The sequence below is a fragment of the Acomys minous genome (assembly GCF_964271855.1).
Source record: "Acomys minous genome assembly, chromosome: 7".
NCBI lineage: Eukaryota > Metazoa > Chordata > Mammalia > Rodentia > Muridae > Acomys > Acomys minous.
The window spans coordinates 66766254-66838342 of record NC_140488.1 but is presented as its reverse complement, the minus strand read 5'-3'; the positions used below and the strand labels follow the sequence as shown (position 1 = coordinate 66838342).

At 34.7% G+C, this 72089-nt stretch overlaps 1 protein-coding gene and 1 pseudogene across 2 annotated transcripts; both read left to right on the top strand.

Moving 5' to 3' along the window:
* Positions 1-44730: 44730 nt before the first annotated feature.
* LOC311602110 (cytospin-B-like) lies at positions 44731-45672 on the top strand. The gene is made up of 2 exons (XM_084789785.1): positions 44731-45086; positions 45533-45672. Exons 1-2 carry the CDS (start codon positions 44807-44809, stop codon positions 45598-45600), a joined length of 348 nt encoding a protein of 115 aa, XP_084645911.1. The 5' UTR covers positions 44731-44806; the 3' UTR covers positions 45601-45672.
* A 126-nt stretch (positions 45673-45798) lies between these two features.
* On the top strand, positions 45799-46318 carry LOC311602109 (small ribosomal subunit protein eS25-like; annotated as a pseudogene). The gene has a single exon. The product of its transcript is annotated as a small ribosomal subunit protein eS25-like (transcript).
* The last annotated feature ends 25771 nt before the right edge of the window (positions 46319-72089 follow it).

The following is a 72089-nucleotide window of genomic DNA, read 5'->3' as shown; positions in this document are numbered from 1 at the left end:
TTCAATTCCACTGATCAACCAGCCTGTTGTTGTGCCAGTACCATGCTGTTTTAATTAGTATTGCTTTATAGTACAGTTTGAGATCAGGTATGGAGACTCCTCCGGAGCAATGGGACTCTAGATGAGAGAAGCATGGGAGAATGGCAAAGTAGAATGATCCAGAGGGTCCTAGAAACCTACAAGTAGAATATTATGATAGGCAGATTTGGGCCCAGGGGTCCCAATCAAACTTAGGCACCAGCCAAGGACAATACAGGCAGTAAACTTTAAACCCCTACCCAGATCTAGCCAATGGTCAGAACAGTCTCCACAGTAGAGTGGAGAGTGGGATATGACTTTCTCATGTACTCTGGTGCCTCACATTTGACCATGTCCCCCGGAGGGGGAGACCTGGTGGCACTCAGAGGAAGGACAGCAGGTTACCAAGAAGAGACTTGATACCCTATGAGCATATACAGGGGGAGGAAATCCCCCTCAGGAACAGTCGTAGGGAAGGGGAATAAGGGGAAAATGGGAGGGAGGGAAGAATGGGAGGATACAAGGGATGGGATAACCATTGAGATGTAATAAGAATAAATTAATAAAAAATTAAAAAAAAAGAAATTGGGGAGGATCTTATACTTAGCAACTTAGCAGCATAACTGAAGGCTCTAGAACAAAGGGAAACAAACACATCCAAGAGGAGTAGACAGCAGGAAATAATCAAACTCTGGGCAGAAATCAATAAAATAGAGAAAAAGAACAATACAAAGACTAAGTGAAAAACAGATATACCAATCCTCCTCAAATTATTTCACAAAATAAAATCAGAAGGAACACTTCTCAGTTTATTTTATGAGGCCCCAGTTAGCCTGATACTGAAACCACACAAAGATTCAACAAAGAAAGAGAATTACAGACCAACTTCCCTTATGAACATGATGCAAAATATACTTAATAAAAGATGCACAAACCAAATCCAAGAAAACATCATAAAGATCATCTACCATAATCACATAGGATTCATCCAAGAGATGCAAGGAAGGTTCAATAAAAGATAGTCACTAAATGTAATGCACCATATAAACAAAATGAAAGAAAAAATCACATGATCATCTCATTATGTGCTGAAAAATCCAACACCCCTTCATGATAAATAAAAACAAAACAAAACAAAACAAAGAACAACAACAATAAAAATCCTTGAAGAGCTCAAGAATACAAAGGTCATACTTAACATCCATCACAATAACCATAAATAATATAAAATATCTTGTATTAACTCTAAGCAAGAAAGTGAAAAGATCTGTATGATACAAACTTCAGTTCTTTGAAGAATGAAATTAAAGAAGATGTTAGAAGATGGAAAGATCTTCCATGCTCATGGGTTAGTAACTTGAGATAGTAAAAATGTCCATCTTGCCAAATGCATTCTGCGATTTCAGTGCACTCCCCATCAAAATTCGAACACTATCCTTTGTTTGTTTGTCTTTTTTATGGTTTTTGTTTTTTTTTTTTTTTTGAGACATGTTTTCCTCTGTGTAGCCTTGGCTATCCTGGACTAGCTTTGTAGATCAGGCTGGTCTGGATCTCACAGAAATCCACTTGTCTCTACTTATCTGTGTACTGGGAATATAGCATGTGCCATTGCATGTAGCTCCAACACTATTCTTTACAGGTCTTAAAAGATCATTACTCAACTTTGTATGGAAAACTAAAACAATACATATTCCCTAAATCCAGGATAGCTAAAACAATCCTGTGCAATAAATAATCTTCTGGAGGTATCACCAGCCCCAATTTCAAGGCGTACTACAGTAGTAAGAACCTATAGCAGCAAAAACCATGTGGTAGTGCCATAAGAACAGAAAGGATGGTAATCAAATTAAAGGCCCAGATGTAAATCCACACATCTATTCTATTGACACCTATTATTTGATAAAGAAGCAAAAATCATACAGTGGAAAAAAGAAAGCATCTTCAACAAATGGTGCAGTTCTAACAGGGTGTCTGCATATAGGAGAATATAAATAGAACCATATCTAACACCCAGCACATGATCAAGTCCAAGTGGATCAAAGACCTCAACATGAAACCAAATACACTGAGCCTAATATAGAACGTCGGGAATAGTCTTTAATGTATAGGCACAGGAGACAACTTCCTGAACAAAACACCAATAGCACAGGTATTAATATATCAATAACCAATAAATAGGAGCTCATTAAAATTAAGAACTTCTGTAATGCAAAAGTTATGTTAGCAGGACAAAATGGCAGACTAATGTCCAAAATATATAAAGAATTCAAGAAACTAAACATTACAAAAACCAAATAATCCAATTAAAATGGGGTACAGATCTAAATAGAGACTTCTCAACAGGGGAATCTTGAATGTCTGAAAAACACTTAGAAATGTTTAACATCCTTAGTCATCAGGGAATTATAAGTAATGACAACTCTGATAGTTTATCTCAAACCTTTCTGAATGGCTATGGTCAATAATACAAGTGACAGCTCATGCAGGTAAGGATGTGAAACAAAGAGACTATTCCTCTCTTGCTAGTGGGAGCACAAACTTGTACAACCAATTTGGAAAACAATATGGTAGTTCCTCACAAAACTGTGAATCTACCTGAAGACCAAGAGCTACACCACTCCTGAGCCTATTTCCAAGGGACATCCGATTCTTCCAGACAGATACTTGCTTGCTCAACTATGTTCATAGTAGATTTATTCATAATATCCAGAAACTGTAAACAATCTAGATGTCTGGCATAATGAGTAAAGAAAAAGGAGGTACATTTACACAATGGAATATTACCCAGCTGTTAAAAAGATAACATCATAAAATTTGCAGGCAAATGGAAGGAACTAGAAAAAAATCATCCTGATTGTGGTAAGCCAGAAACAGATGGGCTGATGACTTAACTTTCACCATATAGTCTTGCGCTTAACATTGGTTTTACTTCTTCCTTGTCATTTTGAGTCTTTCTTTGTGCCCAATATTCAAGATACATAGAAGTTTCACTTAGTGTCTACAAAGGAAAATTCTTATATTCCTTAATGTTTGGAGAATGGACAATTAGTTTTGGCTTACCAGAAAAGAAGATATCAGTGTATTATATTTCCTTATGCAGATCTTCAACATACCTTCCTTTTATCCTCACCTTATAGCCCATGCCTTTAATTTTGTAAATGATACATGGAAAATGAGGTTGTTTATTCTAGAATGGAATTCCATGCAAAATAGGGTTAGACTCAAGAGCAAGTTCTTTCTTTCTATTACACTTTCAAAATCAACAAATTGTGAGCAAAAGTCTGAAAATGCACATGCAAAAAGATAAAGTATTTTTAGCTACTAATCTTTGTTGGTTAACTCCCAGAGTAAAGGAACCCAGTCAAAAGACTAGTGATTTAAACTATAATACAGATCAGTATTAAATTACATACAAAGTAGCAATTTATCATAATTCCTTTACAAATATTTTAATAGAACTACATACTCTTATGATTGTTGAATTTTCCTAGACTCTAAAATCAATCATGGTAGAAATATAGGCAGTATAAAAAGATATTTAGCAAAGTTATAATTTGGATAGCATATCATGCTCTTAATGACCAATAAAGCAATGATTGGAGTGAGGAACAAAAGAAACAGATTTAAAACTGTGTTACAAAGTGTATGTTGCCAAGAAGTTATTTCCCTTTAACCTCTAAAGAAATGTTGTGACTTCATCCTCAGAAAAGTGTGATGTAAATGAGACCAATTACAATAGCCTCTTTATTGAAATGCATGTGTGTCTTTCCTCTTTGGAATGAATTGAACATTTGGTCTTTGGGTATTTTATATTTTAAATTTTTCATATACATTTATATTATTGCACATAAATAAAATAAACTACCTACAGCAAGAATAACCAGGAAACAATAAGGAATTATATAAATGTTACATGCTTAGTGTTTTGGCTATTTGTATTTGACAACTTTACATTCCTATCTTGGTGAGTTTAAACTTCTGAATGTAAATCAGTATCTATCATATCTCATGATCCTTACATTGAGTAGGTTTTCAAGTCACATTCTCCATGTGAGTTTTCTGAAGTGAGTCTTTCTGTTTTGTTCCACTGTGTTATTTGTACATTTTATTAGTAGATTTTAAATATACATGATAATGGTTTTCAGTATCATACATTCATACATGGGTATGATGTACTTGGGTCATATTTAACCTCTGAATAAAATCTTTAAAAAGTAAAAACTAAATAAAATAAAATAAATGAGAGATATTTTACTAGTAGAATACTAGGACAGTGATTAGATAGTCTGGATGGCTGCCCTGAATTAAGAAATGGATGTTAGTTCATTTGAAACAAATTGAGGACCAGAAGAGGATGATTAGATCAAAACATTGGACCTTGGTAAAATGCCAGTACTTAAGTACTGTCACAACTACTAGCAATGGATTCTGTATAGTTTTGTTTTAAGTGATCCTCTTTTATAAGCATTTAATCCTCTGATATTTTTTCTTTCCTTAATTTTCCCTTTATGCAATTCGAAATATCTTCCTTCCTGTATGCTTTTCTCTACATCTTTTATGTATTATGGGATAAAAATAAACCCTATAAATTAATCAGTGTTCATATATATATATATATATATATATATATATATATATGAGAGAGAGAGAGAGAGAGAGAGAGAGAGAGAGAGAGAGAGAGAGAGAGTAGATTCCTGTACCAGACAGAAAACTTGTTTTGAATGGTCATGCTTTGATGCTATTATTATAGGTGGTGGCAGTTAGCGTTGATAATTTAGGAGGATCACACTACCAATAGCGTTTCCCTTTACAAATGTCCAGACTTGTATACTCCTAGGATACAACTGGGGTGAATATTACCCAAAATTCAGTTTGGATGTATCGTAAATGGAGGGAGGACATCTATAAAAACGTAGTGAATATCCTCCATCCTATACAGAAGTCAAGTAGTAGAACAATATAATACCCTATTATTCTTTTATAGATGCTTACTTTTATCCATTAGTTTCTATTCAGGCCAAACCTGTGTATATGATCCTCTAGAGAGTTCCTAGCTCTTACTCCATTTCTCCCACTAGTATCCAGGAGAAAAGGACATATCTATTATATTAGTTGCCTTATTGATATGGACATGAATATCTATGTACTCCTGTTTTCATTAGCAACCATGAAAATGGTTTTTGCATTATACATGCCTACATGTGTGACTCTTTAGTACTATGTGACCTTAATGAATTCTTTGTGTATTTTTTCTGGATCACATTAACCTATTTGTGTTGGATCCCCATCCAGCAAAACTCCAGGAATATATGTTCACATCACATGCAATCTTGCATTAACTACCATGCTTTAGAGATGTTGGTATATCAGAAATATGTAAAATAACTTGGAAAGAGATAGTAACAGAACATTATTTTTCCTTAGCCTCTTTATGTGATAGCAACTAAAGTGTGAAAACAAAAGCAAGGCTTCCTAGAGCACAATGGTACAGAAAGTATGGAGCAAATGAGTTTTTTGTGTCTCAGAGAAAAACAGCCTTGGAGATTTCAGACAGGAAAAGCAGGGATTAAGAACCATTATATCCTGCATCTCTAGCCTTCTGCACAAAGAAACAGATTCATCCTTGCTTCCAGCTTCTGTTGTAATTGCCCACTGTCAGTAACTTTTCTATTACTTGGAAATCTACTCTTTTGGTTTACCTTGGGATCAATTTCTTCTCAAAACTCTCATATATGCCGATATAAATTCATGTCTGTCCATTTAATAGTGTCAAGTATTGGAAGCACATGACTAATGGAATTCTCAAATATCCCATCTAGAAACTAGTAAACATATTGTATAAAGCAATGAATCATAATTGAAACAACACAAACAAAACAAAAAGCTCAAGAAAGCAAACACTATAGATTCATTGGTGCTATTTCCTGAGTATAATATAAAAGTGGTAATTCCCTAAGGGCTCAGTGGCACAGAGAAGTTTATTGGTGCTACTATTTTGGTTTGTGCCATATAGTTACATTAACTAGGATGGTGGTGAAATTAGATGGTATTCACTATCTTTATGAGCTCATTAGCAAACACTGTGGCAAACCACATGACTACTTAAGCCTTGTGAGCTCAGTCACATAGTAAAGTTATCCTATCTTCCATCAGGAAACACGTCCCTGTGGGATACACAGGTCAAATGTGGACATTTTTACCCAGTTTTTTTTTAAAAGACACCATATATAGTAAGAGAGGGTATCTATGGCCTAGACAGGTATGCAAAAAAATCGCAAGAAAACAAAGGACAAAATTCCATAATCTCAAACAAAGAAAGTTGAACTCATAGATTTTAACCAGACAAATTGAAACTGTGGACACATAGCATTGTTGCCTGGATCTTGTTTCAATTTCCCCTCATTCCCTAGGGACAAGGTGTGGCTTAGTGTCATTTCATCACAATCAGGCATGGTGTGTGCTGAGATCATGTGGATCTAAGATGTGCTATGTTGGCTAGAAATAATACCTTAGTAGCCTTGTGTACCACTTTACCCAGTTAGAAAAGCAGCAGCTGGGAGGCATCATCTAACAGTCACACTTAACCAAGAGACTGCCTTTGACAGAACCTGATCAGAGATTTTGCAGGTTATCTGAGGGAGCTAGATGGAGAGTAGAGAAAACCCTGTGAAGGGAGAGAGAGAGAGAGAGAGAGAGAGAGAGAGAGAGAGAGAGAGAGAGAGAGAGAGAGAGAGAGAGAGAGACAGACAGACAGACAGACAGACAGACAGACAGACAGACACAGACACAGACACAGAGAGAGACAGAAAGACAGAATAACAGAGAGACAGAGACAGAGGAGGTGTTAAGTTTAATTGTAGCCACATATTGCTCCACCTCTCCTTATTCAGGGCAGGGAAGGTTATAATAAACATTGTGAGAGAGCCTCTGATCCACCCAGGGGAATTGGATCCTCCTGTCTGGGGAAATGTTTCATCTCTCTCTCTCTCTCTCTCTCTCTCTCTCTCTCTCTCTCTCTCTCTCTCTCTCTCTCTCTCTCTCTCTCTATCTCTCTCACTCACTTTAGAGCTCTTTTTACCTAGGATATTTCACCATCTCAATTTATCTTGTGCTCAAAACCACTTTGTGGATGTTTCTCTGACACTTGAGCCATCTCAAGCCCCAGACTAATGCGACCATGAAAGTAATACTTTAATGTTTCCATCTTGATCCCCATAGCAATTTCTCTCAGTGTTGTCCAAAGACTTTCAAACCTCAGGGGTTTTCTTGGTTTTTGTTTTTGTTTTTGTTTTTGTTTCTGTTTTTGTTAACCTGATGCATATCAGATGTCAGATCACTCAAGTGTCCCTTACTTCCCACACAAAGAAGAGCTTGTGAGATGAGTCTCCCCTGAGAGAGGCAATGAGGCAGTCCCTTAGGTGTGCTATGTTCCTACATTGAGATGCCAAATTCTTAGAAATATGTTTGGGGTCTCCAAAAATCTCACCACCACTCTCACTGAAGTGTCTGCACAAGACAAGAGAGTGTGTTCAGAATAATAGACACAATTTTTATCTTTTTCTGATGAGTTCCAAAAGCCTAAACTTGAAATGAAAACTGAAAGGAAATAAAAGAATGGGTGCAAAATGTTTCTCTGGATCAACTTTGAGTAAGATGATGATGTATGCTTTTCTTGAGAAGTCTTCCTGAAACATAACATCTCAGTACCTAGAATATGATTAGGATTAATTCATGTATTTTGGAAGTAGCAGAGAAAATATTTTCTTTGTTCCTTTCTTATATGGTGTTTGGCTTACTTTATTCTCGATATATTCTCCAAACTTCTACAAACTGGGAATATTTAAAGGATTAAGAAAGTAATTGTCTCCTTTGATTCATTTGCAAGGAAAGTACCTGAATCAGTTGCAGCTCTCTGATCTTGTGGGTACAATAGTTAAGAGAGGTCAGTCAGTCTACAGGCATATTGTTTAGTTTAAGATGTTGAACAACCATTCATTATGATTTAACTTTATGAGCCTATCACATACAATCACCAGTCCTTTCGTTCATTACCTATAAAATAGGGATGTGAAATTAGCAAATTCATAACTCATTGTAAAAGCAGGATGCTTGAGCTGGATGTAGTGGCATACACTTTTATCTTCAGCATTCTGAGTATTAAAGAAAAAGTTTACAATTTAAAGGCCAGTAGTGGCTGAATGATAGTACTCTGATTTCAAAAAATAAATTGACATAAAAAGAGAAAAATAAGAGAGCCAAATATTATACTACATATAAAATATATTTCAGATAACCAATAACTCTAGTGATTTTGAGGCCAGGCCTATCCAACTGACTATCAGTGAAGGTGTGATGATGATGATGATATTATAATGAAAATAGCCTTTTTTGAAATCTGACAGGTTCACTGATTCCTAGGTGCCCTTCTGTCAGAGGTCTAAGGGAAAGGAATAAGATGAAAGATGAAGGAAGTGTGAGAATAGGAAAATACAAGTGAGGGGGTAACAATTGGCATGTAATCTGACTAAATTATAATAAAAAAATTTAAGGTGATTTTGAAATGGATATTTCCTGAAAAGTTTTCAAAAGTAACCTTAATTGTTACATATTTTGTTTATCCCTAGATAAAATTAATCCAATGACTTTAAATATAACATCAGTAATAGTTAAACTTTATTTTAATCATTTAAATCCATCCATTAAACATTATCTAAACCTCTCATATAGCAAGCATTTTAAAATGTTCTTGCAATATAATAATTATCAAGATAAAATTAGAAAATCTAAGACTTTCATGGTCTAAAATCAAAAAAAGAAAAATAAAATCGCACATATGAATTACTAACTGCTTACCATGTATGTGATTCAAAAGTAATTTGGCTAAAAAGAGTCTTAAAATTAATGTTACAATACATAAGAAATGGTAAAATTATGATTTGGATGCCATAAGCTTGATCCATCGAGACTATACAATACAGAGTTGCTGTTAGACTGCTTCCCTGTACATAGAATTTCAATACAGTAAAATCTCTTGTGAAAATAATTCTGTAATAGTTTAACAAAATTTTAAACTTGGCTGTTACTTTCTGCAGGAATTCCCCCACCATTTCCACTTTTATATGTTCCATCCTTGTCCTTTATGATTGATTTAAATATAATTTCTAATTTTCTACCTAAAGATTTTTGAGTTTTTATTTTCCACTTCATTGTGGTATTGTGTTTTTTAAATAATTCTAGCAATGCTTTCTGATAATGTGCATACTTTTTCATTTCCTGAATACTTTGAAAGCTTCATAGGGCAACAGACTTTGTCTATTTTGTTCCCTCTGTTTCCACAGTACCTCTACAAATATCTGTGTCACAGTTGCTTTGTTAATACCTACAAAATAAATGAATGAATGAATGAATGAATGAATGAATGAATGGGGATAGGAAAAATAGTACATATAAATAAGACATTATTTTTTGACTATAGATGTAGTTCTCACACATAGTTCTACAGCATGCGGAAATTTTCCAGGTTGTGTCCATTTGCTCCCTTTAATAATACTTTTTCATCTTGTTATAACTAATTCCACAAAGGCAGCCCTTATTTCAGGAAATTCATAATTTTCTAGCATCCATAATAAGAAATTGTCTAACTGTTCACAGATGGCCAATCTTCATTGAAAGCATGATCTTTCAATATATTAAAATGACACTTGGACTCAATTATATTAACTTAAAACAGTAATAAAGTTTTGTGGCAGAGTAACTAAAAGCTTCAAGTCATGATTTTCTATCTGTCACACAATATGGAAATCTTCTCAATGGATATTGTTTCCAGATTATTCATTTCCAATTTTAAAACCTTCCAATAAGAGAAAAATTTACTCATTTAATTAATATTGCAAGGCTCCTTTATTTTCTCCTACATATTTTTCCTTTTATCTAAATACTTAACTTATAAATGTACCTGTGCTAAAAAGATCAACAATGACTTTGCTATTAGATGAGTAAAAAATTATTCTATTGAAAACTGCTTCAAATAAATAACTAGGACTTTACCAAGGAGGAGAAGGATATCTAAAATGATTACTTGTAAACACTGAAGAAAATATTGAACAATGATGAAGAGACATCCCATGCTATAATAGAAAGCACTTAACAAAAAAGTAGCCATATTATAAAAATTTTCTTTAGACTCACTGCATCCATCATATAAATAACCTGAAAAACAAAAACAAAAAACACGTGCTAGTTTCCTTAGGTGCTGAAATAGGATTTGACAAAATCCAACACTTACTCATGATAAAAGTCTTGGAGAGATTGGGGATACAAAGCACATACCTAAACTTAGTAAAAGGAATATACAGCAAGCCCATGGTCAACAAAAACTTAAATGGATAGAAACTTAAAGCAATTCCACTGAAATAAGGGACAAGAAAAGGCTGTCCACTCTCTCCCTATTTCTCCAATGTAATACTTGAAATCCTAGCTAAAGCAGTAAGACAAATAAAGGAGATCAAGTGGATAAAAATTGGAAGAGAAGAAGTCAAAGTATCACCATTTGCAGAAGATATGATAGTATACATAAATGAACCCCAAATTCTTACCAAGGAAGTCCTACAGCTAAGAAACACCTTCAGCTAAGTGGCTAGATACAATATCAACTAAAAAAATCAGTAGCCCTCCTTTATACAAAAGACAAACAGGCTGAGAAAGAAATTAGGCGAATAACACCCTTCACAATAGCAATAAAAGACCCATAAAGTATTTGGTGTAACTCTAACCAAGCAAGTGAAAGACATACATGAAAATAACTTCAGGTTTCTGAAGAAAGAAAATGATAAATATAACAGAAGATTGAAAGATCTCCTATGCTCACTGATTTATAGGATTAACATAGTAAAACCGGCCATCTTACTAAAAGCAATCTACAGGTTCAATGAAACTCCCATCAAAATGCAAATGTAATTCTTTACAAACCTTGAAAGAACAATTATCAGCATCATGTGGAAAGACAAAAGACCCTGAATAGCTAGGACCATCCTACAAAATAAAAGACCTTCTGGAGTTATCTCCATCCCTGAAATTGAGCTATATTATAGACCAACAATAATTAAAAAAAACTGTATCATACTGTTATATAAAAAAAGACTGGTGAATCAATGGTAGTGAATCTAAGATCTGGAAATAAAATCACACTAGTATGGACACTTGATTTTTTGACAAAGAAGCCAAAACTATTCAGTGGAAAAAGAGCATCTTCAATAAATGTTGCTAGTATAACTGTACATCTACCTGTAGAAAAATACAAATATAACCTTATTTATCACCCAGCATAAAACTAAAGTCTAAATGGGTTAAAGGCCTCAACATAAAACTGGACACACTAAACCTATTAGAAGAAAAAGTGGAGTAGAGACTTGAGCTTATTGGCACAGGAGACAACTTCTTGAACAGAATACCATCAGCTCAGACTCTAAGATCAACAAGTAATAAATGGGACCTCATGAAACAGAAATGCTTCTGCAAGGCAAAGGACACTGTCCACAGAACAAAATGACAGCCTACAGACTGGAAAAATATCTTCACTAACCCAAAATCTGACAGAGAGCTAAGATCCAAAATATATAAAGAACTCAAGAAATTAAACATCACCAAACCAAATAATCCAATTAGTAGATGGGGCAAAGAACTAAACAGAATTCTCAACACAGGAATATTAAGTGAGTGAGAAACACTTAAATAAATGCTCAAAGTCATTCATCATCAAGTGATTGCAAATCAAAACATCTCTGGGATTCTGCTTTGCACCACACAGAATGGCTAAGATCAAAAATGCAAGTGGCAGCAAATACTGGTGAAGATGTGGAGAAAGAGCAACACTCCTCCATTGTTGGTGGGAGTGCAAACTTGTACAACCACTTTGGAAATCTATCTGGCACTTTCTTAGAAAATTCAGAATAGTATTACCTCAGCATCCAGCTATACCACTCCTGGGAATATACCAGAAAGATGCTCCACCACACAACAAGAACATTTGCTCAACTATATTACTACCAGCTTTACTCATAATTGCAAGAATCTGCAAACAACCTAGATGTCCCTCACTCAAAGAATGGATAAAGAAATTGTGGCACATTTACACAATGGGATACTACTCAGCTACTAAAAACAAGGAAATCTTGAATTTGCAGGCAAATGGATGGAACTAGGAATGATCCTCCTGAGTGCGGTAATCCAGACCCAGAAAGACACTCATGGTGTATAATCACTGAAAAGCGGATATTAGCCACATAATACAGGATAACCACACTACAATACACAGATCTAAAGCGGTGAAATCACAAGGAGGGCCCTAGGGAGAATCTTTAATTCTCATTCAGAAGGGAAGATAGAATAGACACCAGAAGCATTTGAAGAGAAGGAATAGGAAGGCAGCCTACCATAGAGGTCCTCTGAAAGACTTCACTCCGCAGGGGATTGAAACAAATGCTAAGACTCACAGCTAAATTTTGGGTGGAGCACAGGGAGTCTTATGGAAGAGCTGGGGGATATAAGGATGTGGAGGGGACAGGAGCTCCACAAGGAGACCAGTGGGGCCAACAAATCCAGTGGAAGGACATAGGTACTGCAAAGACTGATGCACAAACAAAGGACAATGCATAATGAAGACCCAGACCCCCCTGCTCAGACATAATTGATAGGCATCCCAGTCTCCTTGTCGTGTCCTAGTATGGGAAGTAGGCACTTCCCCTGACATGGACTCTGGTGCCCACTCTTTGTCACGTCCTCCTGTCGGGGCAGCCTTGCCAGACCACATAGGAAGAGGATACATGCAATACAGATGAAACTTGATAAGCTGGGGTCAGATGATAGAGGAGGAGCGCTCCCCGTTTCTGAAGACTAGGGGAAGAAGGGGAATGAGGGAGGCAGGGTAGGACAGACTGGGAGGTGACTATGGAGGGGACTACAATCAGGACGTAAAGTGAACAAGTTATAAATAGATAGATAAATTAAAAATAAATAAATAAATAAAGCAAAGAAAAGAGATCCCACATATACCACTAGTGGAATGTAAATTGTTCAGTCTCTATAGCAGTGACTAGGGAAGTTTCCCCAAAAGCTAAAAATAAAATAAAATAAAATAAAATATACTGCACCTCTCCTTATGGAGTCTAAATGAACATACAAAAGAGAGACTATATCCATGCTATTTGTTGCATTATTTGTAATACCCAAGCTACAAAGTTTGTTACATATATATACAATAGATTATTGTTCTACAGTAAAGAAGAATGGAATTCTTTTTTTTTTTTTTACAGCAAATGGATAGAACTGAAGAGCATCATATCTACCCAGATTAAGAATGACAAATATCACATTTTCTTTCATTTGAGAATGCAATATTTTTATTCTAATATGCAACAATTATACATGTGACATAAACATAGAAATAAAACTGTTTGTGGTAAGGAAATAGTGAGGGGAAGGAAAGAAAAGTATGGAATTATGTATAGGGACAAACTAGATGATATGATTGAAAGAAAATACTTTTATATAACCCATCACCATGTAAAAGGGATATGCTTTTTATGAATCAATTATTATATAACATTACCAGTAATAGGATATTATATATCCTGGCTCATTTTAAGAGACCAACATAGCAATGATATGGTGCTGGAAAAACTGCAAAACTCAAAATATATAAGCTCAGAAAGCTCCTATTCAATGTTTAAAGTATTAAAGGACTCAAGGAAGAAATTGAGAGGATGAATAATATTGATTCTGATAATGGGTCTTTTTGTTACATGAAAAGTATAAGCAATAAAATAAAATATAAATTTAACATTTATATATTATAAGTCATTATCAAGCAAGTAAAAATACTCCCACAGTGGGAGAAGGTATTTACAAATTGTATAACTACTAAGGATTAAAAGCAGAAAACACTTCAGCAATGACTACAGTTTAACAGTAGAAAAGACAAACCAACCAAATGGGGAAAAGACATAAACAGATATTTATCCAAAGAAAATACAGAAATGAAAAACACGTAAGATAAACTTTCAATTTTACACATTAGAGAAATGCAAACCATAGTCATAATGAAATGTGAGTTCACACTAATTAGATTGCTATAATTTAAACTAAAAAATAAGTGTTAGTGAGAATGTTTTAATGTTGGAATCTTTATGCTGTGTTTACAGGAATGTAAAATTGGCCAATTGACACGAAAAAGATTTGGATGTTTTCGAAAGTTAATTGTGCAATTAACATATGACTCAGCAATTTCCTTTCTAGGTATCAACATTTTAGATATTCATAACAGGCTCTCAAACAGATTCTTGTATACCAGTGTTCACAGATACAGTATTTATAACAGCCAAAAGGTGGCAAAAGCTAAAATTTGTATAAAAATAAAAAGGTTCAAGGAAAACGTGATATATGCATAAATTTAAATATGAAATGGAATGAGATTCAGGAGCATGGTAAAACATAGAAGAACACTGAAAATTAAGAAAAATATTTATGATTCCCTTTTAAGGGGTTTCTAAAATAGGCTAAATCATAGAGAAAATAAAATGCATATTTCCAAGAAAATATCACAGAAAATGATGAGAGTCTTTCCTTAGTGAGTACAGAGTTTAGTCTGGAATGATAAAAAAGACTTTTGGAAACATAAATTGGTAATGTATCCATGCTTTTGTGACTATAGATAATTCCTTAATTCTACTCTCAAATACTTTAAAAGTTTATTTTACCTTATTTTCTCACTGTTCATTTCATAACTCAGAAAGTGGGATATGTATTCATTATGCTAGTCTTCAAAAGTTCACCTTCCATAATACCAGCAGGTCCAACTATATGTATGAAAAGCAAAAAAAGAAATTAAGTGTGTTTTTTAAGTGGATGCCAAAAATTATATAATTGTTGTTTGAAATTTCTTACACTTTAAATTCTTTCATGGCCAGTTAATAGAATATATTGTTTGAAATTTTAGGCTGGAATAACTTATGAGGTTTATAACATACCAAAATGACAGTATTTAATAATAATTAGCTGTACATTTCAAAATAACTTGGTAAATTTAAACAATGCATATAAAACACTATAAGTAAAGTGGTATATATCTCAATATATGTTAACTACCTTGATGTAATTGTATAATATATACATCACGTTTTTATTTCTCAATCAAAATGATAGTGATGCAAATAAAAATTAAAATATCAAAGTATATTGCTGATGTTATACCTTAAAGTATAAATTACTATTTTTAAAACAACTTTTAGAAATTGTACCTTTTTAATGAATGGTATTTTATAAATTCATGCTTATTTTCAAGTTTCTTTTTCTTACAATCACCTTTAAACTTCACCTATTTTCTCTCTGGGTCACACAAAAAGAAAACAGTTTTTGTGCCTCTAATGCAGCTCTTGGCATACTTTTTGTCAGAGCAGACATTTCTGTTTGTGTCTGTCTGCCTACTAGATTAGGAGATCTCTAAGAAGGAAGTGTCTATGAAGCATTTTATTTACCCTAGATAATACCTAAAATAATGATAATAGTAGCTACATGTTAGGCAGCTAGTAAATATTTGTAGCCTGTCTCAGTTGGATTATAAATGTCGCTCATTTGTATTATAAATTTTAAGGTTTTTTTCTAAATTCATCCAATTTTGGGGACTTCTGAAGTGTTAGAGTGGCTCAAGCAGCCAAATAGTTGACAACCTTTGTCCTTTATAATCATCACAAAACTCCTTACAGTTACATGACAAAGATTATTATTCTTATTATTTTCAGTCATTCTCTGTATTATCTACTTTGTGAATTTACACCTCACATATCCATATATTCAAACACTCAGAAAGTCAAGTTATTTCCTGCTATATTTCAAGACCCTATAGTAAGGTTTGTTATTGTGTTGTTTTCACATCCAGGCATAAGTTATAGATATAACAGAAAGGGAATGTCTTTGTGTGTCTCATTGGTTTCAGTTCACTGCCTTAAACAGACTCAGTCAAGGCCATGTTTTCATGCCGTAGACATGCTATTCAAATACCAGTATGACCACATTTGAAAAGCCACTCTGTACCACTTCATTGCCACAGATGTCTTTTACATCTGGCAAGGGCCGTTTCTCCGCATGTCAACAGTAATTCAGTTTAACAGCTGTCTCTTTTGACAAGCTTAGTGTCAGACTCTAAAATGACAGGGTGACAGTTTTCCTTTTCTTGAACAGAACATACTGCAAATTAACTATTTGAATACAGGATCATTGAATAAATTTCGAGCACTCTTTTTCTAAGTAAGCTGAATAGGATTTGGGATCTTATTTAGATGATTACATGGTCTACAAAGCTATTGAAGCTGATCATTTAACGGACTTTTCAGGGAGCTTCAATCTGTACCTGCTATCTCCTTACGTAAAACTAAAAATCAAATCAAGGTAAACCAATTATTTTAAAGAGATCATGGAATTTAAGAAAGTGTCAGGATAAACATTGAATTGCACAGTCCAAACTTACCAGAGTGCTTGGTGGGTTCATGCTAAACAACCAAGTATTTGTTAATATCACAGATGATGATATTATAAGGTAAATTTTGTCTTAACCTTGGACAGCATCCAAATTATGTTTCTTAGATAAAAATCATGTACCTGAGCTAGACTATGGGAATAGCATGAATAGAATTACAATGCTGGATATTTGTGCTTTCTTTTCTAGCATTTATGCTTCTCTTCCTTCTGATGTCTGCTTCTCTCTATTAAGACTTGATATCAGGCTACCAAGAAGAGACTTGATACCCTATGAGGATATACAGGGGGAGGAGGTCCCCCTCAGTCACAGTCATAGGGGAGGGGAGTAAGGGGAAAATGGGAGGGAAAGAGGATACAAAGGATGGGATAACAATTGAGATGTAATATGAATAAATTAATAAAATATATTAAAATACAACAAGTTAAAATTGAAAGTAAAAAGACTTGGAACCCTTCTTTTCTTGCTTTTTGTGAGCAACAAAAAGTCTTAAGTAATTAAGTTTTTCAGGCTCTAAATTGTGGGCTTATTGTGGAAAGTAAGTCTAGACATAACACATGAAAGCCTTTATCCTCTTGATCTTTACTGGTTTCCACATTAAAGCTTCACATTATATTTGACAACAGTACAAGCTTTTCATGCCATTGTCTACAGGTAAATGTGGTTTTTGTAGAATGAAGCTCAAATATACTTTCAACTTATTGTCTGTAAACATTAAACTCAAAATGATTACAGGTTTGTAATCTATTCATAAAGTTGTAATGCCTATTATGCTTTCTTAGTCATTAAGTTACTGGAAGGACTAAAATTCTTGTGGTTGCCAATTGAGGGTATTTTCTAATTTCTAGAAGCTATATTTCTAGTCATGATACTCTTTAGCCTCCAAAAACAGTGGTGGGAGGTTTAAAAAAAATCATCTCATTCATTGACGTATTCATTTCTATTTTATCTTGTCTCTATCTTTAGCACAGAAGTGACCTCTGCATTTAATGACTAGTGATCAGATGGTGCCCACATAATTCAGATAATTTCAACTTTCATTAGTTTATAACATCTGCAAAAATACTCTATTATCTATAACAAATATTTTTAGGTTCCAGGCAAACCGTGGACACCTTTAGTAGGTGTTATGTAAGAAGAGATATAGAGTGCTATTTTGAATATGGTAAAAAAAAAAATGACCTTATATAGATTTGGAAAACATTTTCCTATGGGGACAATTTCTAACCTGAGATGTAAGAAGTGACTTAAGAAACTAAGAGAATAGAAATATGTTTCAAGAAAGACACAAATATGCAAAGGCTTTCTATTAGAAGGAAATAAGATACTTTCCAAGCTATAGAAAAATCAATGTTTTGGTTGCAGGCTGATGATGTTTTGAACTAACCCAACTGTTGACTTTGGGCTAAAGCAATGTCAATTTTCTATTCCCATATTCTTAGTATCTATAATAATTATACAAAAGCTCTTCTAATTTGCTCTACAAATGGAACTATAAAGTATAGATTACCTCGTATCTGATTTTAAAGTGATTTACCAAATATTTAATGTGTCAATAATACAATCTACTGCTCAAAGAATGATTCATTTCCAAAACTACTTCTGGGGTACAACAACTGGTCACGAAGAGCTCTGATTGAGATGTATAATGAGATTGGTCATATGTCTTCCAATTTGACATTTTTCAAAAGACTCATGAATAAATGGTGATTTCAATTTTTAACTCTATTTCAAGTTTTAACTCTAAAACAAAATTCAATGTACTGTTCAGTACTAAGTATAGATATTGCCTACTTTGAATTATCTGGAAAAAGTAAACAGAAGATTTTTTCTGGAAAAGATTCATAATTGAAGATGTACTTAATGAGAGAAAGTCAAAGCATGAACCATTGTATAGAAGTTTCAAGGAAACTTTGAACCTCTATGGATTACTTTATTTAGAATTTACTGAATGGCATACTATACATGTGATAAAAATGACAAGCAATATAGAATTATAGGTATCATCTGAATACATGGCTGAATTTCTGATGTCTCATGAAAAAACATAAAATAAAGAACTGATCCTTATGGATGAGCCTAGAGAATGGTGTCTTGAGATGGAAACTACTGTTGGTAAAAATTCCAGTAATTTTGAAAATGAAGAAAAAAGTTGAGTAGTACATAAATTTTATTGATCAAACAGTGGATGTTTTTAAAAGAACTGATGCCAACTCTGACAGTTCTTCTGTATTAAACGCCATCAAGTATTGTCACATACACTGAACATATTTCAGTAAAGGAAGACTTAATCAATACCAACTTATTTTATTACATTTCTATATCTGTCTCAAACTGTAGCAGCCAGGACTTTGATTCTTTGACAATCAACATTTAAAAAGACCTTCCAATGTTAAAAGGTTACAATTCAATGTATTTAGAGAATATACCTACTATTATTTTTAAAAAATGGACTTTCAAATCAAAATATCCAGACATTATTTCACATATTTGATATATTATAGTATAGTGTTAACATAAATTTTCATAGTCACTACATTCCCTTTGTTTTTTATTTGCTATTTTTTAATATAATACTATGATGAATTTGGATGACATCTTTGGTATCTCTGAAGTATGTATGTGTTATAGTATGTATGTAGAGGAAAATCAGTGAGAGTTGGTTATCTCCTTCCACTATAGGATAAAAGGGCTGAAATCTGGTCATCAGGCTTAAGTAGCAAATATTTTTATGCACTAGCCCTGCATACAATAGTCTTTTCACTTTACATCTTGATTTCAGTTCTATTGCTCTCCTCCCAGTCCCCAATTTACGCACACCTCCCTGAATTCTCTCCTCTCCCCATGGTTACCACCTGCCTTGGTACATTAAATCACTGCAGAATAGGGCACATTCTCTCTCATTGAGGCCAGACAAGGCAGCTCACTTAGGCGAAGGGGATCTGAAGGGAGGCATCACAGTCAGAGATGGTCCCTGCTCCAGTTGTTGGGGGATAGATATGGAGACCCAGCTGCGCATATGCTACGTATATGCAGAGGGCCTAGGACAAGTCCATACATGCTCTTTGGTGTTTCGGTCCCTGTGAGCGCCATGGGACCATGTATGTTAGTTGACACTGTAGGTCTTCTTGTGGAGTCCTCGACCCCTCTTGCTCCCTCACTTGTTCCTTCAACTCTTCCATAGGACATCCTTCAATCTGTCTAATGTTTGGCTGTGGGTCTCTGCATCTGCTTCCATCATTTACTAAGAGAAGCCTCTCAGATGAGTTATGATAAGCTCCTATATACAAGCATAGCAGAGTAACATTAACAGATTCAAGATTTGGCTCTCTCCCATAGGTTAGATCTCACATACAGCCAGTCTTTAGTTTGCCATTCCCACATTCTTTGTTCCATCTTTGTCCCTGCACCTCTTGTAGGCAGAATAAAGTTTGGGGGAAAGGTTTGTGTTGTGGTGGATTAATGGCCTTTTCCCTTCAGTGGAAGTCCTGTCTAGCTAAAGGAGGTGGTCAGTTTAGGTTTCATATACCACGCTGCTAAAAGTCTCAGCTACGGTGACCCCATAACTTCCTGGGGCCTCCATTATCCCATGTCTCTGGCAAATCTCAGAGATTCCACACACCTTTTTCTCACCAGCTCTCTCTCTCCTACACTCTCCACACTGAATTTCCAGCCCTGATCCCCTTCCCATACCTATCCTACTCAGTTCCCTCCCTCAATCCACCACCAATGACTGTTTTATTTCCCTTCTGGGTGAGATTCAAACATCCTCCTTTGTGCTCTCCTTGTAACCTAGCTTCTTTGAGTCTGTGGAATCTAGCATGGCTAATATCTACTTAAAATGAGTACATATCATGCATGTTTTTGAGTTTGGGTTACCTAACTCAGGAAGAATTTTTATAGTTCCATCCATTTGCCTGAAAAACTTAAGATGTCCTTGCTTTTAATAGCTGAGTAGTATTCCATTGTGCAAATGTACCATATTCCGTTATCCATTCACAAGTTGAAGGACATATAGGGTGTTTTCAGTTTCTTCATATTACATATAAAGCTGCTTTGAACATAGTTGCACAAGTGTTCTTGTATGGTAGAATATCTTTTGGGTATTTGCCCACTAGTGGTATAGCTGGGTTTTGAGGTAAAACTATTCTCAAATTTCTGAGAAACTTCCAAATTAACTTTCACAGTGGTTGTACAAATTTAGGCTTCTACTAGCAATTTGCCTTTCTCCATATCCGCTCCAGCATGTGCTGTTGTTGGAGTTTTTTTATCAGCGGTATTTTGACTTATATAAGACAGAACCTCAGAGTTGTTTTGATTTACATTTCTCTGATGATTAAAGATGTTGAACATTTCTTTAAGTCCTTCTCAGCCATTCAAGATTCCTCTGTTGAAAATTCTGTTTAGCTCTGAGCTTCATTTTTTATTTGGTTATTTTGTTTATTTGTTATTTTGTATAATTTCTTGAGTGCTTAATATATTTTGGATATTAGCTCTCTGTCAGATGTAGGGTTGGTAAAGATCTTTTCCCAATCTATATGCTGACATTTGGTCTTATTGACAGTGTCCTTTGCCTTACAAAAGCTTCTCAGGTCCATGAGGTCCAGTTTATTATTTGTTGATCTGAGTGCCTAAGCTGTTTTCTCTTTTGCCAATAAATTCAAAGCTCTTCTTCACTTTCTTTTCGACTATATTTACTGTATCTGATTTTATGTTGAAGTCTTTGGTCCACTTGCAACTCAATGTGTGATTTAAGCTTGAGTAATGTGTAGTTGATATAAACATATTTTTGTTTTGATCCAAAGTGGGGGATGTAAAAATGCCTCATAAGAGGGCACATGATGTTTGTCCACTAGAAAGGAAACTGCCTTATTCAGGGGAAGGGTCTTTTCCAGTTGAAAAACATCCTGTATGGACTATGAGAGGGTATAAATAGCCCCCAAACCAAAGAGAGATTGCTTTTGCATCACTTCACATCTCTTGGATTCTTAGCTTCATATTTCTTAAATTCCAGACCTTCTAGGAAGACATACTCCAGATAATGTTTAAGATTTCTGCTGCTGTGGTTACTGTCACTTTTGCTAGACTGATGGTTTGCTGTTTAATAGGTCTTCTGGAATCCTGACTATGAAGAGTGCAATAGTCCCCCACAAATAAGTCTAAAAATATCTACCTCTCCTGTTCCTACTAATTCTTTCTCTCATACCTAGAGTTGGTGAATTAAAAGGGAGGTATATGGATTAAAGAATCCCACATAAAGTAGGCTTAAATAAATCAAATCCTACAGTAATGCTTCTTTCACAAATGTGATTGTCCTTGCATTTAGGGTATAGATATTCAGAATTGAGTCATCATTTTGATGGATTTTTCCACTGATGAATATGAGATGTCCTCCACTTCTTTTTTTATTAATTTTGGTTGAAATTCTATTTATCCAATATTAGAGTAGATAGTCTAGCTTGCTTCTAGTACCCATTTTCTTGGAAAACTTTTTCCAGCCCTTTACTCTCAGGTAATATCTATCTTTTTTGCTGAGGTGTAGTTCTTGTATGTAGCTGAATGATGGATCCTGTTTTCGCATACATTCTATTAACCTGTGCCTTTTTATTGAGGAATTGTGTCCAATGAAGTTGAGAGATTTTAATGACCAATGCTTGTTAGTTCTTAATATTTTTATATTGGTAGTGGTACTGTGTGTGATTTTATTTGTTTATATGTATGTATGTATATATACATATATACATATATATGTATACACACACATTTATGTATGTTTCTCTTCTTTTGGTTTTGCTAGTGTGGAGTTACTTATTTTCTGTGTTTTCTTGGGTGTAGTTAATTTCCAGGGTTAGTGTTTTCCTTCTAGTATCTTTTGTAGGGCTGGATTTGTGCATAGGACTTTTTAAATTTTGGTGTTGTCATAGAATGTCTTGTTTTACCTATCTACAGTGATTGAAAGTTTTGCTGGGTGTAGTAGTCTGGGCTGACATCTGTGGCCAACCTTCTTGCTTTTAGAGTCTCTATTGAAAAGTCAAGTGTACTTCTGATAGGTTTGTGTTTATATGTTACTTGCTCCTTTTCCCTTTGAGCTCGTAATACTCTTTCTTTGTTTTGTACATTAACTAATTTGACAATTATGTTATGGGAAAATATTTTCTTTGCTAATCCAGTCTATTTGGTGTTCTATAAGCTTCCTGAATGTTTATAAGTATCTCTTTATTTAGCTTAGGGAATTTTTTCTATGTTTTGTTGAAATAATTTCTGGTCCATGGAGCATAAAACCTTCTCTTTCTTATATTCATATCATTCTTGGGTTTTGTCTTTTCTTGGCATCCCTGATTTCTTGGAGGTTTTGTGTCAGGAACTTTTTAAATTTAACATTTTCTTTAACCAATGTATCTGTTTCTTCCATTACATCTTTTACTCCTGAGATTCTTACCTCAATCTCTTATATTCTGTTGGTGATGCTTATGCCTACAGTTCCTTTTCTCTTCCCTAAGTTTTCCATCTCAAGGATTCCCTCAGTTTGTGTTTGCTTTTTTGCTTCTATGTCCATTTCCAGGTCTTAAACCATTTTATTAATTTCCTTCACCTGTTTGATTTATTTTTCTGTATTTCTATAAGGGATTTATTCATTTCCTCTTCAAAGGACTCTATTATCCTCACAAGAATAAGTTATTTTCTTGTGTTTCAGCTGTTTTAGGATATCCAGAGATTGTTGTAATATGATATCTGGGTTTTGGTAGGGCTATATATTGCTGTTGTTTGTTGTGTTCTTATGCTGGACTTTAGCCATATGGTTGTTCCTGGGGTGGTTGGGTGTTTCTGGTACCCACAAAACTCCTCAGGAATGTGGGTAGAGCCCTGGACCTGAGTCTGGAACTCAAGGAATACCCTTCAGGTCTTCTATACTCTCTGTATCCTAGTTGGATGCCAAGGCAGTGATTGGGATAAGGGGATCTGTTATGAAAGTTTTGTTTCTTTAAAAACTCAGTTATATTATGTAAACAAGGTTTTCTTTTTAATCCCAGGTGTGGTATATGGTGACTACTCCACTGTGTTCACAATTGGTAATAGCCTCATCAGAGGGAATATGATCTTTGCCAGCAGGAGACTGCCTCTCATGGGGATGTGGGTTTTGCCAACTGGAAACCATCTTGTGTATCATCCGAGAGGGTGTAAATATGAGACTCCAGAGAGAAAGAAGGAGGAAGACTGTGAGAAGAATGCTTGGAGGAGAAGGTTGGAGGAGGAAGAGAAGGCTGCAGCAGCATTTGCTATTGCTGGATGAATATCCTGACAATGGGGATTGGTATTGCCCCAAAGAACCATGGTGACTCTAAACCACAGAAAGTAGTCACAGAGAACTATGGTCCTCCTCCCACTAAACTTCTTCTGTCTTACCTGATGTTCGTGAGTTTAAAGGGAGGTAGAGGCATTAAGGAACCCCAAATAAAGTATGTTTTAAGAGATCTAAGCCAACAAGGGTCTAACCTGGACGGTCCTGAGGTGCAGCAAATCTCCTCAGGAAGGCAAGTAGAGCCATGGGCCAGAGGTTGGATCATCCTGAAGCCAGAAGCCCTCCTCAAAAATGTGGGTAGAGCCCTGGTCCTAAGTATAAAACTCAGGGAATTGCCCTCCACTCTCTTCTGCTGGCTGTGTCCCAGTTGAACTCCAAAGCAAGTGATTGGTCTGAGGGGCATTTAACCTGAATGATCCTGGGGTGCAGTCTAGCATGTCTCCTCAGGAAGATGAGTAGGGCACTGGTGGTCAGCAAGACTCCAAAGGAGCCATAGGCATGGTAGTGAACAAGCAGTGCAGCGGACTTATTTTTTTCTGTGTAAAAGTCTAAAATATGCAAACATTAACAGCATACCTTTCTTTTCCAATTTTGATTTATTTTGTTTTTTGTCTTGTTTGTTATCTCTAGAAAGCACATGATAATATGTTTCATCTTGTAAACTTTGATGTCAGTAGAAAAATGTGTTTGTGCTTTATTGTTTCTATTTCAGAATTAGTGTGTCTATATCTCTTTACAGTCCATAGGAATTCAAGATCAGATTTTCTATTTTTCTGTATGCCTGAATTTTATTTTAGTTAAGCATTTCAAAAATATTTTGACATATACATTTATATTACACATATATACAATAAACTATTTATAGCAAGAAGAACCATGACACAGTCAGGAACTATATGAATGTTATAGTCTTAGTGTTTTGGTTATTTGTATCTGACAGCTTTGAAGAGAACATCTTTCCTATCTTGGTGCATCTAAAGTTATGAATGTAATTAAGCTCCATCACATATTGTCATTATCAACTTTAAAAATCTATGTTTTAAGTAGGTATCTTTTTTTCATGAACATTGAGTCCAAAGATGATGGAGGTAATATTGACCTCTTAATGGTGTTTTTAATCAACTGAACAATGTATGGCCTCCCAAACACACACTTTTTGGGTCTATAACGTTTTTCAATAAAAAATTTGAACTTTCAAGAATATATAACTTTGTCTTCTTTTTGTTTTTTGTTTTGTTTTGTTTTTGTCTTCTTGACTTTTGTATAAATATATTATTTTTGACGCTATTATAAATAGAATCACTTTAAAATTTTCTATTTGTAATGTTCCTTTTTATTACTTACAATGGCTTCTGATTTTTGAATGTTGTAACTTTGCCATTTATTAAGCTCTATCAGCTTTATAGCAAGATTCACCTGTAAATATGGCTTTATACCTTGTACCTATTCTAAGTGGAATTCCATTTTTATTTTCTGTATACATGGGAATTCTAGCTTTCCAATTTTGTTAATTTGTATTCTCATTTTGTTTTGTTCAAAGCACTAACTTTTATATTTCAAAATTTTCAAATTTATTAACATTTCCTTCATAATTTGTTTGTTTTCTGTCATTTTAATTTATTTTTAGTCCTGAAATTCTAATATTGAAGTGCATAGTTGGTTATATATGCAAAGAATATTAAAACAAATATTTTGTTATATATCAAAAAGAAATTAAAACAATATTTGAATATTCATAAACTTTTATTTTTCAAGTTCAACAATAACCATAAATAAAATGAACGCAACCTGAGTATCTATTAATAGACTGTGAATAGTAAAAATGGACACACAGAGGCAATTATTATCTATTCAATGTAATACTAATCTCAAAAGGAGAGCTTGTATTTGTGCAAATAAGAATAGTCCAGGAAGATGTTATTTTATATGAATAAGCCAGAGATGAATATTAAATACTGAGTAATCTAACTTACATTTTATATAACAATGAATCTAAACATGATGAATAGTGTGAAAAATAGGGTTCTGGTTAAAAGAAGGCCCAAGTCGAAGCTGGAGGAGGCACTTGTCAAATGACATAAAATTTCAGTCATAAGATGAACATTCTCTAAAGAGCTAAAGTAAAGCATGATTGTTACAGTTAAAAATTATGCATTGCATTAAGAATAGGACTCAATTCAATGATGATATTATGTGAGGAAGTTATATGAACCCTTAGCCATTATTCAGGTATACTCATATAAAAACATCACATTGTTATATACATTAAATTTACTTTTGCCAATCATATTTCAATAAAACTAGAAACAAAAATTGTGGCATATTGAAACACTAGACTACTGTTGAGCAATTTTCTTTCTCCATATGTGTGCCTTTTTTATATATTCTGGATCTCTATGTGATGCATATGTGTTTATAATTGATGTATCCTTTTTTTGAATCATTACTTTTTCAATAGTAATTCTTATTTAACCTTACAATATTTTTATATAAATTTACTTTATCTGATATTACTAGATGCACATGAACTTGCATCCTATTTGAATGACCTTGTCTATGGTTCTAATACAGTTGACTTCAGTATCTAAAGTAAGTAGTGTATACTCAGTAAGTATTTGGACCATGTATGTTTTTCCTTTTTAGTCTAATATAGCTTTATTGACTTTCACTATCCAATTAGATTTGACTGATTTTTGTATTATTATAAGTTTTAAAAACTCAATTTCTCTATTTCATCATTTATGAATAAATTATTTTTGTACTTATCTTCTTATTTCCTTCCATTATATTTGTGGATATTCTCTAGATTATTTTAATTATGGTTATCATTGTGATTAAATATGTAGATTTTACATTATGACAATCTATTTTTATTTTATATTATTTTATTTTTAGTTAATATAATAAGAGAAAATGTGTATATAAGGCATAATATGATGTTTACATGTAAGTAATCATTGTGTAATGATCAAATTAAGATAATCAGTTAATATATGTCCCCAAACACTGATCATTAATTTTTTTATTTCAAAACATTATTTCATACAAATTATACTGAAGGCTTTTAAACATTTCACACCAAAATCAGTCTTTCTTTATGGGGAATATAAAACAATTTTTTTCTTTTACAAGAATGAAAATACTTATGTTACTGATCTATTTCATATTAACAAATTAATCTCCTTGATAGAAGGCTCCCATTGCACATACAAAATGATGCAACAGTCAGTCAGATGCATTTGTGGATTAATAGTTATGTAAACAAGCACGTGTACATCAATTTCATATCCTGGCTATAAATAATGCTTTAATTAAAAAGTTGAAATATATTTTAAAATATTTTTTCATTATATTTATGTATATATATTCACATAATGCTCTTAAAGACTGTGTACAATTTACACTTGTTCATCCAGATGTTGATTTTCCTACCCTACTATCTCGATCACCGTCTTAATAAGGATTCCATGTATCACAAGAATTTTCATAGAAATGTGCAACTAAATGTCATATAAGTCACTTGAATGGGATAAATTTTGGTTTCATTTTATATGTTTTTAACATTGGAGGTAAGGGATAAAAGACAGATGAATTTCCAGGTATAAAGTGTAAAGCTTTTGTTTGGCAAAGGACACTGTCAACAGAACAAAATGATAACCTACAGACTGCGAAAAGATTTTCACCAACCCTACATCCCACAAAGGGCTCATATCCAAAATATATAAAGAACTCAAGAAATTAAACACCACCAAGGCAAATAATCCAATTTAAAAATGGGTACACAGCTATACAGAATTCTCAACAGAGTAACATTGAATGGCCAGGAAACACTCAAAGAAATGTTCAACTTCCTTAGTTATCAGGGAAATGCATATCAAAATGATTCTGAGAGTCCATCTTACACCTAACGGAATGGCTGAGATCAAAATCTCAAGTTACATGACATGCTGGTGAGGTTGTAGAAAAGGGGGAAACTCCTCCATTGCTGGTGGGAGTGCAAACTTGTAAAACCACTTTAGAAAGCAATCTGACACTTTCTCAGAAAACTGGGAATAGTGTTACCTCAAGACCCAGATATACGACTCCTGGGCATATACTTGAAAGATGCTCCACCATCTTTGTCCACAAGGACATTTGCTCAACTATGTTCATAGCAGCTTTATTTGTAATAGCCAGATTCTAATAACAACCTAACTGTCCCTCAACCAAAGAATGGCTATATTACTGAGGTAATAAAAACAACGAAAATTGAAATTTGCAGGCAAATGGATGGAACAAGAAAAGATCATCCTGATTGAGGTATCCCAGACCCAGAATAACACGCATGATATTTATTCACTTATAAGTGTATATTAGCCCAACATAGATGTCCTCTGAGAGTCTCTACAGAGCAGGGGAACTAGACAGATGTTGGGACTCACAGCATGACTCTGGGCAGAGTGCTGAGAGTGGTATGGAAGAGTGGGGAAACGGAAGTTACCAGAGGGTTCAGGAACCCCATAAGGAGACTATCAAGGTCAGCTGATCTGGACACATTGGGGCCTACACAAATGTTGCACCAACCGGGGACAGTACACACAGTGAAACTAGACCCCCTCTTCAGATATATCCAATGGACAGTTCATTCTCCATGGTTGTGCAGGAAACAGGGATGTGTACTCTTGTGCCCCTGATTTGATCACACCTCCTTGGTGGGAAGGCCCTGTGGGAACACAGAGGAAGGGTATGCAGGCTTTCCAGATAAGACTTGATAGACTGTGGTCATACGGTGAGGGAAGAGGGGCCCTTCTGTCGAAGGTCTAGGGCAGAGGAATAGGGCAGAAGAGGAAGGGAGGGTGGGAACAGGATGATACAAGCAAGAGGATAATAATTGGGATGTAATATGAAAAAATTATAGTAAATTAATAAAATATATAAGCAAAATAGTGTTTTATTTGCTCGTTTATAGCTATTAAAAGCAAGGAAACCTTGAAATTTGCAGGCAAATGGATGAATCTAGAAATTATCATCCTAAGTGAGGTAATTCAGACCCAGAAAGACACACATGGCATATACTCACTTATAAGTGGATATTAGCTTAACATAGATGTCCTCTAAGAGATTACACCCAGTGGGGGATCAGGACAGATACTGGGACTCCAAATTGAACTCTGGGCAGAGTGCTGAGAGTTGTAAGGAGGAGTGGGAGGACAGAAGGACCAGGAGGGAGCAGGAGCTCCATAAGGAGACCATCAAGGCTTGCAAATCTGTGCATGGGGGGGGGGGTCAGCACAAACTGATGCACCAGTCAAGGAAATGCATGCAAAGAACCAAGACACTCTGTTCATATGTAGCCAGTGAACTGTAGATTCTCCACATGGGGTGGGGGGATTGCTGCTGAACCTCTGTCATGCACCTGGATGCTCACAATTTGGTCATTGCCCCTTGGCAAGATGGCCTAGTGGTCCCACAGTGGAAGATAATTCAGGCTATCCTGATGAGATTTAAGAGTCTGTTGCCAGAGGTCAAGGAGAGGGGATTATGCAGAAGAGGGAGGAGAGTAAGAATAGGAAGATAAGAGGGAGGAGATAACAATCAGGAGGTAACATGAATGAATAAATTATAATAAATAAAATATACACTTTAAAACTCCAGCTAGAGGATGAGCTTGTTGCACAGACTGATGCACCAGACAAGGACCATGCACAATGAGGACCTCCTAGATCGTTTGCTCAGATGAAGTAGACAGGCAGTACAGTGTTCTTGTGGGTCCCACAATATGGGGAGTAGGGACTACTTTTGGCATGGACTATGGCCCCTCAATGTTGATCACCTCCTCATGGCTGTGCAGCCTTGCCAGGCCACAGAGGAAGAGGATACAGGTAGTACAGTTGGGACTTGATAGGTTGAGGTCAGATATTAAGGGAGGAGAGCTCCCTTTTCTGAGCACTAGGGGAGGGAGGGAGAGGGGATCAAGGAGGGAGGGTGGGATCAGGAGGCAATGAGGGAGGGACCACAATAGGGATGTAAAGAATTCAAACTGCAGAACAACAAGGTAGTTTATATTGATAATCCCACTACATGGGAATAGCTTCTTGGTGGTTATAGAATTCCTGCGATTTAGGATTAGACACCATTCTTCCTATAGCACGAATGAAGACTTACAGTTGTCTTTCTTCTGCTCATACAAAGAGGGGAGAACCAGACTTAATTGTTCTGTGCATCCCACAAACCTCATACATTTATAATTTTAGGATTGTACAATGCTTGTGAGAAATTATGTTTTCAGAACAACAGCAACAACAACAACAACAAACAGACATTGAAGCTGGATCAGTTCTGACAGGATGCATTCCTCTCAGCATACTAGACACTGACATCCTGCATCTTTCATGTTCCAGCACCAAGAGTTTAAGTTGCTGTGCCTAACCAGAACAGGACAGCTCCCAAGACAGCTTCAAAGAAAGCTTCCAATCCCAATTGGTCCATCATTTCAGACTGTCCCACACAGGACTTCCATTAAGCCTGGAATTTCTTAACATTTAACAACTGGATCACAAATGATATTTCTAGCTTTTTTAACCATTTTCCCCAATTTTATTTGGGCCCCTACAAAGATATTACTCCTCCAAAATCACAAAGACGAAACCTTAAGAGAATGATGACCCATTTCCCTAAGGGAGGTGGGGTAGGTTTTTGGTTGGTTTCTTGGGCTATAGATGTTTATTTTCATTGAAAGTTGGTTAAAAGTTACTATTGGCCTTAGTTGGAAAGAAAATGAGGTTGGACTCAGGGATGTCTCTTTTTTTCCTTTATCTTTCTTTCTTAGGTTTGGAAATAGGGGTTGAAAAGAAAGAAGGGAGAATATAGACATATATAGGGAAGATAAAACAAAAAGTAGGTTAGTGAATCTACTCTTCAACTTAATGCGTCAGTTGTCATTAACAAAGTTATTTTTAATTCCCTGGTATAGAATTTTGTATACAGATGCAAAATAAGTTAATTATAGATACAGTGGCATAGAATTCAAATGTAAGATTAATCCTCACACACATTATATATAAATATTTCTACTCTAATATGAGGCAATATACCCATACAATTCAAGTAGAATACAAGGTTTAACTTCAGTACTTTGAAAGTGTTATTGCAGGCTGTTTAGGATAATAAATTATACAAGTTAATTGTTAGTTGATAATATCATGGTCATGTCAATTACTAGTCTATTTTTATCACAAGAATATACATCCTAGGTATAACAGAGAGATGTGATTCTATAGATAGATAAGGTAAAACAGATAAGATCTTCAAACAACTCAGAGGCCTACAGAATATGATATTTAAAGATTTTTTTATTTTAAAGATTATTTGACAATAAGACAAATTAACTCCTGCAACACTCCATCTACCGCAAAGAAGATGATGAATATCAAAGAACCTCCTTATGGAGATGGTTTCAAATTTATCACACCAGCCACTGGGAAAAATATACTTGCTTCCACTATAGACAGAATTCTGCCTAAAAGTATGCAAGCTTGGATGCTGGCAGAGGTCATGGCCAAACTCTGCCAAGACAGAGTAAGCAAGTACTTAATAGTTCCTGTCTCACCAATATATCTCTCAGATATACTGGCCAGAAGGCTTATGATGCTCCAATGTTATGGAGAGTTTTCGGTGACTGTTCAGGCAGCAACCTGTAATTGTAGTCACTTTGGAAGCTGCTAACCTGAACTTCCTGTTTACGTAGGTAACTAATTTTATTCCTCTCCAGTCTCTGATGGGGTTGAACACCAATTAGTTTAGTTTTACAATTAAGTTTAGTTGTTTAGGGGTTAAGATGTCTTTAGGTCTAGATAGATGTTTTAAGTTGATAGAGATGAGATATGATAGGTATTGATTTACATTCAGAATTTTAGACTCACTGAGATAGGAAAGATGTTTTCTTCAAGGTTACCCAATACAAATAGCCAAAACACTATGAATGTAACATTAATATAATTTCTTATTGTTTTATGGTTCTTCTTGCTGTAGCTAGTTTATTTTATATATGTGTAATAATATAAATGACAAAATATTAAAAAATGTAAAAAAGAAAAAAAAGAAAAAAGAAAATTGTCCATTTCATTTAGATTTTCAAGTATTGTGACATATATGTTTTTGAAGTAAGACCTAATGATTCTTTGGATTTCTTAGGTGTCTGTTGTTATGTCTCCCTTTTCATTCTAATTTTGTTGACTTGAGTACTCTCCCTCTGTCTTTTAGTTAGTTTGGCTAAGTGTTTTTCTTTCTTGTAGATTTTCTCAAAGAATTGGCTCTTAGTTTTTTGATTCTTTGAATTATTTTCCTTGTTTCTTTTTATTGATTTCATCACTGACTTTTATTACATCCAGCCTTCTACTCCTTGGGTGTGAATGCTTCTTTCTCTTCCAGAGATTTCAAGTGTGCTGTTAATTTGCTAATATGGGATTACTCTAATTTCTTTCTGAAAGTGCTTAGTGCTATGAAATTTTATGACTGTTTTCACTGTACCCCATAAGTTTGGGTATGCTTTGACTTCATTCTCACTGACTTCTAGGAAGCCTTGAATTGCTTTTTAAAATTTGTACCTGACCCAGAGGTCTCTGCATGAAGATTTGTTCAATTTCCATGAATTTGTATACTTGCTGTTGTTTCCTTATTGTTGTTAAGTTCCAACTTTAATCCATTATTGTCTGATAAGATGCAAGGGGTTATTTCAATCTTCTGGAATTTTTTGAGATGTTCTTTGAGACCAAGTATATGGTCAGTTTTGGAGAAGGTTCCATGAGGTTCAAAAAGAAGGTATATTCTTTTGTGTTTGGATGAAATGTTCTGTAGATATTTGTTAGGTTAACTTAATTCATCATGTCTATTTGTTTCATTATTTATCCATTTTGTTTCTGTCTCAATGATCTCTCTATTGGTGAGAGTAGGGTATTGAAGTCTCCCTGTACTACTGTGGGAGGATCGATGTGTGATTTAAGCTTTTGTAATGGTTTTGGTTTTCTTGTTTTCTGGTTTTTTGTTTTGTTTTGTTTTACAAATGTGGATGCACAGACCTTCAGGATTGAGACATCATCTTGGTGCAGTTTTCCTTTTATGAGTATGAAATGTCCTTCCCCATCTCTTTAGATTACTTTTGATTGAAAGTCTATTTTATTAGATACTAGAATGACTACTCAGACTTGCTTCTTGCATCCATTTGCTTGGAATACATTTTTCTAGCCCTTTACTCTGAGGTAATGTCTATATTTATTGCTGAGGTGTTTCTTGTGTGCAGCAGAGTGATGGGTCCTGTTTTCACACCCATTCTTTTAGACTGCGTCATTTTATGGGTGAGTTGATGCCATTAGTGTTGAGAGATATTAAGGACCAGTGGTTGTTAGTTCCTGGTTGTTGTTTTTTTATGTTAGGGGTGGTAGTGTGTATGTCTGTTTCCTTTATTTTGGTGTTTCAGATGTGTTGTAGTTAGCCTCCTTGAGTAGGATTTTTTATCTTCTGTAGGGATGAAATTGTAGCTAGGTACTGTTCAATTTGGTTTTTTCGTGTAATATCTTGCTTTTCTCCATCTATGGTGACTGAAACTGGGTATAGTGGTGTGGGTAGTAGTGTTGTCTTTTAGTGTCTGTATGATACCTGTCGAGGCCTTTCTGATTTTCATAGTCTCGGTTGAGAAGTCAGGTGTGATTCTCATAGGTTTGTGACTTGGCCTTTTTCTCTTGCAGCTTTTAATAAACTTTATTCTGTAAATTTAGTGTTTTGATTATGAGGCAGAAGAATTTTCTTTTCTGGTTCAGTGTATTCAGAGTTCTATAGGCTTCTTGTATGTTTATGAGCATTTCTTTCTTTAGGTTGGGGGTGTTTTCTTCTATAACTTTGTTCAAGATGTTTTCTGAGATGTAGAACTTGTAGTATTCTTCTATTCTTATTATTCTTAGGTTTGGTCTTTTTAGAATGTCTCATATTTCTTGGATGTTTTGTGTCAGGAACTTTTTACTTTTAACATTTTCATCGACTGATGTATTAATCATTTCTACAATACCTACTACACTTGATGTTCTGTCTTCCATCTTTTATATTCCATTGGTGTTGCTTGTGTCTGACGTTCCTATTATTCTCTTCCCTAGGTTTTCCAACTCCAAGATTGCCTCAGATTGTGTTTTCTTAGTTGCTTCTAATTTCCATTTTAGGTCTTAAATAGTTTTATTCATTTTTTAAAAATTTCTTTCTCCTGCTTGATTGTATTTTCATTTAATTCCGTATAGGATTTATTCAATTTCTTTATCTGTTTGAATGTATTTTCCTATATTTATTGTCCTTCTTCAAGTATTGTATCAGTTTCATAACATCATATTTAAACCTTCTTCTTGCACTTTATCAGTGTTAGCATTTCCAGGGCTTGCAGTGATAGGACCACTGGTTTCCAGTGGTGTTATATGGCTGTGAGTTTTGCTGCTTGTGTCCTTGTACACCCCTCTAGCTACCTGGTTGTATCTGGTGTTGTCAGAATTTGCAGTTCCTCCTATGGGGTCACTGTTTGTATCCCACTTGGGTGAGGCAGGTCAGGAGCGGGTAAAAACTGTTATAAGCCAAAGGCTATTTGCTAAAACTCCATGGCAGCCTCTTCAAGATGATGAAGAACAAGCTGGCACCCAGCTCAGCTCTGCTGAATTCCCTGTCTGTGTCTCAAGTGGATCCAGCAGGAGAGGAGCAGGCTGAGAGAGCTCCAAGCTGAAAACTGCTCAGATGCCTCTCAAGCCTCCTTGGTATGGTGTACATTGTGGGTTGTGGTCCATATCTGACTCACACCTGCTGGTTTGCTCTCCAACCCAGATGGGCCAGGCCAGAAACAGGCAGACAGAGTTCCAAGCCCAGGTCTGCTTGGGTGTCCCACAGTCCATCTCAGGATGGCAGCTAATGTCAGTTGTGATACATGCTGACACAGTTTTAAGCAAAATATTGTTAAAACAATTAATTTAATGTTGTATATGTGCCAGAGATAAACCATAACATATTATCTCAGTTAAACATATTCTATCATTTAAGAATCAATTCTTTATTTATGTGTAACTTTAGCAAGAAATATTGATAAGACATTAATTGGCATTTTCTGAACCAATACCATGTACAGGAAGCTTATAAAATGCTGTTATATCCTTATGTTATTATTTATTCCTCCAAATTTTTATTGCAAAACAAAATTTAAAGTAAAAATTTAACAATATTTCATTATTTGGAGCTAAATTAATTTATAGTGAAAATGTTGAAACAACAAAATATTAGAGAAATTATTTTTTGTTGTGGGCCTAGCTTTAATGGCTGAGCCATCTCTCCTGCTCTAATTCAGACTGTAATTTCTCAACATTTAAAAACTGGACCACAATTCTATTACTAGCTTGTTCAACCATTTCCCCAATTTTATTTGGGCCCCTACAAAGGTTTTGGTTGCTTTCTCGGGGGTTGTAGGTGGTTATTTTCAATGGAAGTTAATTATAAGTTATTATTGATGTTATTTAGAGAGAAAACAAGGTTGGACTCAGGGATGTCTCTCTTTTCCTTTATCTCCCATTCCTTTTTTTACTTATTTTTTTTATTGAAAAATAAAATCATTCATATTACATTTCAATTCCTATCCCATCCCGTGCATCCTCCCATTCCTCCTTCCCTCCTGCTTTCACCCCATTCCCTTTCCCTATGACTGTGACTGATAGGGACCTCCTCCCCTTGAATATGATGCTAGGGTATCAGGTTTCTTCTTGGTAGTCAGCTATCCTTCCTCTGAGTGCCATTAGGCCTCCCCATCAAGGGGACATGGTCAAATATGGGGCACCAGAGTTCGTGTGAAAGTCAGTACCCAGTCTCCACTTAACTGTGGAGAATATTCTGTCCCTTGGCTAGGTCTGGGTAGGGATTTGATGATGACTGCACATATTGTCCTTGGTTGCTGCCATAGATCGAGCAGAACCCCTGGGCCCAGATCTGCCCATTATAGTGTTCTTGTAGGTTTCTAGGACCCTCTGGATCCATCTATTTCCCTATCTCCTATATTTCTCCCACCATAGGGTGTCCTCACCACTATCTCATTTTCCTTGTAAGTGAAGACTTTCATGAGACATACCCCTTGGCCTAGTGTTTTTTGGAATACTACTCAGCTATTATCTCCAATTCTTAGATTTGGAGATAGGTGTTGAAATGAAAGAAGGGTGAATATAGGCATACATAGGGAAGATAGAACAAAAAGTAGATTAGTGAATCTACTCCTCAACTTAATGCCTCACTTGTCACTCACAAAGTTATTTTTAATTCCCTGGTATAGATTTGTGTATATAGATGCAAAGTAAGTTTAATTTTAGAAATGGTGGTATAGAATTCAAATGTAATATTATTCTTCACAAACATTATTTATATTTCTACCTGAATATGAGGTATTATACCCATATAACTCAATTATAATACAAGGTTTACTTCTAATACTTTGCAGGTTGTTTAGGATAAGTAAGTTATACAAGTTAATTGTTAGTTGATCAAATTATGGTCATATCATTTACTAATCTACTTTTCTCACAAGAATATACTTCTCGGGTACAAAAGATAGATATTATTCTATAGAAAGATAAGGTAATATAGTTAGATCAAGGCTTCAAAAACCTCAGAGACCTACAGAATATGACTTTTAAAGATTTTTTTATTATATTAAAGATTCACTGACAATGAGACAGGTTGACTCCTGGCAACACCGAGTCTACCTCAAAGAAGATGATGAGCACCAAATAACTTCCTTATGGAGATGACTTCAAATGTGACAAAGAAGCCACTAGGCAAGATATGCTCATTTCTACCACAGACAGAATTCTGCAAAAAAAAAAAAAAGTCAAGCTTGGATGTAGGCAGATTTGATGGCCAACCTCTACCAAGATAGGGTAAGCAGGTCCTCAATAGTTCTTGTCTCACAAATATGTCTGTAACATATTTTGGACCAGAAGGCTGAAGATGATATGCCAACGTTATAGAGAGTTTTGGGTGACTATTTGATAGTCCTTGATGGTCCTTTTCTCATTTGGAAAGCTATTAACCCGCCTTCCCATTATACTCAAATAATCAATTTTATTCCTTCTCTGGTCTCTGATGGGGTTGAAGATAAGATAGTGTAGTTTTACTGTTAAGGTTAGTTATTTAGGAGTTAAGATGTTTTTAGGTATAGATAGATGTTTTAAGTTGATAATGGTGAGATATGATAGATACTGATTTATATTCAAGACTTTAGGTGCACAAAACTGAGGAAAATGTTTTCTTCAAGGATATCATATACAAATAGCCAAATCACTATGAATGTAAAATTTATATAATTCTTGATTGTGTCATGATCCTTCTTGCTATATCTAGTTTATTGTATGTATGAATATATATAATATAAATGTATATTTAAGAATTTTTAAATATTTTAAAAATAATTCTATACATATAGGATGAGAAAAAATTAGAGAACTGCAGCCTAAGATGCCTGGTCATGAAGCATTTATAACCAAAATAGTAATGAGAAATAACTTAATTGGTTACAGTTTGGTCTTATTTGAACATTGTCTCGTTACTTGGCAGCCTATGACTTAAAGAATTTCAATTGCTTTGACTAGTTGTGACATAAAAATAACAGTTCCCATTATCTTTAGGTGAAACAGTCTAAGAACTTCCTAACTTGAGAACCAAATGCAAGATAGTATCAAATCCTATACCATACTATATTTATAGTTGTATACCTTTCATGGAGCTTAATATTTGGATTTATAAATTAATAATTGTAAGAAGTTAACAACACTAATGACATAGAATAAGTTTAACAACAGATAGTGCAAGGAATTACAACAATATTTTAAGAACTTCAGCAAATACTTTTTATTAGTTCTAAATTAAATGGAGTATACCAGATTTTTTTCACTTAAAAGACACACTTTACCCATTCTGTTTGGTCTATAAAATTTTATCATATCACTGTCCTTGAGATTTGGGTAATTTTATATATTAATTGAAATAAGTGTTATGAGAAAAGGAGCACTGTGTTTTGCACCCCCCTGCTGAACCAAATGTCACATCTGCAATAAGATGAGGTAGGCTGCCCGTGGATCTTTCCCCCACTCTTACCTTAGATCCAATTCTCAGAGTTACCCCTCATTCTGTAACAGATGACCAGTTACATCTTCCCCTTCTTCCATCAATACCTCCTATGACAACAACAGTCCATCTTTATCTCCCTAGCCCACCCACTCCACATTTCCTCCCCAAATCATTGCAATGTTTCAGTTCCTATCTCATGCCAGTAGTGATTGTTCAACCACAGGCCAGGGATGCTAGCAGAGAAGGTTGGCTGCCTTTATACCTTTCCTACTCTCTCTGTTACCTTAAACCTAATTCTCATGTTCAGCACTAGTACTGGAAAAGAAAATACATAAAATATGTGGCAGCTTCCACAACTCTTGTGGACTTCTCAGACTATCTTCCATTAACTTCTACTACCTCTAGCATCCAATACCAACAAGCGTTCCCCATGAAAACAGTAGCAAAGTAGGGCATTTTAAAAGGCAACACTTACCCACACATTCTGATAATTGAGAAAGGAAGCACAGATCAAGAAAAAAAATACCCACCTAACCAAGCAAACCCAGAAATCAACCTAGATACGTAGATGCCAGCACAAGAATGTAGTCCCTAATATCCAAGGCATTATGTCTCCACCAGAGCCCAACTATCCTACCACAGCAGGCCCTAAATATCCCAATGTAGGTAAAACATAAGAAAAAGACCTTAAAACCAATTATATAAAGGTTATAGAGGAAATGAATAAACTATTTAAAGAAATCCAGGAAAACGCCAACAAACACTTGGAGGAAATGAATAAATCCTTCAAAAACAGCCAACTAAAAGCAATAGAAAGAAACAAAACTGTTCATGACTTGAAAATGAGAAGAGAAACAATAAAGAAAACACAAACTGAAGGTGTTCTGGAACTGGAAACTTTAAGATGGTAAGAGGAGCTACAGAGGCAAATTTCATCAGCAAAATACAAGAAATGGAAGAAATAATCTCAGGCATTGAAGACACAGTAGAAGAAATGAGTATATTGATTAAAACAATTGAAAAATTCTTGACAACAGAAATCCAGGAAATCTGGGATACTATGAAAAGACCAAACCCAAGAAAATAGAAATAGAAGAAGAAGAGTCCCAGCTCAAAGGTCCAGAAAATATTTTCCATTAAATTATATAAGAAAATTTCTTAGCCTGAATAAGAGGGTACCTATAAAGGTACAAGGAATAAAAGAATAAAAAACATCAAATATATAAGACTAGAAAAATATTCTTTGCCACCTAATACTCAAAATATTAAACATATAGAGCAAAAAATAATATTAAAAATGGAATGGGAAAAGAGCAAGTAACATATAAAGACAGACTTGTTAAAATAACACCCAACTTCTCAATGGAGACTCCAAAAGCCAGAAGGACCTCAACAAATATATTGCTGACTCTGAGACCACAGATGCAAACCTAGACTACTATACCCAGTAAAACTTTAAGTCACCATAGATAGAGAAAATAAGTTATTCCATGACAAATTCAAATTTAAATGATATCTACTTACAAACCCAACCATATAGAAGTTTCTAGATGAAAAAAAAGTGAAACACAGGAGGTTAACTGCACCCATGAAAACACAGGAAGTAATCTCTCACAAGCAAAACCAAAATAAGGGAAGCCCTCACAACAGACACATAGAAAGAAACAGACATACATATATACCACTACCACCTTCATCAATAAAAACAACAAAATAAAAGGAATTAACAATCATTGGTCATTGATATCTCTCAATATCAATGGTCTCACATCTCAGATAAAAAGACACAGATCAAGAGAATGGATAACCCTTCCTTCTTCTGAATACAAGAATCATACCTCAACATTATTACTGCAAAGTAACGGGTTGGAAAAAGATATTAACTTAAGAAGCAAGCTTATGTAGAAATTGTAACACCTTATAAAATAAACTTTAAACCAAAATTAATCAAAAGAGATGAGGAGGATTACTACATATTAATCTATAAAAAGCCACCAAAATGACATTTAAATTCTTAATATATATTCTCCAAACACAAGAGTGTGTAAGTTCATAAAATTAAAAAAAACTACTACAGCATAAATTACATATTGACTCTCACATCCTGATAGTGTGAGACTTAAATATCACACAATTACTAATGAACAGGTTATCCAGACAAAAAGTAAATAAAGAAATGCTGGAAGTTAACTGATACTATAAATCAAATGAACCTAAAGATATTCACAGAACCTTTCACCCAAACACAAAAGAATATAACTTCTCAGCAACTCATAAAACTTTCTCAAAAACTGACCACATACTGGGCTACAAAACAGGTCTTAGTAGATAGAAGAAAGTTGATATAACTCTCTGCATTCCATCAGACCACCATGGATTAAAGTTGGATATCAATAACCGTAGAAATAACAGAAAGCTTACAAATTCATGGAATGTGTTAAGACAGAAATAAAGAAATTGCTGACTTTATAGAATCAAATAAAAATGAATATACAACATACCCAAAATTGTAGGACACAATGAAAGTGGGCCTAAGAGGAAAGTTCATAGTACTACTACTGTTATGAATCATAATGTATACATCTGGGTTTTCCAATGATCTTAGGCTACCCTAGTGAAAATAAAATGGAAATATAAAAAAAAGATCTTTTAGATCAAGATAAAGAAGTTGAGTTATGAGAGTTGAGATAAGATAGATATTGAATTTCTTTTATTTTACTTTTTTTCTCCTTTATTAATTTATTCTTGTTACATCTCAATGGTTATCCCATCCCTTGTATCCCCCCCATTCTTCCCTCCCTCCCATTTTCCCCTTATTCCCCTCCCCTATGACTGTGACTGAGGGGGATTACCTCCCCCTGTATATGCTCATAGGCTATCAAGTCTCTTCTTGGTAACCTTCTGTCCTTCCTCTGAGTGGCACCAGGTCTCCCCCTCCAGAGGACATGGACAAATATGAGGCACCAGATCTCGTGTGAAAGTCATATACCACTCTCCACTCAACTGTAGAGTTGTTCTGTCCATTGTCTAGATCTGGGTAGGGGTTTAAAGTTTACCGCCTGTATTGTCCTTGGCTGGTGCCTTAGTTTGAGCGGGACCCCTGTGCCCAAATCTGCCTATCATAATGTTCTACTTGTAGGCTTCTAGGACCCTCTGGATCCTTCTACTTTGCCATTCTCCCATGATTCTCTCATCTAGAGTCCCACTAGAATCTCCTCCCCTCTGTCTCAGTTTCCTGGTAAGTGAAGGCTTTCGTGGGACATGCCCCTTGGGCTAATATGCAGATATAAGTGAGTATATACCATTTGAGTCTTTCTGCTTCTGGGTTAACTCACTCATTATGATCATTTCTAGCTCAATCCATTTATCCACAAATTTCGGGAATTCCTTGTTTTTAATAGCTGAATAGTATTCCATAGTGTATATGTACCACAGTTTCTTTATCCATTCTTCTATTGAGGGACACTTAGGCTGTTTCCATGTTCTGGCTATTATGAATAAGGCTGCTATGAACATGGTTGAGCAAATTTTCTTGTTGTGTGCTGGAGCATCTTCTGGGTATATTCCAAGGAGTGGAATAGCTGGGTCTTGAGGAAGCCCTATTCCCATTTTTCTGAGATAGCACCAGATAGATTTCCAAAGTGGCTGTACTAGTTTGCATTCCCACCAGCAATGAAGGAGTGTTCCTCTCTCCCCACATCCTCGCCAGCATGTGGTGTCGCTTGAAGTTTTGATCTTAGCCATTCTGATGGGTGTAAGATGGAATCTCAGAGTTGTTTTGATTTGCATTTCCCTGATGATTAAGGAGGTTGAGCATTTCTTTAAGTGTTTCTCAGCCATTTGATATTCCTCTGTTGAGAATTCTCTGTTTAGTTCCATGCCCCACTTCTCAATTGGGTTATTTGGTTTGGTGGTGTTTAATTTCTTGAGTTCTTTATATATTTTGGATATTAGACCTTTGTCAGATGTAGGGTTAGTGAAGATCTTTTCCCAGTCTGTAGGTTATCGCTTTGTTCTCTTGACAGTGTCTCCTGCCTTACAGAAGCTTCTCAGCCTCATGAGGTCCCATTTATTAATTGTTGACATTAATGCCTGGGCTGTTGGTGTTCTGTTCAGGAAGTTGTCTCCTGTGCCAATATGTTCCAGGCTCTTCCGCACTTTTTCTTCTAAGTGACTTAGTGTCTCTGGTTTTACGTTGAGGTCTTTAATCCACTAGGATTTGAGTTTTGTGCAAGGTGACAAATATGGGTCCAGTTGCATTGTTTTATACATAGACATCCAGTTAGACCAGCACCATTTGTTGAAGATGCTATCCCTTTTCCATCGAATGGATTTGGCTTCTTTTTCGAAAATCACGTGACCATATGTGTGTGGATTCATATCTGGGTCTTCGATTCGATTCCACTCCATACCTGATCTCAAACTGTACTATAAAGCAATAGTGATTGAAACAGCATAGATATTGAATTTCATTCAGAAATTTAGACCCAACAAGACAGGAAAAAATGTTTACTTCAAGGCTGTCAAATACAAATAGCCAAACCACTATGAATGTAACATTTATGATTGTCACATGGTTCTCTCTGCTGTATGTAGTTTGTTTTATACCTGGGCAAGAAAATAAATGTATTTTAAAATAAAAATAAAATGTGCATATGTCCTTGATTAGTACTAGCATGATGAGATTCAAATCATGCTCTCTTTATAATCACAAAGAAACATTTTCTTATATTCAATTATTATGCCTATTTTAGTTCTGTTTTATCGGAACTATGGAAAGAGAATTTAAATTTATTATACTTTCCTTATAACAATTACCTCTGTTTGTTTATCTTTCTTTAAATACAAAAAATTCTGTTTAAAAGGACTTGAAACTTTGGAAATATGTATAAAGTTTCATACTCCTATGGGTTTTACTTATTGTTGTATGTAGTAGAAGTACTTTTATAATCACCATTAATGTACTTACTAGGAAGCTTAGTACCAAACATATTTACAGTGTAAGTATTATTATAGGCACTTAGTCACCAGTGATAAGTGATTTGAGGATTGCCGTAATGTATATGCTCAGATCTCCGTCATGTTTTTTCTAGAGCTGTGATTGTTGTTCCTCCCAATACTAGTAGTGTTCTGAGATAAAGTGTATTAAACTCTCCATTAAAAACTATCTAAGAGCATATATAGGGGGAGGAGGTCTCCTTCAATCACAGACATAGGGGAGGGGAGAAGGGGGGAAGTGGGCGGGAGGGAGGAATAGGAGGAAACAGGGGAAGGACTAACAATGGAGATGTAATACGAATAAATTAATAAAAAAAAAATCTCCAACACAGGAAAAAAAAACTATCTTAAACAAGATACACAGTATTCTGAGTTTGACATAAACATTTTTCTTCTATCACTGTTTACTTTGAAAAGACATTGTAATTTTGAAGCCTTAAATTCGTCTAAATAGATTCAGGACTAAGACTAGACAAAAGTTTTAAAAAGGCATCTATAGAATTGAGTCAGTGGTTGAGTGACTTCCTGCCATTAAAGAGAACCCAAGTTCAGTCCTAAGTATCTACAGGCCACACAACTCATAACTAACTGTAAGTCAAGTTCCTGGGGTCTGAAATTCTCTTCTGACCCTTGTGAGTAGCCCCACAGAAGTGCAGAGTTACAAGCTCAAACACTCATTAGATAAGGTCTTCAAAAACCTCCGAGACCTACAGGATATGGCATTTTAAAATGTTTGTATTATTTTAAATATGCACTGACAATGAGACAGGTTAACTCCTGCAAACACCCAGCCTACCTTAAAGAGAATGATGAGCATCAAAGAACCTCCTTCAAATGTAGCAAAAAAGCCACTGGGCAAAATGTCTTCATCTCTACCACAGAAAAAATTCTGCCTAAAAAATAGCAAATTTGGATGCAGGCAGAGTTGACAGCCAAACTCTACCAAGACAAGGTAAACAAGTCCTCAATAGTTCCTGCTTCACAAATATGCGTTTCACATATATTGGGCCAAAAGGCTGAAGCTGATGCTCCAAAGTTATAGAGAGTTGGGTGACTATTCAGATAGCAAACTGTATCTGTCATCTTCTCATTTGGAAAGCTACTAACCTGCACTCCCAGCATTCTCAGGTAATCAAGTTTATTCCTTCTCAAGTCTCTGATGGAGTTGAAGACCATGTAGCTTAGTTTTACAATTAAGCTTAGTTGTTGAAGGTTTAAGATGTTTTTAGGTCTAGATAGATGTTTTAAATTGATAGTGATGAGGTATGATATTGATTTGCATTCAGAATTTTAGATACACCAGGATAGGAAAGATGTTTTATTCAAGGATGCCAAATACAAATAGCCAAAACACTAATAATGTAACATATATATAACTACTGGTTGTATCATGGTTCTTCTTGCTATTGGTAGTTTATTGTATATATGTGTAACAATATAAATGTATATGTAGAAAATAAAAATATCTAATAAAAAGAAAAAATTTAATATGTATTTTTATAAGATACGTATTTCTTTTAAATAATCTAACAAAGAAAATTCCAAATCCAGATGATCTCACTGGTGAATTTTCTGAAACATTTACAGGAAAGTTAAATTCAATCCTTTTCTAACTGTTCAACAAATTCGAAATATAAGGAAGATTTTTATTAAGTAAGCCTTACCTTGATGATAAAGGAAAAACATAAGAAAATGGCAAGTCCATACTTTTAAATAAATATAGATGGAAAAATTCAAAATATTCCACTAGCAAACAGAGTTTAAGAACATATTGAAGCCGCGGCAGCTACGGGCTGCGGCGGCTAGGAGTCCAGTGCGAGTGAACCACGGCGGAGAGACGGTCTTCCCAGGACATCATGAGGAGCACCACCAAGCCCTGGAGTCCAGTTGCCAAAGCAGGCAGCCATGGCCCTGATCGCACTCGGCGCCTTGCTGGGACCCCTTCCGGCATGAAGAGTTCCAAGTCTTCAACCTCGCTAGCCTTCGAGTCTCGGCTAAGTAAGCTCAAGAGAGCCAGCAGCGAGGACATGCTCACCAAACCTGGCAGTGCCTCCTCAGGGACAGTGCGCCTGAAGAAGACCTCAACCTCTGGAGCCATCTCCGAGCTCACTGAGAGCCGCCTGAGGAGCAACCCAGGTAGGAGGGACCTCGGTGGCCATCCTGTTTTATGGAGGCTCATTTTGACTCAGGATCTGTCCTCTGATCACCCTGGACTGGGTCTGATCTTGGGGGCATAGTCCTAACCTGCAGAGTTTGTACATTGGGGAGACAGGTAGAGAATGGAAAGGCAGTGGTTTGCCCTGTCATCCCAGGAATCCACTTGTCACGTGTGTGTGTGTGTGTGTGTGTGTGTGTGTGTGTGTGTGTGTGTGTGTGTGTGTGTGTGTGTAATTTTGGAAGGTGCTGTAACTCCAGGGTCATCCTGGGTGATGGCAACGGATGGCTGTGGATCATGGAGAGGCCCAAGATGAGGGACAGCTGAGGTCTTTGACCATGATCGGTGTTAAGGGGTACTACGCTTTCTGCTTTCAACCTATTTCAGAAAAACATAACATTCTAAAGGTATATTTTAATTTACTCAGCCTTCAAGAAGTTTAATGTGAGGACTGGATGTGGCTTTGGTTGTAAGGTTGCCCATGTTTCTATATGATGACTTAGCTGTTTTAAAGACTGAACCCCTACTAAGTACAACAAACAAAAGTGAAGGCTATTTTCTCCAAGCAAGCCTCTACTACTGCTTCCAAAGTTAACAGATGCCATTATAATTAATTATTTACAAATTAATGCCAGCCCTATTCTCAATATTAATGCCAAAATGAGACATTAAAATGTCCACAAATGATACCCAAGAAAATGTAAAAGGGCTTTCTCCGACATCTTGGTGAGGCTGCAGTGGTTGTCGCCACTCCTCTAGCTTCGCCATGCCGCCCAAGGACGACAAGAAGAAGAAAGATGCTGGAAAGTCGGCCAAAAAAGACAAAGACCCAGTAAATAAGTCTGGTGGCAAGGCCAAAAAGAAGAAGTGGTCCAAAGGCAAAGTTCGGGACAAGTTCAACGATTTAGTCCTGTTTGACAAAGCCACATACGACAAACTCTGCAAGGAAGTTCCCAACTATAAGCTTATTACTCCAGCTGTGGTCTCTGAGACACTGAAGATCCACGGCTCCTAGGCCAGCACTTCAGGAGCTGCTTAGTAAAGGACTTATCAAGCTGGTTTCGAAGCACAGAGCCCAAGTAATTTACACAAGAAACACAAAGGGTAGAGATGCCCCAGTTGCTGGTGAAGATGCATAAGCAGGCTAAATCAGCTGTACATTTGGGAAAATAAAACTTGATTAAATCAAAAAAAAAAAAAAAAGAAAGAAAGAAAGAAAGAAAGAAAGAAAGAAAGAAAGAAAACTTAAAAGGACAGTAGCGGACAGCACAACCATCTAAGAATGAATGAATGAGTGTGAGGGGCTTGGAAAATGGCTCAGTGGGTAAGCATTGGCTGCTCTTCCAGAGGACCCAGGTTCAGTTCTCAGCACCCACATGATGGCTCACAGCTGTCTGTAACTTCAGTTCCAGGGGATCCAATACTCTCTCCTGACCTCCATGGGGACTGCACACATGTGATGCATAGACATACATACATACATTCAGGCAAAGCATGCATACACGTAAAATTAAATCTTTTGAAAATAAGCCAGTGGGTGGTTGTTATCATTATTTAGCCTGCCAGGTATATTATAGGTAAAGAAAAGCCACACAGCCATCTTGATAGACACGGGAGATGGAACTGTCAGAATTAGCCACCCTTCTGGCTTAGTAGCCAACTCTTGTTAGGCTTGGGGGTGCGCACTCCTAGCAAAGAGCTATGGATCTTGTTGCACGTGACGACACCTACCTGTGCTCCCAGACACTCTCCCGAACCTACAAGTTCAAGGCTAGTTAAGTAGGATGGAGAGTTCATCTCAAAAAATAAGCAAATAGCACTCAGACAGTGGACACAGGAAGATCAGGAGCTCAAAGGCCATCCTGGGCTACATGGTACCTTGTCTGAAAGGAAAAAGTCAATAGTTCTCTGATCAGCAGCTGGTTAAAAAAATGTAATATTGGAAGAAATGATGTTATTTAAGAGAAGTTGTGGCAGGTGGAAGGCTATGCAATAAATTTAGTTATGTAAGAGCCGATACAGTAATCAAAGTCTAACAGCCTTTTGAAGAATACAGCTATGTCCTTGTGAATAAATGGGAGGAGATGTGTGGGTTTGGGATAGGAAGAATAAAATATAGTAAAGACTAAAAAAAAAAAAAGAACATATTGAATTTGACCATCTTTTCTACACATAAACTCACAACAGCTGTGACTACCTGTACAGATCAAAAGAGTTCATAATTCCAGCATGGAAAGGAGAGGGCCTTCCAGTAGCCCAACCTACATGATGAGCTAATGAGAGTTAATGGCTACTGAAAGAGGGAAAGATTTTGGAAAGAGGATGTCATTGATACGTTGGTCATGCTTCAGTAGATGGTACACATAAGTGTATATATGGACAAAATTAATTGTACTTACTGGCATAATTTAAAAAGGGAAAGAAGCTTCTAGCAAAACCATCTTCTACTTGTCACAGTTCCTTCTTCACCAGTATCCAAAGGTATATACAGTCACATATTTAACAGTCTTCTGCAGAATCTAGCACAATAGCCTTTCTGACATTCATCATCCACACACCCTCTCCAAGACTCCAGATCTAACTTTGGGTATGCATTTAATGGCCTAGCATTATTTAGCCACCCCTGCTTGCACTATGCATATAGCTACAGATTCTGTTAGTTTATGTGTGGAAAAACCATGGAAAATCTGGTCAAATTCAATATATTCTTAAGCTCAGTCTGTTAGTGGTATGCTATGAATTTTTCCATCTATATTCATCAATCTGACCTCTACCAGGATGCAGACTACCTGACCTAAAACAACAGGCCCTTCTTACTCCATATCTCAGTTTTCTCCTCAGTGAGGCCTACTCTGAAACTGCAGTCTTAGACCAGGAAGCACATCTTGTATACCAGCCTAGTTCTCTGTGTCCCTCTGATGATGTTACTCCACAGACACCATTTCTAACCTATAAGCCCAACATTCTCTCTTCTGCCCCAAATTTCTCTGTCCATATTAGACTTACAACTAACGAAAGACTTCCACATGCTCATATATCATTGAAAAAAAGTCAAATCATGAGAAATATCAAGACCGTATCTTCTTCCCATAACCAACCAGTTCTATAGAAATGCTTCCCAATAACAATTACCTATATTTTCCAGACATAATCTTTAAGAGAACAGTCATACACTTTGTCAATGAATTCAAGAGTATAAAGAAGACACAATGAAAGATCAGTGAAATTAAGGAGAAGAAGCTTAATCAGAAAAATGCTTGATCAATGTCTAAGAATGTGCAAGCATAAATCTGATGGAAATGACAAAGACAATCCAGGACTGGAGGACATAATTCAATAAGAAGATAGAAATGAACAAGGATTCAAGTTGAAAAGAAGATGAAATTGCAAACCGCAATAACTCAACTATAAACTCCAAGGAAAGCTTTGCAAGTAAGATGAATAAAATGGATAACAGACTAGTTGAGGTTGAAAAGAAAGTAGAAAACCTAAACAAAATTAGCAAGAAATATAAAAACTTTACACATGCACAGGAAAGGAACATGTAGAAAATGTGAGACACCGTGAAAAAGCAAAAGCTTACAATTATAATCATGGATAAGGAAGAAGTCAATGGTTTAGACTAGATCCTTGACAATATCCTAGAAGAAAACTTTCCCAAACTAAGGAAAGATATACTCATACATATACAACAAACAGACAGACTACTAAGTATACAAGACAGGAAAAGAAAATCCCCACCACACATCATAATTAAAATGCTAAGTATACACAACTAAGAAAGTGCATTTAATGCTACATGTGAAAAAAATGCAAGTCACATACAAAGGAAAATCCATCAGAATAGCAGGTAATTTCTCCATAGAAACTTTGAAAACTAGAAAGGCCTGGAGCAAAGCATTCAAATTCCTAAAAGATTTTGAATGTCAAACTAAACTAATAAACCCAGAAAAATATCCACCATGGCTAAATGAAAAATTTCCACAATATAAACAGCCTAAAAAGATTTATAGCCAACAAAGGAAAGTTAAAGAAAATGCAGGAAGCAATATTTCACACTGAGTGAGGAATGAACTGAAAAGGGATCAAGGAAAGAAATACAAGGCTGTAATTATTACAATATAAAATACTTTGAGAATATTAACAAAACAAAACAAAAAACAATAATACAATGATCATTAACCCATACTTTTCAACACTAACTTTCAATATCAATTGGCTGAATTCTCCAGCCAAAAGACACATTAGCTAAAGAGATTAACTAACAAAATCTATCAATTTTCTACAAGAAACACATTTTCATTTAAAAATAGGTACCACCTTATAGTAAAAGGATGGACAAATAATACTTCAAACAAATGAGACCAAGAAGCAAGCAGGCTACATTATCATAATAGCTGATAAAATAAACATCAAATGGAAAGTAATCAGAGTTAGATAAAGAGTTACATCTCATTATTATCAAGAAAAAATTATAATCAAGAAGATATTAGTATATCCTAAACATATGTCAACCAAACTCTTGTGCACCCAATTTCACAAAAACAAAAACAGTACCAGATTTAAAGACATTGTAGTATCAACCAAGTATGATTAGAATTCTCAACTTTTAAAATAGCTGGTTCATCTGGATAAAACAATAAATATCAGAATGAACTGACATCACACATCAAATCCACATAACAGATATCTACAGAATATTCCAACCAAATACTAAATAATATGTATTCTATATTGCAGCACATGAAAGCTTGAAAAAATACCACATTCTGGGACAAAAACAACATCTACACAAACTCAAAAAGTTTGAAATAACTTTTTGAATCCTATCTGACCACAATGCAATAAAATTTTAAATTGACCTCAAAGAAATCACTAGTAAATATACAAATTCATCAAGTTTAAACACCTCATTGCTGAATGAAGAATGAGCCAAGGAAGAAACCAATAAAATATTTTTTATAAATTCTGTAACTAAAGGAAGATGAAAAGACAGACACATCACAACAAAACATATAAAGGACATTGAAAGCAGTCCGCTGAGGGAAGTTAATAGCTAAGTACCTACACTAAAATTCAGAAAGAAAACAAATAAATTACTTTTTGATGCAACTTAAAACATTGGAAAAGCAAGACCAAACCTCATCTGAACCTATTGATAGGTAGAAACAATACAAAAATCAGAACAGAAATCAATGGAATAGAAACAAGGAAAACAATACAAAGAATAGATGATTTTAAAGGCTGTTTGTAAATAAAATTGACACAGGTTTGGCCCAACTAACAATAAAGAAAACAAGAGAGGTTCTAAATTAACATAATCAGAAATGAACAGAGACATATTACAATAAACATCAAATAAATTTAGACTATTATAAGGGAATAATTATAAAAATCTCTACTTCATTAAACTAGAAAACCTAAAAGAAATAGATGATTTTCTAAAACTAAACTAAGAACTCAAAACCTAAACTAATCCACAGCAAATGAGACTGAGATAGTAATAAAAAGCTCTCCACCTGAAAAAAGTCCAGAGATAGATGGATTCATAGCATAATTATACTAGATTTTCAAAGATTCTTAGTCAATCTTCTTAAACTATTAAGAGTATACACAGAAGGAACATTCCCAAACTCCTTCTTTGAATCCAGTATTACTCTAATACCAGAACTAGGTAAAGACAAAATAGAAAAAAAAGTACAAGCCAACGATGTCCCTGACTAACATAAAGTCAATATGTTCAATAAAATGTCTGCAAACAAAATGAACATGCCTAAGAACCACATAAATGACAACCCTCACATTATAACTTTAAAAGTGAAGTAGGAGCACACAGGTTTCAGCTGTATTAATAGTTTTCTAGTTGGATTTAAAACCCACTAACTAGGAGGGAAATCATACTTAGTACTGGAAACTTAGTCAAGTACCTAAAGCTAGTGAAGTCATGGATCTTGGAAGAGAACCTGCAAACACCAATTTATTGAACCAGTATAATTACTAAATACAATGTAAATATTTTCCTTAAACCCAAGACAAGTGTAGTTCTCATCCCTCACCACGGAAACTTCTCTTGGCAACAGAAAAGATCATGATGGAAAATGACAACCACTCAAAGGCATTTGTCAAACCCTTTACCAGTGAAAATATCTTCAGAGCACTGTTACTCACACCTAATAATCAGGAAGCATTAAAAACCATGGGGTGGAAATATTGTAAGATTCAGAGAATTAGGGACTTTACTGTGAGAGTATGTCTCCTAATAGTATGATAAGCTACACCTATAAAATCTGACCAACATTTCTGCCCAGATGAGAAATGACACCAACGAATATGCCAAACTGTAGGAAGAAAAACTTCCAAGGCCTCAACACTACATAAAGAGCAATAGACAACTTAGGATAGTTTAGAATGGTAGAGTCAGCCTTCCCCAAGGATGAGCAGAACAATTGGTTGTACAGTATAAAATGTTCAGTACTGAAAACATATACATAGGTAGAATTATATAGGTTACATTTAAGAATATATGTGTATAGAGTATACATGAATGCTTGCAATACCATTTGGTGAAAAAATGGCTGTGAATTTGAAGGGTAATGTTGGTGGGATATGTGGAAGGATTCGCATGGAGTAAAGGGAAGGAAAAATTTTGTAATTAAATTATAATCTCAAAATCAAAATAAATTTTACTATATAGTGTATATATTAAGGCATATATAAGTACATATAGGCTTAGAAAAATATATATATATATAGGTAGATACGACAAAGCCTAAACTGAAGGGATTGCCCTGCTTTTTGCCAGCTACTACCTAGAAAAATGATTCCTCAAGTTCATCTCTAGTTGTTAGCAGAACTTGGCATTGTTATTCTAGTGGTATTGATTTTGCAGGAATGAAGGATACAAGACTATGATGATCAGTGTGTCCCGTTCTTTTATTACAAAGAAGAGCCATTGCAAAGAAATATATGACTAAGATAGAGTTCCTTCAAGGAGGTTCTGAAAGGCCATTGTGTGAAGCTGTGATATAAATCCTAAATTGCAATTGATACCTTGGAAGATTGCTGATGCCAGAACCATAGGATATCTGCCAACACAAGTTGTGGGTATAGAGTGCGTCAAGCCTAAGAGAGAACTTACACTGCAGTCAGGAGATCTGGAATTATGCAGATACTTAACCTTTATAGAGATTAGCTAATTCTATAATAAGCCCCAGATGCTATGTATGGAGTTGTAAGATGTGACGTTTTCTCCCTGAACTTGCTTTTACCAGAGTATTTTTTTTTAACAACAATGGAAAACATAATATGCTGTCTAAAGTGAAATATAAATTTAATGCATTACTATCAAAACAAAACTTTCAAAGAATGAAAGGATACACTAGGAAAATGATACATTAAAATTGAACACATTTCATTGAAAATCTTAGGTTAAAACAAATGTAAAACCAACAAATGAAGAATGTAGAAAACAGACACCAAATACACTTGAAAATAGGAGAAAACAGAAGTAAAATAATCTGAGGAAACTTGAATAGGACATAAGTGGGGGGGGGGCAAACGGCATTATCAAATGTACAAAAATCTCAGGAATATAGTTGATTGGATAACATTTGTAGGGCAACTGGGTTTTATCTTCGGCATCATGAATAAAGACCACAAGTGTAACCACCCTAAAAATATTTGTCAAGTAACTTAGATAATAAAATATCTATTAAAAACAAGGTTAAAAACTATAATAGGAAAATCATTAGTTAGAAATTATATCAATGGTTGCCAAGGGCTGAGAAGAGAAGATAATGGGAATTTACTACTACTGACAGGTACAGAATCTTTTTTGGCACACACGCATGTGTGTGTGTGTGTGTGTGTGTGTGCGTGTGCGTGTGCGTGTGCGTGTGCGTGTGCATGTGTGTGTGTGTGTGTATGCGTGTGTATTAGAATATTTATCTGAACAGATAGTGGCACAACTATTTAACAGAATAAAGTGAATAAGAGACTTTTGAAGTTTGCATTTTCTGGTATGTAAATCAAATAAAAGTAGACTTATTAAAATAATATCAATGAAAATATAAAAAGCATCCTTGTATTAAACCCAGAGATGCCCAGAGCCACTCTTGCCACCACAGTTGCTGCAACTATCACAGTTTTTTCTTGATACCTATAAAATAAGTGACTTATGCACTGGAATCAAGTTGTGTCACTATAATTAGTTTATCATAAATACATATCCATGATATTCTCTGCCAAAGCATATTGTGACAAGAGAGGCCTCGGTGTCTCTCTTTCTGGTGTGTGTGGTTTTGTTGTTGTTGTTTTGTTTTTGTTTTTTTGTAGAACTGAATTTTATTGCTGGAACTCCATTATCAGGGCTAAATGAAAAGAGTTTGTGAACATGTAGTGCATTCTTCCATGCAGCTCTCCAGAGGCTGTATTATATGAAACTAAGGATAAGTGATTGGTGGAAGAGTACAGTATTCAGTACCCATCATGGAAATCCTTTCTAGGAATGGGCAATCTACAATATCAACATTTAGTAAAGGACATCCGTCAGTGCAAACATCTAGGGGGAAAGGAGTCCAGGCAGTGAGGAGAGGATGAATAAGAACTTGGAGGTAACTATGTATCTTGGCTTAAACTCAGAAAGGAAACATGTGTATTTTTATCTGTATTGATATTTTCCCTTCAATATCTTTCTGTATTGCGTTCAGAAAATTCATTACAGCTTATTTTCAAATTGAGTAACTCTTCAGTAATATCAATTTTTCAATGAATCCAAAAATATGTTTTAATCGCCGGGCGTGGTGGCACGCGCCTTTAATCCCAGCACTCGGGAGGCAGAGGCAGGCGGATTGCTGTGAGTTCGAGGCCAGCCTGATCTACAAAGTGAGTCCAGGATGACCAAGGCTACACAGAGAAACCCTGTCTCGAAAAAACCAAAAAAAAACAAAAAAAAAAAAACAAAAAAAATATGTTTTAAATGTTTTCATTGCTGCCAGTTCTATTTGGCATGTTTTCAAATATCGAGGTCATTCTAAATAGTACTTTGTTCTTTGTGGAGCTTTTATTTCATTAAACAAAACCCAGCTTGCTTATTTTATAGTTTGTCTGATAAATTAAATGTTTGAATGGTATATGAATGTTTTTTCTATTTTGTTATTTGACCCATGTTGTCTTGTTTCTGTGTGTAATTATTTTGAATAGGTGATATCTGTTTTCCTTACAAACTACATTATAAAGATTTTAAATTTAATATGAAACACCTTTTCTCCAGAGAGAAACTATTGTTAATTTTACCATATATTTAAAGATACTTCCACTCTAGGTACACTATAGTTTAGTCAGATGTTGTTTTTTACCAACTTATGTTTTATGAATCTAGACTATTACTCCATAGAAAGGATCAACCTGCACTTAAAACATACCAGTCTTCTCACATGGTACACAAACACAATTTTAAATCACCCTGAGAAGTACAAAATGCCTTTTTTGTTTGTTTGTTTGTTTCTTTGAAGGACTTTAACTTCCAGAATATAGTAAATTTATTTTATTCACTTTACATACCTATGGCAGTCCTCCCTCCTTCCCTCTCTCTGTCTCTCTCTCTCTGTCTCTCTGTCTCTGTCTCTGTCTCTGTCTCTGTCTCTGTCTCTCTCTCTCTCTCTCTCTCTCTCTCTCTCTCTCTCTCTCTCTCTCCTTTCCTCCCTGTCCTGTCTTGTCCCTCTCGTCAGCATTTCCCCCCTCCTCTTCTCCTCAGAAAAGGGGAATCTACCCTTCCCTCCATCTGGCAAGGCCTATCAAGCAGCGTCAGGACTAAATGCATATTCTTTCACTGAGGCCCAACAAGTCAGCCCAGCTAAGGAAAAAGGATCCAAAAGCAGGCAACAGTGTCCATGTCAGAGACAGAACCCTCATGAAGACCATGCTGCCCATCAGCTATATGTGTGTAGGAGACGTAGGTCCAGTCAATGCATGCTCTTTGGTTTGTGCTTCAGTCTCTGTGAGCTCCCATGGTCCTCACTTAGTAGACTCTGTTGGTCTTCCTGTAGAGTTCTTGTCCCCGCCAGGTCCCTCTATCCTTCTGCTAACTCTTCCACAAGACTTCCTGAGCTCCACCTAATGTTTATCTGCAGGTGTCAGCATCTATTTCAATGTGTTTCTGGGTGGAGCGGCTCAGAGGATGATTATACAGAGGATGATTATACATGACTTCTTTCTGCAACCATAGCAAAGTATCATTAACAGTGACAGGGGTTGGCTCTCTTCCATGGGGTGTGTCTCAGGTTGGGCCAGACAATGTTTGGCCCTTCATTCAACCTCTGCTCCATCTTTATCCCTGCATACCTTGTAGGCAGGGCAAATTTGGGATAGAAGGTTTTGTGGGTGTGTTGATGTCCTACTCCCTCCACTGGAAATCCTATCTGGGTACAGAGGTGGTCATTTCAGCTTCCATGTCCCCCAAGTGCTAGGACTCTTAGCTAGAGCCACCCCTATACCCTCCCAGGAACCTACTCCTGCACAAGTCTCCAGCTTATCCCAGAGATGCCCCTACATTGGTAGAGGTTTTCTCTTAGATTCTATAAGTAATAAGAATTTGGACTTTGGCTTTTCAGAGATCAAATTTATTAGGAAGGGAAAAGCCCTCAGAGAGGAAAAATAGGTTCAGTGCTATGATATGTTTTCTGGATTATCAATGTAAATAAGATTTTTAGTTCATGTCTGACTGTCTTTTCTTCAATTAATATTTTCAGATGATTTTTAAAAAATACTTTAGTATACTTATTTGTATATTCATATTTTTCTGGATACTTTCATTTATTCACTAAAACTAACTGGTGCTAATCATATATCTGACTTTATATTAAACTGATGAGCCAACAATTTCCTATCAAAATAATTATTTCTTTGCTGAATATGGTGTACCTCAAATTCCAGTATTCAGGAGACAGAAGTAGAGTGATGCCAGGTTTGACACCAGCTGGGTTATACAATCAGATAATAAAAAACCAATGTGTGTGTGCGCGCGCATGTGTGTGTGTGTGTGTGTGTTCACACGTGCACACAAACATGCTTTTTTGTATGTGTAGTGATAATTTCAGCTTTTTTCATCTGAAAGTTTTCCCAAAAGCCTTTTGATTATTTTTAAATATACATTTATATTATTACACATAAATAAAATAAACTACATACAGCAGGAAGAACTACAAGACAATCAGGAAGTATGTAAATGTTACATTCATAGTGATTTGGCCATTTGTATTTGGCAAACTTGAAGTAAACATCTTCCCTATCTTTTGGGGTCTAAAATTTGAATGAAAATCAATATCTATCATATGTCATCTCTATTAATTTAAAACATCTATCTTGCTCTTAAAACATCTCAACCCCTAACCAACTAAGGTTAATTGTAAGACTAAACTATATGGTGTCCAAACCCATCAGAGACTTAAGAAAAAATAAAACTTAATTACCTGAGTGAACCAGAAGTGCAGCTTAGCAGCTTCCAAATGAAAAAAAAATGACTGACAGAGTTTACTTTAAAAATAATCTTTGCTCCTTTAAAATATCTCTGTGGTATTCCAGATCCTACAAAGAATATTTAAAGGTATCATACAAAATGTATTTTCAATAATTTCACTACATTTCTTTTACTCCTTAATGTTCAAGATAGTGATTGGTTATGGCCTTCCAAGATGTTCATGATCAGGCCAATTGTCCAGGTCTCATCTACTTCTCCTTCTTAGTGTGTATTGTGAGTACTGTATTTTTTTTTTATGGAAATGTCTTTCTATTCAAGAGCCTTGGGCAATACTATATCCATTGCCTACAACAAACTCTCTATACCCTTAATCATGTTCACTTCAACTACTAGCTTAAACTCCAAATGTTGAAACCTTTTTTGAAAACTGTTTCAGTCTAAACTTTACATAATTATATGTTTTCATACATGATTTCAAAATCAATTGAATCTTTATTGAGATAATTTCCCATGTTTATTTTACTTATCATATTGTTAGCTTCTTAATGATATAGGCACAATTTTGGTCATTAATAGATATAAAACAACTTTATTTTACCTTTTGTATAGCACCTTGCCTGTGAACTCTGTCATAACCTACTATTTCAATGATACATTTTAAATTTTAGCTCCACTATCTTAAAACTGTCTTAGCTCCTTTTCACTCAAGCAAGGAGCTATGCTGACATAACCTTGGTGATTAGAGTCTTCTCACTCACAAGAAAAAGTAATTTCTATTTTTACTGTGTAGTTATGAAATCATATAAAGAAACGTGTAGCTTAATTTGGAAATATGAATCTTTTACAAACTCTTTCAGCATCAGTTTTCCAGATTTAAAAATGCAACATTTTCCTTTACATCAACAAAAATATTGTAAATAATATTTCTCAACAGAAATTGTAGCTATCCTTATGAAAATAACTGTTTCTATATGAATAGTATTTTAACCAATTTAGGTATTAGATGAGCAAATGATTTAGCTTCTTTTTTTTAACACAAAATAACTCCTGACAACTTTTTACAATTTCTAATCAGCCACAGAAGTACAGTTTGTAATACACAGTAAAAATAAGCTAGCATGTAGAAAAATTAAATAAACTTATATAGAATTTATGCTAACAAATAACAACTTTATATAACAAAATTATGAAGCTTCTATAACATTTACAAATTTTTATTTTTAATATTTTTCCATGAGCCAGTAACTTCATTGACCATTTTATTCACTAAATGGCACTGACTTGAAGTATTTAATCATCACTTTTAAAAATTGTACTTGCATATGAATCATCTGGGGATCTTTTTAACACGTAAGTTATAATAGTTCCTAAGGTCAGTGGGAGGTTTGTCATTTCTTACAAGTTACCAGTCTAAAATGTGGTGTCCTGAGACACTTAAAAAGTTAGTAGCTTTTAGGAGAAGAAAGATAGAAAAACGTGATCTGAAAAGAGAATGAAGATAATGAAGCAAATGGGTAAAGTTTAGTAGATCATGGAAGAAAAGCCAGAGGACTATGTGTAGGGAGGATAATAACACTTAAGACTTTTTAAAAAGTTATATGAAAACCTACTATTGTATAAGGTTCCTAGAATATACACATATGAATGTATGTAAAATAACTTAAGTTGATTTACTTTACAACAAAAGACAATGACAAGATAAGACATTATAGCTGTCAAATAAAAAGCCATGTGCTAGAAATGAATCACTTCTTTTAGGATTGTTATTTGGTTGAATTTCAAAATACCATGAACTATCATCATTACTCTTAGTTAAGTTCCATATTTTGATATTAAGACCCTATGAAGATACAATATTCTTGAGTCATAATACATAAGGAAATCAAGCTGGTACTGACTTGAAAACTTTATTCCTACTGGCTTGCTGTCATAGTTCTGGAAATGTGTATACTGTACCTCTGAATCCTGTGCACTACAACAACTGCCCAGGCAAGACATCAACACTGCTATAATTGTAGCATTAATGTTATTGGAAGGACCAATGATTTTATGAATATATTTTAGTACACTATCCAAGTTAATAATTGGTATCATTGAGGAACCGAGAACATGACACTAGATAAGTCATAGCCTTAGTGAAGGATATACTAGTATTATGCTGTTAAATTGACTTCTATTAAACTAACTTCTGAAGATATATTATTATACCAGTGGATTAGTACATATCTCAGTCCTGAAGGAAAATAGTTTATATCCATAGATTAATGTATCTCTTAATCATCATCAGAGATGCCTCTAGTTTCACTAGATGGTTATTAACACAGAGATCAACATCTGGCTATCATGTAAAGAATAAGATATTGTGAGGTGTTCATCCCTAAATGGAACATCTATATCAAACCATTTCTACCCAAGGCTTTAGGATAATTGGATTATTGTAAGATACAGAGGCAATGGATGACTACAGTGCAATATATTTTCCAGAAACAATGACACAACTGGATTATGAAATAAAAGTGATTGTGGTTTCATGCAAGATTTGCATGAGATTAAGATATACAAAATCCTAGCTATGAGTGAGAAGGAAGTCAAGATCCCCCACCACTAGCTGAGGACCTATATCAGCAGTTGATTGATGCTGGGAAAGAGAGTTCATTTCCTTCTAGAATAAAGTCAATGGAAGATAATCAATAGTCCAGTAGATGGCCTTATACTCATGCAGATACTAGCAGCACTAAATAGATTTAGTCAGTTTGGAAGAAAAGAGAAATATATGAATAATAGTGTAATAGTGGGGGCATAGGGGATGAACTGGAAAAGAGAGAATGGACATGGACATAACAAAACAAATTATATGTGTGTATGCTATTATCAAACAATAAAAAAATTGTGTATATACAAGGAAATCATTATACTTTTAAAACCCCATGGATAAGGTTTGTATACATTAATTTGTGTTCTTCAATGACTAACAATGCTAGGCACATATTAAGTACATAAGACCTAATTTTGTGTGTAAAAATTTGTTACCTAGAACAAGTCTATGAACTTTTTTCTTTTAAAAAAATCTATATAGTTTGGATGATGGGTACTGGCATCTGTGAATACCCTTGTAATGTCAAATGCATCATAAATGTGTGTTTTTCAAAAGTACTTAAAATAAATAACTATATTTAAAAATTATTCCAAAAAATATGGTGTGTTGGATGTAATTTCCAGGGAAGATATTTAAATATCCACTCATTCACACAAAGAATGTATGAAAGACCAAAGAACTGATTCTATTCAAATATAGCTTGATAAACTATATATAATAAGTTTTGGGAGGGTTATTTATAGAAGTATTGGGTACTCAAAACCAATAGCATCATCATAATTTCCAAACTACAAATAGTGATGATTTACAGAGACAAACATAACATTAGAATTACTGCTTATATAGCCTCAGAGAGAGAGGTGGCTCTTGAGTTTTGTAAGTTTCTTCCTGAGTTTCCATAGACTTTTAATTTTCCTGAATTTCCTGAAATTTATAAGTCTCCTTATTCCATCCTCTAGGGATGATTTTAATGAAGAGAATTGAAATGGGTACCCAAAAAAGCCCATCTTTATATGTTGTAAAAAACTGAAATTTTATGGACTGCTATTTTATCATTTACTCTACATACATAAAACAATGATTCAAGCAGCAAATTACTTGGATGTATATGATCCACTGGTTCTCTGATGTTGAGGTGAACCTGTTTTATCCTCAAATATTCAATTGTTTTAGTAAAATATTAATGTAGCTGCCATTTAATCAGATATTAGATTTTTATATTTGTTTTATACGTTACTTTGTTGATTATAATGATTACATTCACTTGTGAAATTGAACATACAAGCAAAATAACATGAGTTTGAAGAAGTCTGAGCAGATAGGAGTCAACTTCTTTCAAATCTATTCTGAGTGTTTTCTTAATAGTATTATTAAGACATTATATTCTAGGTGTGACATGCTGCAAAGTTTGTGACTCAAGTCACTGTCACCAAGTATTTCTGTTTTATATATAAATTTTCTTATCAAATGGCAACTTAGTAGTTTTAGCCAAAGTAGCTATCAAAAGCTTGTTAAAAAAAACCCTGTCTTCTCTTGCTTGCTATAATTCATTCAAATTCAGCCACATAAATGAACTGATTCTTTAAATCAAAACAAATGGCTTTCAATATAAGATGAGAAATGGTTAAAAAATATTTTGGACTCAATAGTACTATGGGAGGCCATCAATGGATTAAATGAGAATATCTTATGGTTGCATACTTTTAAAGGAATTCCATAAGAGTTCCAGTCATTCTTGATACCATGGAATTTCTACAGATTTTCTTTTATAGGAAAGTTTTGAATCTTTCTTTACTGATAAATATCTCATAAACTGAAAACAGCACTATAAAATCATTACTGTAGACAAAACCAAGATATAGATGAGCATAAAGGGCCATCAAATTCCAGGACAGCCACAGCTACATAGAGAAAGTCTATCTCAAGCAAACCACAAAAAAAACAAAAAACAAAAAAAAAACCCACCAACAATAGCAAAAACAAAAGGATACTGAAGAAAGAAGATGAAGAAGATACAAAAAGATAGAAACACTTCCCATGCTCATGGATTGGTGCATATATTATTGTTGAAGTATTCATACTACCAAATGAAATTATAAGTGTAATATGATTCCCCTAAAACTACATTCATACAACTAAGTTTTTTTTTAGAAAAAACCCAAATGCACACTTGAGAAAAAACAGAATCTTCAAAAAACTGCTGCTGCTCAAACTGAACATAGTTACATGTAGAAGAATAAAACTAGATTCTTTTTTGTTTGTTTAAAATTGTTTTATTAATATTTATGGGTTTCACAATGACAGTTTTTCAAAGATATAATGTGCATTGACCACATTCATTTCCCATTACCCTCTCCCAGTCTTCTTACACATACTAGTTTCTTTTTTATTTTTTTATGTTTTAAAAAATTTTTTATTAATCTATTCATATTACATCTCAATGGTTATCCCCTCCCTTGTATCCTCCCATTCCTCCCTCCTTCCCATTTTCCCCTTACTCCCCTCCCCTATGACTGTGACTGAGGGGGACTTCCTCCCCCTGTATATACTCATAGGGTATCAAGTCTCTTCTTGGTAGCCTGCTAGCCTTTCTCTGAGTAAAACTAGATTCTTATGTCTCATCCTATATAAAACAACTCCAAATGAATTGAGGACATCAACTTAACACACCTGATAGCCTGATTCAGATAGAATAGAAAGCAAAGAATACTCTTCAACTCATAGACAAAGAAAACGTTTTTCAAATAGCACACAAGTAGTACAATCATTAAAGCATCAATGGACAAATAAGATGTCATAACTAAAATGCTTCTATACAAAGAACCTTCTGTAAGGTTCTTTGGATAATATCAGGGAATGAAAGTTTATTTCTATACAGAAAAAGACAACATTGTTCAAGTGAAAAGACAACCTATAGGATGGAAAAATACTTTTCCAGCTGTACTTATACCGATATGTGTTTCTGACATATAACTCCTGTGTAGAGTATACACAAAAATCTAAACACAAAAAAACCAAGTATCTCAATTAAAACTTGGTACATAAAACTAAGCAGAGTTCTCAAAAAGAGAAAAAATAAATACAAATGTCTGGAAATTCTTCAATTGTTAACATTCTTGGCATATTAAAACTACTTTGAGATTTCCTCTTATTCTAATCAGAATAGCCAAGACTAAATTTTTTAAAGGAAACAAATTGTGGAATAAATATGGGAGAAAAGTGAACATTCTGTCACTTAGTGGAAGGGCAAAGTGATGCAAGCCCTATGGGCATCAGTATGCAGGCTCTTCAGAAATCTTTAAAGAGATGTATATTATAATCTGGCAGTACTACTCCTAGGTATACTTCTTAAGGATTCTATATCGTATTACAGAGATTCTTTCTTATCCATGTTCATTTTTGTATTCACAATAGCCAGGAAAAGGAAATAACCTAGGTGTTGCTTATGAACTGATGAATGTATAATAAAAGTGTGGTACATATACATAAACTATAAAAAATGAAGTTTTAATAATTTCAGGTAAATGGAAGAAGTTGAAAATAGTCATTATAAGTGAGGCAACCAAAACTCAGAAAGACAAATGTTACTTGTTCTCTCTCATATTTGCATGGTAGCTTTGAATCTTTAGATATGAATATTTAAAGTACCTATATGTTCAGGAAGCTGAAAATGTGTCAGTGAGGGCACATCAAAAGAATGGGGATACAATATACATAGTATGAAGTGGGAAAGGGCAAAGGAATATTAGCTAGGGTTGGGGTAGGAGGGGTAGGATAAATGAGGAATTATGGAAAGGGATATTTAACATTTTAAAAACTCTGAAAAGGCTACAAAAGGCAATATGGAAACCCACTGCTGTAGAAACTTCTTAAAATACACACAAATACACATATAATCAGAAGTTTTGTGGGGTTACTCTGCAAGGGCAAGATAATGCCTGCCCGAGATACTATAGACTGTCAAATAGGAGCTCAGTGTGATATATGGGCTACCTCTTCTCTAGTTGTTGGTCATATGTGTTCCCCAAACATTACAAGCTATCAATATTGCTCTATGCTACTCAATACAGTTTAGTTATAAGACCATACTGCTGAAGACATTACATCGTGAGTCACAGAACATAGACAAACATAGCTGGTATGGACCTATAAGTGCCTGCCATCCATACTGGCTGACAATTAACAGTGATGTAGTAAGGTTATTTGGACAATATGAGTGGAAAAGTTATCAAAAGTCTTACTTTGCTGTGAACATTCAAGATATAATAATGACTAGTCAAGTAAGATACCCCTATTTGTAAAATAGATGCATTATTGTTCTGGGAGTAACCAACCATTTTATGAATAGCTTTTAAGACTGTGCCACAAAGCAGAATTCATTCCTACTTCCTTTAAATAAGTCCAAAAAGCCTTGGTTTCTAGGTCATAGGCCTTCGTGATGAATCTATTACTACTATTCCACTAAATGGACAATAGTAACAAACTGCTTCTTTAGGTTCACTTTTATTATTTTATTCTATGTAACTACATATTTTCCCTGGGTGTATGTCTGTGTAATACAGATGTACCTAGGTACTTTTGACACATAGAAGATGACATTAACTCCCTTGGAACTAGAATTTAAAATGTTTGTGAGCGACCATATGGGTGCAGAGAATCGAACCCTGGTCCTCTTGGAAAACTTCCAGTGTTCTTAACAACAGCCATCTCATTACTTCATCCTCAAGTTCTCTTCTTTATATTCATACATTAATGTGTCTCTCAGTCTTCATCAAAGAAGATTGTACTTACAGTATCAGATGGTGATTAACATAGAGACCCACAATTGGTCAAGGTACAGAGAAAAAGAAACAGTAGTATCTTATTTTTAAATGGGAAGTCTATATCACACTCCCTCCCTCTCTCCAAGTCTAGGAGATCATTGCAGAAGAAATGATGGAAATATTGTAAAAACTGGAGGTACTGAGCATCTGTAGTACAATAGAATTTGCTAGATATGACAGAGAGGTTGCACATAGGAACTCATGGTAGCTGGGACTGCATGCACAAAACCTGTCCCAGATTAAGCCAGACAAAATTCTAGCATTGATAGATAAAGTACTTATGGATTCCTATCCTTATATGAGGAGCTATTGGCTGTTGGTGGCTGCTTTGGAGGGTGAGTTGGTTTTCTGCATGGAGATGTCTCCTGAGAAGCAGTTCCTAGTTCAGTAGATGATTCTACATCAATGTGCATACAGGGCACCAAGTAGACTGGTGAACTGCCTGTAATCTGTATAGAAAGCTCCAGGATTGAATATATACTGCTCCAGGGTTTCTGGAGTCATCATTCATTCTTGCATAAGCATTCTGCTGATAGAGCTGTGTCTTATTGAGATAGCCCTGCTCCATCTAAGTAACTCTTCACCCATACTTATTTTAGGAACTCCAGGAAAAAAGTCATTGGTTTATCTAATTGTCCTCAGTACAAAACCTACTTTGATCTACTTGTAGATTTATGTTGTGACTTCCAAGAAAAACGTCTATCACACAAGAAATAGTGTTATATCAGGCTGCATTTTTTCTAGATGACTTAGTTTTACAAGAAGATTTTAAGCACACTTTGAGAGAGCAGGGTGTCACCAGATCTTGGCTGAATTCTGAAGCTGCACCATCTCTCAGGAGCAGAATGAGAAGTCAGAAAGACCCATTCAGCACAGAATGATCAATCAGTTACTTCTAGAAGTAGAACAGGAGCCACCCTACATGTTCTTAATACTGAATTGAGGACTCAGAGACACATGTGTGTATTAAAACCATAGAAAGAAACCATGTCCAAGAACTTATATGATGTACTAGACCAAGGAAATTTTATAACTTCCCCATCTGAACCCCTCACACAGTGGTAGAAAACTAACATGATAAAGAGTTTGCATGGTGCCCCGCACAAACTAAATCTGATGTTTGGGTTTTGTTTTTTGTTTTTGTGTCAGGAGCCAAGAACTGCTGGATTGTTCCTGGAGCTTTAGCTCAGCTGGCTCCCTTGTTGTTGATGCAGCATACTCAATTGTCTGTTCCACATGCATGTCCATCTGTTTGCTGTCAGAGGCTTGACCAGACTTGACATTTCTTGCTCCAGACCAGTGTGGCCTTTCACCTCACAGCTGAACTCTGAAGTTTTCTCTTGAATTCTACTTCAGCTCCTGGCACTTGTCTGGTTCATAATCATATTAATATAGATGTTCAGCCCACATTTTAAAACTTTTGAAGCCTTCTCAGCCTCTATAACTCATATTCATGCTGTTTGTCACAGATACGCATATAGATGTATAGTGCATATATACACTATGTATATATATCCATATATTGTGTGTGAGATATGATGTAAGAACTAATGTTAGTTACTTAATACTGGGAAAAAAAGAACTTGCACTGCCCTTGGCTAACAGTGTAGATGAATTATATGAAAAACCGCTATTACTGAAAATACTAAACCCTTTGAATTTTTTATTATTCAATAAAATTTGATAATGTGGAAGGACACAAAAGTTTTCATCTATGTTTTAGCATTGTGTACTCATGGCATTTATACACTAAGTTGGATTTTTAGCTTTGAGCATCATTTAGACCCCACAGTTCATAAGGATAGTTGTAATTGCTTGGCTCTGCCATTAGCACATCTACATAGACTAAAGATATTGAGTTTAAAAAGTGCAAAACTATCCAAATGGAAGGATACTCACATTTAAATAGTACCAAATATAAGAAGCAGAAATGTCAAAAATTTTATGGACTACTTTACATGTTGAAGGCCACATACAATATATTACAAAAAAGATAATGTTGTTTACCTTTTATGTATTAAATGCATTTGCCTTTAACTCTTTAAACTATTCTATAAGGGTTAGATATTCAGGCATTCAGATCTGTGTATCTCTGGTCATAAACATAAAAGACATTAAACATATTTTAATCACCTAAAGTAGTTGTTACTAAACACTGATTTTTATTTAAACAAAGTCAGAAATCTCTGTTCAGAAGACTTCAAAACAGATTAAAAAGCAAACAAACAAAAATCTTAGGTCTATGAAAGTTAAGCTCCTTATTTTAAAATTTTATTTGGTTGCTTAACTAGGTTTTCCAAAAGCTTAACCAAGTTTTCCAAAAACACATTCATTTATCTAGATAAAATACTTTTTTAAGGTCTGGAAGTTGTGAACGTTACTAAGATCAAAAAACCAAACCAAACCAAGCAAACAACAAACAAACAAACAAACAAAACTTAGGAAGACTTTGTTGCTGTAAACAGTTGAGTTTTCCTTTACTGCATTAGTACATTAAATGCCAACCTTAGGAAACACTTTAAATAAGCTATTAACTGATTTACATAACCCTTTCTAGGATTTTTCCTCCAAAAATCTGTGATACATTCAGACATAGCACGACTTTTATAGTCTTTATTTTGGTCTTATCCTGATTTTTCTCTCTTAAAATAGTCTAGTCATTTTTCTTAGGAATAAAATGTTGCTTTTTATACAAAATCCCATTTCATTGACATGACAATTACTTTTCTGTTTACCCTAGCTTACTAAAAACATATTCTACTTCAGGAGTAGTCTTATATTTTTGTTTTCTATTTACTATTAGCCTTAACATATTTAAATTTACATTTTGTAATTAACTTTTAAAAGTTTATGAATTTAGACGAAATATTCCCTTTTAAATAAAAATCTTTTACACATTTAAAGAGTTTTCATACCAAAATATGGTATAATTTTTTCATTCTTCACACATAGAATTACACAAATTCATTATAATCATAATTTTAGTAATAGTATATTTTAATGGCAACATATGAAGAAAGCAGTTTTTACAAATTTCCAACAATTTATTTATTTATTTATTTATTTATTTTGCATCACCTTAGTATTCCTCATTTAATAAATATATACATTGGTCAATGATGCTACATTTCAAATAAAATAGTTCTTAAATCTTTAATTTATAAAAACTATGAACAAGCTCAATGAAGTTACTTCTGACAAGAAGAAAGTGACTATCGGTGAATGAGTTGAATGAGACCACACAATTGATTATTAAATAGTCAATATGTGGAAATGGTGTGTTATACAGCAGCAGCGCATTAGGCAGTGGTTGTCATGAATGGCACAATGGTTTGAGGAAGATCCTTAAAGCTGTGAAAAGGAACAGATAGAAGTGATAAGTTACGTATCGTAGCCTTTAAATCCATCTTCAAACAAATGTATCTGCTTATTTTCTTTATTGATTATGGTGTTACTCAAAACATTATATTTGAACAATGAACAAAATGGTGCTTAAAAACCACTGTTATAGTAGAGAGAACATGACAAGGAGTCAGAACTTTGGGGTTTCAGTTTTGTGTTCTCCCACTTCCTAGTTATAGCTCTGGCTCTTTTCTTCAGAGGGTTACTAGGAGCATCAAAAGAGATAATGAACCACAACAAAAGTCTTTTTGAAATGCCTCAGGCTTAGTCTGTATGTGAGCAGAACAGGTTGCTTCTTCATATTAAGTTGATGATCTCAGGGTTTGGAAATTGACTTACTAGTTATAGAACGTCTCCTCAAATCCTAAGTAAAATACCAAGAAGGTATGAAAGCCAGTTTATTTTAACATTGGAAGACGGATACAGGGTATACCCCGAGAAAGGTAGACCACAAGACTAGGTATATCAGCAACATCTGGGTTTGCCTGTGAGACCCTGCCTTAATGAATAAGGTGGAAGAGAGATATAGGATGGTTCTTGGCATCAACCTCATTTCTATACATCTACACAGATGTGCAACACACACACACAAACATACACACACACACACACACACACACACACACACACACACACACACACAAATGGAAACAGGAAAAACTGAAGGAAATCTCATTAGCCTGTCCTAGTATAAAATAAAAGATTTTTTTCCTATTAGATTGCTACCTGTAGTTCGTATACCAAAACATTTCAATATTACTTAATGAATAAAGGGAATCTTTTAAATGCCCCGGAAAAAAGGTCCCAAAAGGTAAGTTAAATCAGTACTTTAAATTTAAATACTAATATAAAATTATTTATCAAATTAGTAAATTGTGATACAGCAGAAAGAGATAAGTTCCATGTTGATGTATAGGGAAGAAAGAATAGATTTGAGGGGGAATCTCAAATTCCTTTTGTCACATTTTTTAATTAATAAGTTTCCAGGGCACTTTCATTTTATCATATTTAATATTTGAAAGTAAACAAATGTTAAAATGTAAAGTTCTTCATCCAGAACATTTTTTCCTATTTTTGCTAGATAAGTCAGAAGTAATTCTTTATTTTGTATTCAATTGATTGCTCCTGCTGTTCAATTTTAGATAGGTGTGATGTAGGAGAACCTCCGCTACTTATTATTGGTTTTCTTTTGCTGAAAATATGGTCTGGAACTTACATAGTAGTTTCCAACATATTTCTGAAATATGAAAAGGCAGCAGTGGGGCATTGACAAGTCAAAGGCAGCAGTGATGGTGACTAAGCAGCAGTGGGACATTGACAAGTCTTGACTACCAATCAAATAGGAATAAATGATGCTTTCATAAACCTGCATCAATTTTATAATGGAGTCAAGTGTAAAGTCATTTTTCTTTTCTACATTCAACCTATTTTATTCTTTATGAGCAAATGTAATCCACTATTAACTCCTTACAATTCAAACTTTGCCAGTTTAAGTTCCGTAAGTTTATGTGATACCTTAGGTTAAGTGCAGAAAGCATTATACTTACCTAATTTTCATCCAATACACTTTTGATATAGACTAACATTTCAAATTCTGCAAATGAATGTCATAAATACAAATATTTTCATTAGTTTTGTCATTTGACATATGATACAAAAAATAAAATATAGATTAATGGACTAGAGAGATGGTCCATTGCTTAAGAGCCTCAGCTGCTGTTCCAGAGGACCTGAGTTTTATTGCCATCATTCACAGGGTAGCTCACAAACATCTGTAACTTCAGTTCCAGGGACTATGCATGCACATGGTTCATAGGCAGACATTCATGCAAAATATTTATATGCATAAAAATACAAAGCATTTTAGAAATATAGTTTGAGTATCTTCTAAATTTTATTACTAAAATTTAATACAAAATTTAATAAACCCTGTAAATCTAATCTGACCATGCACACATGCACGTGCATGCAGACACACACACACACACACACACACACACACACACACACACTCACACACACACACACACGAGACAGAGAGAGAGAGAGATGCATAGATTCAAATACATAGACACATAGATCTATGGGAAAGTAGAATATCAAATATTATGTCTCTAAAAGCATCTTTTCCATACAATCCAAAGTTAGAATATTTACACTAGGTTCACATTCTTCCAAGTTACTGGAAATTGGAAAAGCTAGTCTTATCTGTGGATAAAATTTGATTGTTGCCTAAAGATAACAAGGCATTGTAACTTGAAAATTCCTTTCCTGGTGGCAAGCAGTGCTCTGGAGGAATTCTGTGAAAAGAATGGCACTACTATAACTCCTGAGGAGTGCTGTAGAAAGAACAAGCATTGTTTCAACTTTAGCAGATATATGCTAGAGAAAATAAGTGCTATTAATAGAACTGGGCTTTATTGGCCTTTCAACTGCCTCAACAGCTTTACTGCTGTTTTCATATGTGCTCCTTATGTGCTCCTCTTTTTTCAAAGTTTGTGTTTCTCCCTTGACAGATTTAATCTAAGTCTGAATAAATCTTAGATCTCACACACTCCTTCTGTTTGCTTCCCTATAACTACTTACCCCACTGCTCTGTTGTAGTTTGGCTGTGGACTCTAAATATGTACGAAAACATTCATTTTATATTTTATATTTTATTTATAGTTTAAATTCATAAACTTAAATGGTACCGTCTGCTGGTTTTATATTTGTTTACAGTATGGAATAATAAAATCAAACTAATCAACATATCTATCTTTTTACATGATTATATGTTTTAGGTTTAATATGTTTTCAATCTAAACATAACGATTTATATATATATATATATATAACAATTTATATATATATATAAAACATCATTACTTGTAGTTCTAATTATGCTCAATTGATCACCAACCCTTATTACTCCTGTCTAACTGAATCTTTGAAACCTTAGACCAGCCTTTCCATAGCACACCTCTTTGTTCAAGTCTCTCATAACTATTATTATACTCTCCTCTTCTCAGTTCTAAGTTTATATATTCTACATAAAAAGTGAGTTCATGTTATATTTTTCTGCCTGCGTTTGCTTTATGTCTCTTTGGATCATTTATTCTTAGTTCATTTGTGTTGTCTGAAATGAAAGACTAACTCCTTTTTTAAAAGAAAATGGTATTCCAATGTGATACCAGTTCTTGTCTACTAAAATGGTTTTTATCATATAACAAATGTATGAAGAAATGGAGACTCTTGTGTACTACTGATTAATGGGTAAATGATGTGTAGTTATTACAGAAAGTGTCAGGAGTATCAATAATATCAAATATGGAATTCCTGGCAATCAAAACCTAAAATATATCTTATATCATTGAAAATAGTATGCTGAAGCAGTAATAACACTTCTGTGCTCTTCACAGCATTGATCACAACAATTAAGATACAGAGGTGATCCTCAATACAAGAATAATGAAATATATTATAATTATTATTTATTGTTATCATTATCATTATTGCATTCATTATCAGATTGCAACACAAGAGAACTTTTTTGTTTCAATTTGGTCATACACTGGGATAAAGTTATGCTCAGTAGAAAAGTAAAAGCAACTGATGTGTTTAATATATTTTTAATCTTAATAATTACTAGAGGTGTGACATTAATAATTATTTTACACTCATAAATTCTCTTGAGAGTTCCTATTCTATATTCACATACCATTCTTACTGAAAATTAAATATGAATCTGGAAGAAATAGATCATATGCCTAACATAGGAAGACACTGAATTCTATCCCTAATACGGTGATTGAAGGAAGGAAGAACAAAGAGAAAAATGAATTTGGAATAATCTAGAAAATTCAGCCAAGCAATAATGATTAGGGGACAAACAATTATTTTCTGCATACAGTTGATATCCAGCTGCTAATGCAAAAATAAAAATGCCACACCTAAGAATTTCTGATGTTTAGAAAACAAAGAACTTTGCATATTTAAGAGATCAGTAGATATTTTAAGCTAAACTATTAGAAATTAATGTTAACACACAAATTTCTGAACTGAAATTTAAGTAATGATCTGATTTTTAGGCATTCAGATAATATTAAATTGAAAACATAGATGCAATATTTACATGAATATCCAATTACATTACTAATGTTAAATGTATAATATTTAATGCTGCTTGTATCCCTAAAGATTTAAGGAGAAAGAATATGAAAACACTGCTATTTAATAAATAATTACTAAGTAATCCACTGGTAGTGAGGAAAAAGCAAGAAAGGTTAAATAAACAAAAATTTTGGTGCACACAGTCTTTCTCACATTAACTTCCTATTCCTAGAGAACACAATTTCTGGGTGTTAGATTTGATTTTCTGATCTAGGCATTAAATATTTACTTCTAATTATAGCCTCATGTGAGACACAAACAAAAACTAATTTACATTATTAATGATGCAAGAAATGTGCTGTTTAGTCTCTTAAGATTGGTAATAAAAGGAAAACATATCAGAGATTTACTTTATCTCCTTTTTCCTTTTGAAATCAATTTAAAACGATAAAACTTATTTAATTAACTACTTAGGAAATGCATGTTTCTACTAACTAAAAAATAAAGAGGGTATATTGTCTGAGATAGATCTGAGACTACAAAGATTCCATTTTCAGTCTCAGCGTCCCAAGGGGGAAATCAAAGGGTTCTTTTC

Coding starts and splice junctions, on each gene's coding strand:
- LOC311602110 (XM_084789785.1), top strand. CDS start 44,807: ATGAGGAGCACCACCAAGCCCTGGAGTCCAGTTGCCAAAGCAGGCAGC. Junction 45,087..45,532: donor CCGCCTGAGGAGCAACCCAG/GTAGGAGGGACC, acceptor TAATTTACTCAG/CCTTCAAGAAGTTTAATGTG.